General features: G+C 48.2%; 1 protein-coding gene across 1 annotated transcript; it reads left to right on the plus strand.

Annotated features, from left to right (window-relative positions):
• The first annotated feature begins 37,027 nt into the window (after positions 1-37,027).
• On the plus strand, positions 37,028-52,719 carry LOC141201514 (uncharacterized). Its single transcript, XM_073663519.1, has 6 exons — positions 37,028-37,038; positions 37,922-37,979; positions 38,696-38,774; positions 39,475-39,572; positions 39,694-39,811; positions 49,992-52,719. Exons 1-6 carry the CDS (start codon positions 37,028-37,030, stop codon positions 51,278-51,280), a joined length of 1,653 nt encoding a protein of 550 aa, XP_073519620.1. The 3' UTR covers positions 51,281-52,719.
• Positions 52,720-72,089: the final 19,370 nt, after the last annotated feature.

A 72,089-nucleotide genomic window follows, 5' to 3' on the forward strand; every position in this document is an offset into this window, starting at 1 on the left:
GAGCCGCCGCTGCGGAGCAGGTCCTCTGGAGCTGATGTTACTGCAGCAGGGATGGTGTGGCTCTCCACAGGTAGAGCTTAGCTCCAGGGCAGTGTAGATGTTATGGGTTATGCTGGGTGTTGTAGTGCAGGGGTTGATGGCGCAGCAATAATCAGTCTACAACTTAATGGCGGTTTCCTCATAGCTTTACTGGTGGTGATTACACAAGCCGGGACTAGGGTACTAGCTAGAAGTGGAAGTCCGGGCAGCCTGGAAGCAAGTAAAGAATCCTCGTTGCCAGGTGAAGTTGGAGGCCTTCCCTTTCCACTAAACTATTTGACCCTGCTGCTTGTAGCTGTGCGGTGGCCCTCGTCCCCGCGTCTTTGTGCTCACCCGTATGGCAGGCAGCTCGGGCCTTGCTGATGCGTCGCTCCCACGTGGCGGCGCTGGGCCCTGCGGTGCTGCTGAGCTTCCGGGCGTCTGATGGGGCTAGGAGACCTGCAGTCTCCTGCCCTCCGGTTTCTACTGCTGGGCCTTCGGTGCCACCACAGCCTCGGACTCCGGTGTCCAGTTCCTCTGTGCTGGTTCTTCTGGGGTGAGCTGCTGCGCAGCTCTAGTCCCCAGCTCCTCTCTCCTCGACGTCCTGACTTCAACTCCTCACACTAAGACTAACTAACCCCGCCTCCAGATCCCAGTTGCCAAGGGGAGAAACTCCCCTTGCTGGTCTGGAGCCAGGAAAGTGTTGCTCCCTCTCTCTTAAAGGGGCCGCCGTCCTAAGGAGTCCCCGGCCAATGGCCGGAGTACCTCACTATATATAAGGCACCTCCTCCAAAATGGAGGTGCCCGAGCAATGTTGTTGCAAAGCTTTTCAACTCTGCTTCAGCCCTCAGGTCCCGTTGCCTGATACCTGCCTGATACCTGCCTGATTTCTGTCTACCTGCTTGCAATCCTGTGGTCCGATAGTCTGCCTACCAGCACCTGCCAGTCTGTCTATGGATCAGTCCGCCTGCGGACCAGGAAGTACCTGCCAGATACCTGCCTGATACCTGCTACCCACCTACTAGCCTACCTGGAGGCTTAGCCGTCACTTGCTGTGACCACCTGCCTGTCCAGAGACTCTTACTCGCTCACCTGGGAGCGCTCACCTGCTACCTGTCTGCTAGCCTACCTGGAGGCTCTGCCGTCACTTGCCGTGACCCCCTGCCTGCCTAGAGACTCTTACCCTGTTGTCACTTGCCGTGACCACCCGCCTGTCAAGAGACTGTCCCCGTCACTTGCTGTGACCGCCCTGCCCTTCTACCCTGAGACTGTCCTTGTCACTTGCCGTGTCTACCTACCCGCCTTCCCTGGGAGCCACCCGCTTCCTTACAAGGACTGCCCTTTGTATAGTAGCTCAGAGGTTCCACCTCCCAGACCCATTACACTCTGTCCAGTGAAGACGACATAAGCACTCGGACAAATGTCATAAGTATAAGAAAGTTTAACCAAAATAGACGGTGTGATGAACCTGTAGCCGCCATCTTGGTAATGATAAATCATATCCAGGGATGGCCACACTTCAGCAGCCCCCACCCTTGGGACCTTCTGTTAAAACGTCAACTAGATAGTTTCCCCCCATCCAGGCTCCTGTAAGATAAGAAGCCTACTTAACACTTGAATGCTAGGAGCTTCAAAGACTTCGAGAGGAAACACAGCCAGCAGGGGGGGTGCTTCGTCTATCTGTACCTGACCATTTGTCCCATAGGACTAGTTTCTTTGTCTGTCACAAGCATGGAGGCATAAGATATAGAAACATGAAAAGTACACGCATGTTGCGTGGGATGGGCCAATAAAAAAATATCACGGTGTCCCGGAGCCATTGCGCACACAAGCCTCTGCGGTAGACGTTTGTACGTGCTCTGGAAGCCAAGATATAGCGCTGAGCCATTCCTGAGGACCGTATGGTATCATAATTGATATCAAAAGGTCGGTTACGGCGGCCCGAATCCGTGGGAACCCCTGTGGGTATCCTGAGACCATCCCAGAAGAAGTTATTGGGTTCCTTAGAATTTGGGCTTCTGATCGAAGTTAGACCTGAGGGTGGAGACTGAGCCAGCTGACCTCACCAGCAGTGGGCGGGACAGGGCAGGTAAGATAGCAGGACAGACAAGAGACAAGTCAGTTTTTGACCCAAGAGTGGTGTGCTGAACATCTGAGCACCAGCTGAGGCCACCAAGGGGAGGAGCAGTTTGACCATGCGGTGGTAGGCCTCAGCCTGTAACAAAGAACCGTGCCTGCGACCGCAGAATCCTCTCCCTGCGTCACAAGAAAATCAAGAAACCGGTAACTGATATGCTGTGGTGATTCTGTGTGTTGTATTCCATTGTTGTATAGTTTAGCCTGACCTTATACCTGTGTATATTTAGTTGTATATCGCGTATCTAGTGTATTATTATAATCAATTACCTCAAGTAATTGTGGGCCTGCCTTTTATTCTGCATAACGAACGCACGTCCGTGTGAGCTCGGCTCAAGCCAAAAACGCTACCCAGGGTTGGTTCCTGACCCGATATAGGCCCATTCACGGACTGGGCGTATATCTAAAATAGGGACTGGTGGCAGCATACCAACTGGGGGTTGGGGAAGGCTGGTAGTGACGGTCGGAGGTTCAGATATATATATTCCTGGCGCGGCCAAGGAAGATATATATACCGCCCTCACTACAGAGGGCCCCGATACCCAGTAGGTTACAGGACAGTCTCTCTGGCGACCGCTTATCCTAGGTGCAGTTCCTTGACTGACCTGAGGCTAAGAGGGCGCTAGCGAGTTGTGCTGTGTAGTGACGTTGAAGGGATAACACACTACCGTGTTCCCTGCGCTGGTTGCAGCTACCTGGCACTACTTTCTCTAGGTGCAGTACCTTGACTGACCTGAGAGGTAAGGGGGCGCCAGAGAGCTGCACCCACCGGCCGGCTTTCATCACATTGGTGGCAGCGGTGGGATTGCAGAATAATAGTGTTGTGGGACCCCTACTCCCAGGCACTAAAGACTGCCAGTGGTAACTTCCACTGCTGGAGTCTTAAGGTCAGCCCAACGTTAGACGGTCAGGCTAAAAGTATAACAAGGTGTGTGCAAACTCAGGGTTGCAGCGGTGTCGGTTACCAAGATGGCAGACGGCACCAGGAGCAAGACCCTGCAAGAGGCTAATGCTACGGTCCGTGTGGCAGGAGGGGAGGACATTGTTACTCATGGCGAGGAGGAGTCCAGCCCGGGCACCTCAGGGAGCCAGTCCCCAGTATACGGTCCCGCAGTGGGCTGCCCACCACCTACCCAGCCCAGCCTGTCCAGATCACAAGCCCTTTTACAAGCGGCTATGGCAAGTCTCCAGTCTCATGGCGAGGCCGTCTACAAAACCCTCCTGGCAGCATCAGAGAAGGCAGCGGAGGAGGAGCGTGCAGAGCGGGCTGCGGAGCGGGCTGCGGAGCGGGCTGCGGAGCGTGAAGCTGCAGAGCGCCGGGAGGCTGCGGAGCGTGAAGCTGCAGAGCGCCGGGAGGTTGCGGAGCGTGCAGAGCGAGCTGCGGAGCGCCAGCACCAACTGGACCTGGCCCAGCGGGGGCTTCCGCTAGAGCAACCAACCCATCAGGAGACCAAGTCGTCCAAAGTCCGAGCTGAGGACTTCCCTCTACTGGAGAAGGATGGGGACATGGACTCCTTTCTGGTGGCATTTGAACGGACCTGTCTTCAGCACCATCTGGCCCGGGATCAGTGGGCCAGATACCTGACCCCCCGTTTGAGGGGTAAGTCCCTGGATGCCTTGGGGGACTTACCTGCCGGGGAGGTACAGAACTACGACTGCATCAAGCGGGCCCTGATCCGGCAGTACAACCTCACTCCCGAGTCGTACCGCCAGAAGTTCCGGAGCCTGCTGCGTGGCCCCAAGGACACCTGGACCGATCATATGCGGGCGCTGTTGAGAGCCGCAGAGCACTGGACCTCGGGTCTAGCGCTTACTACCCGCCAGGAGGTCCAGGAACTGTTCGTCACGGAGCAGTTCTTGTGGAACTGCCCAGAGGACCTCCGACAGTTCCTCCGTGACCGAAAACCAACAGGGGCTTCTGCTACAGCCGCCCTGGCAGACGAGTATGCCAATAACAGGGCGCCTGAGCTGAAGAAGTCTGCCAGCAGCACCTGGAGAGGGGGTAAGCCCCGTCATGCCCCTGTTTCCCCGGCCCCTAGAACACAAGGGGTGTATCCCCCTGTTGCCCTCTCCAGGCAAGGACCAGACGTAAGACGTTGTCATCTATGCAACAAACCAGGACACTTTAGGGCTGAGTGTCCCCAGCGCCAAAAGACCCCATCCCAGTCCCAGAGAGCGCCCAATGTTTTGTGTGTGGGAGGGGGTGGTGGTAGGTCCCTGGACAACATCCAACCCGTCACCATAGGCCGTTCTGCGGTCATGGGACTGCGGGACACGGGCGCTGAACGAACACTGGTACGGCCTGAGGTGGTGTCCCCCCAGGACTTGGTACCAGGAAAGACTCTTTCCGTCTCCGGGGTTGGAGGCGTGGAGCCGGCACTTCCCGTTGCCATGGTGTATTTGGACTGGGGTGCCGGAAGGGGGATGCGGGAGGTGGGAGTAACGCCAAATATTCCCGCAAATGTTTTATTAGGGACCGACTTGGGGCGTCTAGTATCGCAGTATGTACCCTCTGAACCCCCAAGTTCGGCCCCCCAAGAGTGTATTGATTTGTCTGCTGCTAATGCCAACCATGTTGTATGTAGTGTGTGTCCTGCTGAGGAGGAGGGAGTGAAACCTGAGGGTAACACCTGCACAGACACAACACAAACAGGGTTAGTGAAAGCAGGTGGGGAGTGTGGGGATGCCCGCAGAGGTGCTCAGCCGGCGTGCCGTGACCTCTTGTCCTCCGGTGAGGGAGGGGGCGGGCAGGATTCTGTAGAGGGAAGCTCAGGGATGGAGAGGGGGGCAGCTACCGGCAGTGTAGGGCTCCCAGGGGTATCCAGGCTGCTGAGTATAGGCCCACTGCAGGGGGAGGAACAGGCCATGGGAGGTGGGGGTGTCCCAAGAGAGGAGCCGCCAGGTAAGACCCCAGGGCAGGAGTTCCCCACATCCGAGATGTCCAAAGGCCTAGGAAGCCTGCCTGATCGGGCGGCTTGGTCAGAAACAGAGGGGAAGCAGGCACTACCCACGGTCACAGCGGTCATAGCCGCTGTCACCAGGAGTGGGAGCGCCGGAGCCCAAGGAGCCTTGCAGAGGTCCGACGGCTTCCCCACTTCTGACCAAGTGTCTGCCGGGTCAGACAGCGGCCAGGTGACATGCCCGGAGGGGCTGACGGAGGATGTGGCAGTTTCGTCGATTCTGGCCACATCAAGTCAGGAATTTCAGGCTGCGTTGGAAGCAGACGACAGCCTGAAAGCTCTCAAGGAACAGGCGGCACAGCCTCCCATGGAGTCAGACTGCGAGCGTGTGGTCTGGGACCAGGGACGGCTGTACCGGGTAACGGTCCAGCAGGGTTCACCGGAGGCGTGGCCCAGGGACCGACAGTTAGTGGTACCCTATCCGTTCAGGGCGGAATTGTTGCGGATCGCACACGAGATTCCGATGGCCGGACACCTAGGGATCGCTAAAACCAAGGCCAGGATAGCTCAGCATTTCTACTGGCCTGGGATGGGAGCCGCGGTGGGTGCCTACTGCCGTTCGTGTGACACCTGTCAGAGGGTGGGGAAGGCGGGGCCGCGCCCCAAAGCCCCACTGGTAACTCTGCCAATCATCGAAGAGCCTTTCTCGAGGGTCGCTGTGGATCTTATTGGACCTCTGTCCACTCCCAGCCACTCCGGGAAATGCTTCATACTCACGGTAGTGGACTATGCCACCCGGTACCCGGAAGCGGTAGCTTTGTCGTCCATTCGGGCCGACAAGGTGGCTACCGCCTTACTGGAGATCTTCTCCAGAGTGGGTTTCCCCCAGGAAATGCTCACCGACCGAGGGACCCAGTTCATGTCGCGGCTGATGGAGTCCCTCTGTAAGCAAATGCAGGTGCAACATCTGGTGGCCAGCCCGTATCACCCACAGACTAATGGCCTGTGTGAGCGGTTCAATGACACCTTAAAGCAGATGCTTAAGATGTTGGTCGACTCCCACGGGAGAGACTGGGAGCGTTACCTCCCACACCTCCTATTTGCTTACCGGGAGGTTCCGCAGGCCTCAACGGGGTTCTCCCCCTTTGAGCTCCTGTACGGGCGACGGGTACGGGGCCCCCTGGCTCTGGTGAAGGAAGCATGGGAAGGGGATTTGGCCCTACCCGAGGTGTCGGTCATCGAGTATGTCGTGCGCCACCGGGACAGGATGATGGCCTTGGCAAAGCTGGTGCAGGACAATATGGCCCAGGCCCAGGCCGACCAGAAGCGGTGGTACGACCAGAATGCTTGTGAGAGGACCTACCAGGTGGGTCAAAAGGTGTGGGTACTGGTCCCCGTACCACAGAACAAGCTTCAGGCAGCCTGGGAAGGTCCCTACTTCGTGCACCAGAAACTCAATGCCGTCACCTATCTGGTCACCCTGGATCACGCCCGTGGAAGGAGGAAGGCCTTCCACGTGAACATGATGAAGGCTCATCATGAGCGGGAAGCGACTGCCCACCCAGTGTGCAACCTTCCCGAGGAAGGAGAGGTAGAAACCCTCCTGGATCTGCTCACCCAAGCCAAGGCGGGTGGGTCCATCGAGGATGTGGGGGTTGGCCACCAGCTCACGGAGGACCAACGGTCCCAGCTGGGGACCACCCTGCACCCCTTCCGGGGGCTGTTCAGCAGCCTGCCCGGAAGGACTGAGATGGCTGTCCACGACGTGGACACTGGCGATCACCCGCCGATCCGGCGTTCAGCATATCGGGTCTCTTTCGAGGTGCAGGGAAACATGCGCCAAGAGATAGACGAGATGCTGAAGCTGGGGGTGATCCAGGCATCCAGCAGCGCGTGGGCCTCGCCTGTAGTCCTCGTACCAAAGAAGGACCGAACTACACGGTTCTGCGTGGACTACCGGGGGCTCAACGCTGTAACGGCCACCGATGCGTTCCCCATACCACGCATCGATGACCTGCTCGATCGGATGGCCGGGGCTAAGTACCTGACCATCATGGATCTGAGCCGGGGGTACTGGCAGATTCCTCTGACCCCCGCGGCAAGGGAACGCTCTGCCTTTATCACCCCTTTTGGACTGTACGAGTCCACAGTGATGCCATTCGGCATGAAGAATGCCCCTGCCACTTTTCAGCGGATGGTCAATACGCTGCTTGAGGGACTTGAAGGGTACGCGGCTGCGTACTTGGACGATATTGCAGTCTTCAGTCCCACTTGGGAGGATCACCTAGAGCACCTGCGGCAGGTGCTCGGTCGGATCCACCTGGCAGGCTTGACCATCAAGCCGGAAAAGTGCCAGCTGGGCATGAGTGAGGTCCTCTACCTGGGTCACCGGGTAGGCGGGGGGGTTCTGAAGCCAGAACCTGGGAAAGTGGATGCCATCGCATCCTGGCCCACTCCTAGGACCAAAAAGCAGGTGATGTCCTTCTTGGGGACCGCCGGGTACTATAGGAGGTTCGTCCCACACTATAGCACCCTGGCCAAGCCCCTGACGGACCTCACCAAGAAGAAGCTGCCCGTCGCAGTCGACTGGACAGTCGCCTGCGAGACAGCTTTCGGGGCACTCAAGGCCGCCCTAAGTAGCTCCCCTGTACTGCAAGCTGCCGACTTCGACCGGCCGTTTGTGGTACAGACCGACGCCAGTGACTTTGGCCTCGGTGCTGTGCTAAGTCAGGTCAACACGACAGGCCAGGAACATCCTGTCTTGTACCTGAGCAGGAAGCTACTGCCCCGGGAGGTGGCTTACTCCACGGTGGAAAAAGAATGCCTGGCAATTGTATGGGCCCTGCAGCGTCTGCAGCCCTACTTGTACGGGAGCCATTTCACCGTGGAGACGGACCACAACCCCCTCAGCTGGTTACACACGGTCTCTGGGTCGAATGGCAGGTTGCTACGCTGGAGCCTCGCTCTCCAGCAGTACCACTTCTCCATTCGCCACAGAAGAGGCCGTGACCACGGTAACGCTGACGGGTTATCCCGGCAAGGGGAGGGTGCAGAAGGACGCACGGGGGAACACAGGAATGTGCTACCCCCTCGCGCCCTCGTATAGGGGGAGGTGTGATGAACCTGTAGCCGCCATCTTGGTAATGATAAATCATATCCAGGGATGGCCACACTTCAGCAGCCCCCACCCTTGGGACCTTCTGTTAAAACGTCAACTAGATAGTTTCCCCCCATCCAGGCTCCTGTAAGATAAGAAGCCTACTTAACACTTGAATGCTAGGAGCTTCAAAGACTTCGAGAGGAAACACAGCCAGCAGGGGGGGTGCTTCGTCTATCTGTACCTGACCATTTGTCCCATAGGACTAGTTTCTTTGTCTGTCACAAGCATGGAGGCATAAGATATAGAAACATGAAAAGTACACGCATGTTGCGTGGGATGGGCCAATAAAAAAATATCACGGTGTCCCGGAGCCATTGCGCACACAAGCCTCTGCGGTAGACGTTTGTACGTGCTCTGGAAGCCAAGATATAGCGCTGAGCCATTCCTGAGGACCGTATGGTATCATAATTGATATCAAAAGGTCGGTTACGGCGGCCCGAATCCGTGGGAACCCCTGTGGGTATCCTGAGACCATCCCAGAAGAAGTTATTGGGTTCCTTAGAATTTGGGCTTCTGATCGAAGTTAGACCTGAGGGTGGAGACTGAGCCAGCTGACCTCACCAGCAGTGGGCGGGACAGGGCAGGTAAGATAGCAGGACAGACAAGAGACAAGTCAGTTTTTGACCCAAGAGTGGTGTGCTGAACATCTGAGCACCAGCTGAGGCCACCAAGGGGAGGAGCAGTTTGACCATGCGGTGGTAGGCCTCAGCCTGTAACAAAGAACCGTGCCTGCGACCGCAGAATCCTCTCCCTGCGTCACAAGAAAATCAAGAAACCGGTAACTGATATGCTGTGGTGATTCTGTGTGTTGTATTCCATTGTTGTATAGTTTAGCCTGACCTTATACCTGTGTATATTTAGTTGTATATCGTGTATCTAGTGTATTATTATAATCAATTACCTCAAGTAATTGTGGGCCTGCCTTTTATTCTGCATAACGAACGCACGTCCGTGTGAGCTCGGCTCAAGCCAAAAACGCTACCCAGGGTTGGTTCCTGACCCGATATAGGCCCATTCACGGACTGGGCGTATATCTAAAATAGGGACTGGTGGCAGCATACCAACTGGGGGTTGGGGAAGGCTGGTAGTGACGGTCGGAGGTTCAGATATATATATTCCTGGCGCGGCCAAGGAAGATATATATACCGCCCTCACTACAGAGGGCCCCGATACCCAGTAGGTTACAGGACAGTCTCTCTGGCGACCGCTTATCCTAGGTGCAGTTCCTTGACTGACCTGAGGCTAAGAGGGCGCTAGCGAGTTGTGCTGTGTAGTGACGTTGAAGGGATAACACACTACCGTGTTCCCTGCGCTGGTTGCAGCTACCTGGCACTACTTTCTCTAGGTGCAGTACCTTGACTGACCTGAGAGGTAAGGGGGCGCCAGAGAGCTGCACCCACCGGCCGGCTTTCATCACAGACGGCTTCCTTTATAACCACAAAGGTAATTTGGGAAAACGTCACGTTGATGTGGCCGATCACGAACACCACTCCGCAATTGGCCACCAATCAGAAATTATAAGAACAAGTTATGTAGAAACATATCATTATCGGTGTATAATCATGGATACAGCTACTCAGTTTGTAATATAATACAACTAATAATAGAGAATCGGAGTGTAAAGCCTTGTCATCTCGTTCAAGGTTAGCGTGGAACATAATGGAAGGCAATGGGCAGAATTCATACATAAGAAACATCAAGCGACAATTACTATATCACTGAGTAGCTTTCTTCTTCTGGGTTTACATAATGTGACCACAGCAAGACAATGTATCGCAACTGTATTGTGTGATAAAGTGTATTGTGTGATAAAGTTGATGTATTGCTTTTAAGTCACGACCAGTATGCCCTCAGCAGGGACATTAGAGCCTGATCATGGCTCCAGCGATGTGCACCTCGCCCCAACTCCCCTACACGCTATATTTCCAGATGCTAGTCCAATGTGTTGGAGATGTGTGGAGGAGGAGGGTGACCTACTACATATTTTCTGGACCTGTAAACTCCTTTCTCCTTTTTGGGGAAAAGTACAACTAGTGATTCATGAATTTACTGATCTTATTTCAGACTTTGACCCAGCTCTCGTCCTTCTCCATCACAGTGACATTACTTTAAAAACATATAAAAACTCGATACTGAGATATTTGATCACATCTGCTAGAGCATGTATTACCTTGCTATAGAAAAATAACACTATCCCAACAATCTCACTATGATTCTCCAAAATAAATGAGCACGACGGCTCAGAGGTTAGCACTGCAGCATTGCAGCGCTGGGCTCCTGGGTTCAAATCCCACCAAGGACAACATCTGCAAGGAGTTTGTATGTTCTCCCCGTGTTTGCGTGGGTTTCCTCCAGGTTCTCCGGTTTCCTCCCACACTCTAAAGACATACTGATAGGGAATTTAGATTGTGAGCCCCAATGTGGCCAGCGATGATAATGTATGTAAAGAGCTGCGGAATATGTTAGCGCTATATAAAAATAAAGATTATTATTATCATTTTGAGAGGAGCTCACCTCCACGATCAATAAGTCCCATAATGAATTTTATAAAACATGGTACTACTGGCTAGAGTTTAAATCTTCCGCTGATTACCTTGACCTTATAGTGGAGAGCTAAGTCTATATTTCAGGAGCCTCTCTGATGTTACCCTTACCCTTTTTAGTTTTAACTTCTTTTCTTGTTTTTTATTTATTATCCCTCTTTGTTAGTTCACATGAATATGTAATGACTTAATGTTTAAGTTTGAGCCACCACGCCGGTATAACTTAAAACACGTTGAATCAATGTACAACCAGGGTCTGTAGAGTCTTACAGTGTGGACCTCCAAAGAAGGGAACATAAGTGAGGGTGCTGGGGGGATAAGCTGAAAAGTATATTTGACTGATAGGAGCAGATCAACACCTGCACCTTGCCTGCTCTCAGGTCTGTAGGTATGTGAAAAATGTAGGCCACCATACGAGGAAGTAGCAGCGGCGGTGGTTTCCGACTGCTGGATCCATGCTTCAGCAAGAGCCAGAAGGTTAAGGGAATTTAAAAGGAAAAAATTATGGATGTAGGAGAGCTTATTACACGAAGACTGTGAATTCCAGAGGGTACAGTTAAAAGAGACAGAAGGCATTCAAACAATATTAATGAGATTTGCAGGGTGTTTGAATGTAGTGGGGAGGGGTTCAACTTACTACTACAAGAAGGGCCAGGAGACAAGGAGAAGCAGGATAAAGAAAGTGAGCAGATGGTTAAGTGATTTGTGAGAATGTCTCTTGTGTTGTATGGTGGGAGTAAATGTATTTGTGCAGTTTAGAATTGTGAAAAGAGTGTGAGTACAGTACATAGGAAGGGAGAGAAGGGCTGATATGGATGGAGTGCAAATAGTGTGTGCAAGGACTGTGGATGTGAGTGCAGTTGCCAGAATAGAAATTATACAAGTAAATATGGTGAGTACTTGTTGCAGTGCAAATGATCTGGAAGTAGGTTTCTGTGAATGTCTTACCTGTCTCCTACGATTTCTGCTATGTTAAATGGCCAGGCATTTTGAAAAAATGGCACTTGGACAAAATGTACATAAATGCTCCCCGCCCCTGCATAAATCCTTCCCCAAAGCTCTGTCTGAATATTTAGGAGAGTTTGCTCTCTATTACTAAATTAGCTTGTTACTAGTGATGAGCAAGCTCTAAAATGCTGGAAGTGCTCATTGCTCGGGTCGAGTAAATCGTAATGCTCGGGTGCTCGACTAGAGCAATGAGCCCAATCTAAGTCAATGGGAACCTCGAGCATTCTTCTGGCGGCCCCCAACTCGGAGGTCTGCAGGGGGCCTAAAAATTGCCCAAATCGATGGGAACAGTGCTCAAATTACATGGGAAAACCCCTGGAAGCATCTCTGAATCCCAGGTCACTGCTGTGAACAATGTTGTCAGAGTATTACGCCACTTTTACGGACTCACAATAAAACATACAAAAACAAAGCCAAAATGGATTTTCCCGGAAAAAAAACATTAAGGACATTCTTTCTAGGGTAATGGCTTGCATACAAGGCAAAAAAAACCACACAAAAAAGTGCTCCTCCATACCTTGGGCTATATTCACATGCATTTTTGTACTTTTGCATCGCTTTCCATGGTGAAAAATACATTCACCGGTAAATATCATTTTAACATTTTACTAACTTATCTGCCCATGTTGTATGTGAGACATGATCAGACACATCCTGTTTCATTTATGAAGGAGGGACTCTGAAAGTCACAAAGCCTATTTTTATAGGGCCATTTGGCGGCCCTTAGCATTGTTAAAGGGCCAGCAGTCAGCCCTCACTATTGTTAGAGGGCCATTAGCTGGCTGTGCTTTGTTGTTCCCATTATTAAGGAGCGTGTTCCCTATACTGTTATTGCGTATGCAGTGACTGCAAGGCCTGCCCAAAATTTTGAGAAAAAAAACAATACACCTTTGCAGAGACATAGAGGAGGTTCTCAGTTTAAAAAAATGTTCCCATTATAAAGGAATGGGTCTCCTATACTGTTATTGCATATACAGTGACTGCAAGGGCTGCCAAAAATTTGGACGCACCCCAATAACCCTTTGAAGAGAAAGGAAAGCCTTAGTAAAAAAAATGTTCCCATTATAAAGGAGTGGGTCTCTTATAGTGGTAATGCATGGGCTGAAAAACATTTACATGAACATACTGTGTGACATACAGAATGTTAGAGGTAGGCCACTAAAAAAATTTCCTGCAAGCATCATAAAGAAACACCCTTAAAAAAAATGATGTGGGTGTTGCATCACGGTCATCCTGGTGATATGGTGGCGGAGGATGAGAAGGAGGAGGACAACAGAAAATAGACAAAATCGGGAAGCGTATATCCATGTCTGGGTGTGAAGAGGTGCATGGGAATAGACCTCCCAAAAAAGCCACTGGATTTGACTTTATGTTCCGCTGCTATCATTCAGTGGTGTTAAGAAGTCTGGCCCCATCCGGCCCTTGTTCATTTTTATAAGAGTCAGCCTGTCAGCATTTTCAGTTGACAGGCGGATGCACATATCAGTTATAATGCCACCGGCGGCACTAAAAACCCACTCTGACAAAACTCTAACGGCAGGGCAAGCCAGGACCTCCAAGGCGTAGAGAGCCAGTTCATGCCACATGTCCAGTTGGATACCTAATAGTTATAAGGCACAGAGGAATCACGGAGGACATTGGTACGGTCGGCAAGGTAGTCCTTCAGCATCTTCCAAAACTTTTCCCTCCTTGTCAGAGTGCCCAGCGCATCAGGGCCTGGGCGCAGGGAGGGTCTGAGAAAACTGTTCCACTCCTTTAACAGTGTTCCCCTGCCTCTGCTGCATCGCATTTGTCTCCATCCCCATACTCCTTGGTTGTCCAAGAACTGTGACCTCTGCCGCCAGCATTTTCAGATGGGAATTTTTTTAATAATTCCACAAAAAGGGCCTTCTGGTACTGCAAAATTTTATTAGACCTCTCCGCCACTGGAAGGAGAGATATAAAGTTCTCCTTGTAGCGTGGGTCTAGAAGTGTGACCAACCAGTAATTACTGTCAGCCAAAATGTGTATAACGTGAGGGCCACAGGAAAGACAAAGGAACATAAAGTCAGCCATGTGTGCCAGACTGCGAACAAGAGAATGACTGTCCATGTGTGGCACTCCAGGGGTCTGGTTGCCACAGTGATAGAAATATCACGTCTGAGAGCAAGTGGGAGGTTCCCTGGTCAGGAGCCCTTAAACATGCAACACCTTCTGTCCCAGACCAGATAGGGGAGGAACCTGCCCTATATAAACTGGATCGGGGGCGGGGTTAGGGAGTCAGAGCCTGGAGTTTGTTCCAGACACAGGGAGAGTAACAGCGAGGAGCTCTGTAGGAGCAGGAGCTGAAGACCATGGACTTGAGCTAAGCGGAGTTCATCCTGGCAGAAGACGCCAAGATCCGGACACAGGAGTCCGAGGCTGTGGGGACTTATATATACCCAGCAACAGAAACCCGACGGCAGGGGATTTCAGGTCCTCTGGCCATAGAAGCCCGGAGGCTCAGTCACGAGCAAGGGACCAGCACCGGCATCGAGGAGCAGAGGCTATCAGGAGGCCCCAAGTCACCACCCATACGGGTGAGCACCACACGGTATATTCAGGGACTTGGGCTACTTCCACTCGCTTACAGCAAGGTAGCCAGGAAGAGTGCAGTCAGACGGGGAGGCCTACAACTCCACCTGGCCAGGGGAGCTCCTGCTTGTTCACAGACTGACCAGGCCCCTTATGCTAGCCAGTACTCCCGGGAGGGTCTGCCTTATTATCATCAGTAAAGACCCTAAACTGCATTGCGAAGACTCTGAGTCGTTCCTGCTTCACCCGTGCACCATCACTCCCATCATCCACACTCTCTGCCCTGAGGCTATACTCCTCCCGTGGGGAGTTATCCCTTCCTTTGCTGCGCACACCACACCAGCCTCAGCGGTCTGCCTCGCAGCGGCGGTACACCCTGACCGCAATCCACGGGTGGCGTAGTCGGACATTAAACCTTAAAACCCCTATAAAAGACTGCCACTGTTTGACCACCCTGAGCCACGGGACCGGGTCGCCGCCACGGAGACTACAAACCCCAGAGACCCGGCTCCGGGTAACCCACACACGTGCACACACGGCCCTGGGGGCACGTCACATGCTCTCCTCCTCCTCGTTCTCCCTCTCCTCAGACCATCCATGCTGAACAGACGGTATGAATGTCGTGTGTGTAGTACCGTCTATAGCGCAGGAAAGCAACTCCTGTTCCTCCTCCTCTTCCTCATTATCACCCAATCCACATTGGGACGAGATGAGACTGGGCTGTGTGGCATCACCCTGTATGGTTCCTTCTCCATCTCATCGTGCTCCGCCTGCAATGCATCCTCTTTAATTGTGAGCAGCAAGCGTTTCAGTAGACAGAGAAGCAGGATGGTGACGCTAATTATGGGGTCTTTGCCACTCACCATCTTTGTGGGGTCCTCAAAGTTTTGGAGGATGGCACAGATGTCTGACATCCATGCCCACTCATCAGCTCTTATGATGCTGACCTGAATAACGATGGGCGTGTTGAAGCTGGTACTCAAAAACTGCCCTCTGCTGCTCACAAATCCTTCCCAACAAATGCAACGTCGAGTTCCAACACATGGTGACATCGCATACCAGTTGGTAAGCTGAAAGCTGCAAATGCTGCTGAAACACGGCGAGGGCGGCGTAAGCTGTAGGTGACTTTCGAAAATGGGCACACACACCGTGTAGTTTGACAAGCAGCTCAGGCATATCCGGGTAGGTTTTGAGAAACCGTTGACGCTTGGCCTGTTGCCACTTGGTCGAGGCAGTGGTGCAGTGATTCAAGCTTCCGACTGATGTGGTCATGTGGAGGCTGAGGAGGTGCAGGAGCTGTAGAATGTGAGGGCAACCCTGATTGACCCAGGGTCCGCAATCCTCGGCGGCGGGAGGACGTGGTCAGTCCCAAGGTCTGACTGGGTCCCGGCTTCCACTATATTAACCCAGTGTGCCGTCAGTGAGATGTACAGTCCCTGCCCATAAGCACTTGTCCACGTGTCCATGGTTAGGCGGATCTTCCCAGTAACTGCGTTGTTGAGGGCACGGGTAATCTTCTGGGACACATACTTGTGTAATGCGGGAACGGCACACCGGGAGAAATAGTGGCAGCAAGTGACCGAATACCAAGGGATGGCCACCACCATCAGGTTGCGGAAAGATTCCATCTACACGAGCCTAAAAGGCAACATTTCAAGCATTTGATTAGCACACTAATTAGCATCTCTGTTTATCCATTCCTCCTACAGGTACGTGACCCATCTTTCCCATCCTGACTTCTCCCTTCCTCTGCTTCTATATACACATGGTACATGACCCAGCTTTCCCATCCTGACTTCTCCCTTCCTCTGCTTCTATATACACATGGTATGTTTGTCAACTAACTACTACACACCACTCTTATTTATGACTATATTTCCTTGGCCCTTGAATACCCTGCATCTGGCTTAGTCTTAATCAGCTGATCAAAATGAGCACAGAACACTCCACTCTGGTTCACACCTGACTGCATTCTATAGCACATAGACAAGGAGTCTGCCATAGACGTGTCTGCAGTGCATTGCCTTAAGTGTATTGCTTAAGTGTGAGATATGAATTATACCTGAATTGAACCTGAAAGGAACTGAAGGTAACTGGATACTTGGACACTGTAAACAATGTTTGTGTTTGTCTTCTCTCTCACCCCCTTAATCCTTCACTTCTTACAACCACCACTAATCCCTACACCTAGTAATGAACTCTTCATCTCTCCCTCCATCCTCCCTATTCATTTCACCTCTTCCTCTGAACTATTCCTCAACATTTCAATTCTGTGTCTCTAAGCACAGACAGCCACCTGATGCTCCCTCCTGCTCCCACCTACTAACACTTTCTCTGCTCCTGCTCACTGCTGGCAATCTCCCAAATCCTTGCCCTCCTCACCACATCCCCACAGTCACTTCTACCTCCTATCCACGATCTATCACAAACTCTCACAACCCTTCTAACTTCATACACATCCGCCCAGCCCCCACTTCCCCAATCCCACTAACAGGAGCTCTCTGGAACGCTCGCTCCTTCTGCAAAAAACTTTCCTACATCCATGATAACTTCATAACTAGCAAATTATCCTTCCTCGGCATCACCGAAACCTGGCTCACCCCCTCGGACACAGCCTCTCCAGCTGCACTTTCACATGGTGGATTCCACCTTTCCCATACACCCCTGCCCCGTTGGCAAGCATGGTGGAGGAGTTGGCTTTCTCCTGCCAGATAACTGCTCCTTCACCCTAATCCCACTGCCACCCTCTATTACTCTCCCCTCTTTTGAAGTGCACTGTGTGCGCATCTACTCCCCCACCAACCTCCAACTGGCTGTCATTTACTACCCCCCAGGACCAGCCACCACCTTCCTAGACCATTTCACCACCTGGCTACTTCATTTCCTTTCTGCTGACATCTCCACTATCATCATGGGCAACTTCAACATCCCCATTAACACTTCTCTCTCAGGTGCCTCTAAGCTCCTATCCCTCACTTCCTCCTTCAGCCTTACTCAGTGGTCTTCCACAGCCACTCACAAAGATGGCCACACTCTGGAACTCATCTTCACCCATCTCTGTTCCCTGTCTAACCTCTCTAACTCACCCCTCCCTCTTTCTGACCACAACCTACTTACATTCTCTACCATCTCCTCTCCAGGGCAACAATCCCCACTCCACAAACTAGCATACCCTCACAGAAACCTCAAACACCTTGACCTACACTCACTCTCCTCCCTCTTACAGACATCAGTTCCTTACATGATGCAGATGTTGCTGCCGCATTATATAACACCACAACAGCTGCAGCTCTCAATTCGGTCACCCCCCTCACACATACCAAAGCTTGCACAATGAACAGGCAACCCTGGCACACCAGCCTAACCAAGGAACTGTGACAGGCCTCCAGGGTTGCTGAGCGTAGACAGAAAAGGTCCTACTCCAATGAGCACTTCATCGCATTCAAACAGTCCCTCCCTACTTTCAAGTGGAGTAGGCCATCCAGTAACAGGAGTTGTCAGTTGTCTTTGGATAGGACATGATGGTGTTGGTTCACTAGTGCTTTCAATAACATTACCACCAACCCCACATATACCTTGCACACCAAGTCTTAGGCGTCGGGCGTATGCTGGATTCGAAATGGGTTCAGAACCATCAGTGGATTTTGTGGTTTCTCATTCTGGTCCAGCCAGGGCTGATGCTGCTCAGCATCGTCATCAGTCCTAACACCTAGCTGGTGCACGAGATGGACAAGTTGTCTTCTGGGTCTTTGTTCCTAGCAACATGAAGTGAAGGTTGCGGAGGGAAACAGGGCTGTTACAGCCTAAGTCCAGGATTCACTGCACTGAGCATGCCCGTGACATGGCGGACCGTGATTGGTAGTTTGGGAGTCAGCTGATCCGGTGACCTGGCACCGCCTGATTGGTTGCGGGTGACGTCTCCAATAGTGCGATGGTGGGCAGGGCTTAATCTTTAAATAGCCGGCCCACAAACATGGTGGCGTGCTCTGATCATTGAGCTGTGATGGTGTTGTTGTGTGGATGCTTGGTCGTTTGGGCTCCAAGTGTGTCTTAGCTTCGGTTAGGCAGGTTTAGCGGGGAATAGGCAGCCTTAGATGGAGGGAGGCAGGTAGCTTCGTCTGGCAGTCTGGCTCCGACAAAGGGGTCGCCATACACCCCGAGCCGTCTGCAGACGCCGTATCCCCGGAAGCGCCTGTAAGCCACGTGGAGAGTTACTCCTCAGTCCGGTAGCACGCCGGCTGGGAGCACGTATACGCCGGCGTGTATCACACACGCATCCTAGCGCCTACTGCGTAGCCCCTACTGCGTAACCCCTGTGCAGTTAACAGGGCTACAGCTACATTACCTGTCGCACATCTCTCGTGCTGTTAACGGAGATAGTGCGAATCCCTATTCCCGTCCCGGTGTGCTGTAACACGAGAGGGACTGATGTATATTAGTTGGTTGTTTTTTCCTTCTACCCGGAAGGTGTTCGGCCGCAGTCCTCCAGGCTGCATTACGGACTCCGGGTTCGGTTGCGTTCCAATATTTAATAAAGTTGTTTGTAACCGTCCCCTTAACACCAAGCCTATTCCCCCTTCCACCACGACCTCTCTTTTTCCCACTAATGTTGTTCAGATACTGTGGTAGGAGCACGCTATTAGCAAAACAAAATTAGATTTTTTTCCTTTGCAACAGCTCTGCACACACCTGAATTTCAGCGGCACTAAATGACAAGGTAAGATATGGCTTGCTGTAGAACGTTACTAACAGAAGAAAGTATTTTTTAGTGTCGATGAGGCATGTATAACATATGAGATATTCTCCAAACTATTTCAAGCTGAGATGTCTCCTGCTGTATAATGTTAGTAACCAAACAAAGTATTTTTTTAGTGTCGATGAGTCCTGTATAACGTACAAGATATTCTCCAAACAATTTCAAGCTGAGATGTCCCCTGCTGTATAAAGTTAGGAACCAAACAAAGTATTTTTTTTAGTGTCGATGAGGCCTGTATAACATATGAGATATTCTCCAAACAATTTCAAACTGAGATGTCCCTTGCTGCATCACGTTAGGAACAGAAGAAAATATTTTTTTTTACTGTGGATGAGGCCTGTATAACATAGAATATATGCGCCAAGATATTTCAAACTCGGATCTAGCCTGCTGTATCACGTTAGGAACAGCAAAAAATAGTTTTTTTTTACTCTGCATACAGCTGAATTTCTCTGCCAATAAAGGACTAGGTGGCTTATAGCAGAGTATAACACATTTGCGAGAGAACAAACTATTTTGTGTTCCCTGGCTAGCAACAGAAAAAATCTATTATTTTTACTCTGAAAGCAGCTGAAGCTCAATGTCACTAAAGTAGTAGGTGGCTTTTAGAAGAGTGTATCATGTTTGCGACAGATAAAAATACTTTTTGTAGTCTGGCTAGCAACAGAGAAAATATTTTTTTTTACTCTGAAAACAGCTCAAGTCCCCTGCCTTTAAATTAATAGCTGGCTTATAGCAGAGTGTATCATGTTTGTCACAGAAAAAAATATTTTTTGTATTCTGCCTAGCAAGACAAAAAATCCATTATTTTTACTCTGAAAACAGCTGAAGTTCAACGCCAAAAAAATAGTAGGTGGCTTTTAGCAAAGTGTATCACGTTTCCGACACAAAATTTTTTTTTGTGGACTCTGCCTAGCAACACAAAAAATATATATTTTTTACTGTGCATACAGCTGAATTTCACTCACCAAAAAATGTCAAAGTAGGTTAACACAGCTTGCACTATCACATTGGCAAATGAAAAAAAAAGAGGTTTTTGTGCTCTGCACTGAGAAGCTCTGCAGAGTCTGCATACAGCAGAATTTCAACCCCACAAAATCAAAAGGTGGGCTACAAGGGCTTGCTTGATCATATTAGCAAGTGAAAAAATAGATTTAAGGCATACGGGTGCATACAGCACAATACAAGCAGTGCACAACACAGTTCTATGCCATGGGCCCTGCTGTTTCTGTCTGAATCTCAGCAATTGCACAAAAAAAAAGAAAAATGTGCTGCAAGATTGATTTCACAGGTATAAAGCAGACACTACACTATCTGACTTCCAAACAAGCTTCCATCTATCTTGCGAATATCTCCCATTAAACAGGAGCTGGGTGCAGGAGTAATGTTTATCATGAGTGACATGCATAAAATGGCACTGAGAGAAAATGGCTGCTTTTAATATAGAGAGGACATGTGATTTCAGCATCGGTCGTGGTCGGTTCGATCACATCTACAAGACGTCACCAACCACGACCGATGGATCCTGTAACAAAGGCTCCGATCACATCTACAAGACGTCACCGACCACGACCGATGGATCCTGTAACTAAGGCTCCGATCACATCTACAAGACATCACCGACCATGACCGATGGATCCTGTAACAAAGGCTCCGATCACATCTACAAGACATCACCGACCACGACCGATGGATCCTGTAACTAAGGCTCCGATCACATCTTCAAGACGTCACCGACCACGACCGATGGATCCTGTAACTAAGGCTCCGATCACATCTACAAGACATCACCGACCACGACCGATGGATCCTGTAACTAAGGCTCCGATCACATCTACAAGACGTCACCGACCACGACCGATGGATCCTGTAACTAAGGCTCCGATCACATCTACAAGACGTCACCGACCACGACCGATGGATCCTGTAACTAAGGCTCCGATCACATCTACAAGACGTCACTGACCACGACCGATGGATCCTGTAACTAAGGCTCCGATCACATCTACAAGACGTCACCGACCACGACCGATGGATCCTGTAACTAAGGCTCCGATCACATCTACAAGACATCACCGACCACGACCGATGGATCCTGTAACTAAGGCTCCGATCACATCTACAAGACGTCACCGACCACGACCGATGGATCCTGTAACTAAGGCTCCCATCACATGTACAACACGTCACTGACCACGACCGATGGATCCTGTAACTAAGGCTCCGATCACATCTACAAGACGTCACCGACCACGACCGATGGATCCTGTAACTAAGGCTCCAATCACATCTACAAGACGTTACCGATCACGACCGATGGATCCTGTAACTAAGGCTCTGATCACATCTACAAGACGTCACCGACCACGACCGATGGATCCTGTAACTAAGGCTCCGATCACATCTACAAGATGTTACCGATCACGACTGATGGATCCTGTAACTAAGGCTCTGATCACATCTACAAGACGTCACTGACCACGACCGATGGATCCTGTAACTAAGGCTCCGATCACATCTACAAGACGTCACCAACCACGACCGATGGATCCTGTAACTAAGGCTCCGATCACATCTACAAGACGTCACCGACCACGACCGATGGATCCTGTAACTAAGGCTCCAATCACATCTACAAGACGTCACCGACCACGACCGATGGATCCTGTAACTAAGGCTCCAATCACATCTACAAGACGTTACCGATCACGACCGATGGATCCTGTAACTAAGGCTCTGATCACATCTACAAGACGTCACCGACCACGACCGATGGATCCTGTAACTAAGGCTCCGATCACATCTACAAGACGTTACCGATCACGACTGATGGATCCTGTAACTAAGGCTCTGATCACATCTACAAGACGTCACCGACCACGACCGATGGATCCTGTAACTAAGGCTCCGATCACATCTACAAGACGTCACCAACCACGACCGATGGATCCTGTAACTAAGGCTCCGATCACATCTACAAGACGTTACCGATCACGACCGATGGATCCTGTAACTAAGGCTCCGATCACATCTACAAGACGTCACCAACCACGACCGATGGATCCTGTAACTAAGGCTCCGATCACATCTACAAGACGTCACTGACCACGACCGATGGATCCTGTAACTAAGGCTCCGATCACATCTACAAGACGTCACTGACCACGACCGATGGATCCTGTAACTAAGGCTCCGATCACATCTACAAGACGTCACCGACCACGACCGATGGATCCTGTAACTAAGGCTCCGATCACTGATGGATCCGGTCTCTCGGCCTCTGGTCTCCTCCTGGAATCCCCTCAGTGCTGACGTCACACAGATCCTGCTCTGTCTCCAGGAATATAATCTGCGGGGAATGTTCTCTGCTCTGTATATAATGTCTCCTGGGCGCAGGTCTCTGTATAATGGCTGATAACAGAGAGAACAGAGATCCAGAATAAGTATGAAGCGTCTGCTGCACTGAGGGGGAGGAGCTGTGGTGACATCATCATTATCACAGGTCCTTCACTTCTCTCCTGAGCTCCGCCCCCTGATCACATGGCGGTGACGTCACCACAGGTCCTCTAGCTCTCAGTGCAGATCTCCGTCCTAGTTGTGTGCAGCTCTTGCTCTCTGTTATCAGCCGGCAGGACGAGATCCCTCCAGCTGATCCAGTGTTCATCCCTCCTTCTCCTGAATGACCCCGAGGATGGACGAGGACGAGACCACCAGAAGATTATTACACTTCACCCTGGAGATCATCTCCCTGCTGAGCGGAGAGGTAACTCCTCTACATTTCTATCAGCTTTATTGTGTTATGTAACAAGTCCGACATCAGGTTTTGCTATCTGATCTGAGAGCAGCATGATGTGGGGGCAGAGACCCTGATTCCAGTGATCGGTCGCTTACTGGGCTGCTCGCTGCAGTTCTGATGAAATCCCTGTTTTTTTTGCTGTAGCTCTAGTAGTGCTCTGAGCTCTGTATAGCTCCACCCACAGCCCTGATTGGCCGCTCTCTGTACACTGTGCATAGGCAGAAAGCTGCCAGTCAGTGGCAATAACTTGGTGACAGATTCCATTTAACCTCTTCATGACATTCACCGTACATACAGCACCTGATGCAAGCAATCCAGAGTATTAGATCAGCGATCCGGGCAGGAAAAGTTGATGTCCCGTCCAGAGACAAGGTAAACAACAACAAAGAAAGGAAAAATTATTAATTAAATACACATATTTACATAAAAATAAATAAAGTACACTTTTGGTATCGCTGTGTCCGGAACGACCCGATCTATAAAACTGTCCCACTAGTTAACCCCTTCAGTGAACACGGTAAAAAAAAAAAAAAACGAAGCAAAAAACAATGCTTTATCACCATAGCGCCAAACAAAAAATGTAATAACACGCGATCAAAAAGGCGAATGTAAATAAAAATGGTATCGCTGAAAACACCATCTTGTCCCGCAAAAAACAAGCCGCCATACAGCTCCATCAGCCGAAAAATAAAAAAGTTATAGCTCTCAGAATAAAGCGATGCAAAAAAAAATTGTTTTCTATAAAATTGCTTTTATTGTGTAAAAGCGCCAAAACATAGAAAAATGATATTAATGTGGTACCGCTGTAAACGTACTGACCCGAAGAATAAAGCTGCCTTATCAATTTTACCACACGCGGAACACAATAAAAAAAAAAACATAAAAAAAAATTCTGGAAGTTCTGTTTTTTGTTTATTCTGCCTCCCAAAAATTGGAATAGAAAGTGATCAAAAAATGTCACGTGCCTGAAAATGGCACCAATAAAAACGTCAACTCGTCCCGCAAAAAACAAGCTGTCACATGACTCTGTCGGTCAAAATATGGAAAAATTATAGCTCTCAAAATATGGCGATGCAAAAACTAGATTTAAAAAAAAAAATACGTCTTTTAGTGTGTGACAGCTGTCAATCATAAAAACCCGATATCATTCTGGTATCACTGTAATCGCACCGACCCGAAGAATAAAGTCGTCTAATCACTTATACCGCATGAGGGACAGCGTAAAAAATAAACTCTAGGGTTAGGGTTGTGATGGGGTTAGGGCTGGGTTTGGGGTTAGGGTTGTGATGGGGTTGGGATTTTTTTCAAAAGTAAAAAAAAAAAAGATGACGATATGGCGACTAATGTCGAGCGCAAGTGCTTGCTACCTGAGTTTGCATCGGGTGCTCCGGTATGCACCGAGTATAGCGGGTGCTCGAGTCTCCGCCCCATATGCATTGTGGCCAAAAAAACCTCACGGGGATTGCCTGCCATGCACGAGCGATCCCCGCATGGTTTTTTTTGGGTGTCTAATAACCATGAAACATGCGAGCGGGGACTCGAGCACTCGCGATACATGGTGCATACCCGAGTACCTGATGCAAAATCATGTAGCGAGCACTAATGACAACTTATTCAATATGATGACCTAATATTATCAAATTCTGTGTCGTACCTCTGGGTTCAAAATGTTCACTATACCCCTTAATAAAATCCTTGAGGGGTCTAGTTTCCAAAATGGGGTCACTTGTGGGGGGTTTCCACTGTTTAGGCACATCAGGGGCTCTCCAAACGCAACATGGCATCGCTAATTATTCAAGCAAATTTTACATTCAAAAAGTCAAATGGCGCTCCTTCCCTTCCGAGCCCTGCAGTGCGCCCAAACAGTGGTTTTTCCTCACATATGGGGTATCTGCGTGCTCAGGGGAAATTGCACAACAAATTTTGGGGTCCATTTTTTCCTGTTACCCCTGCGAAAAAAAAAAAAATTAGGTCTAAAGTAACATTTTTGTTAAAAAAGTTAAATGTTAATTTTTTTCTTCCACATTCCAAAAATTCCTGTGAAGCACCTGAAGGGTTAATAAAGTTCTTGCATGTGGTTTTGAGCACCTTGAGGGGTGCAGTTTTTAGAATGGTGTCTCTTTTTGGGTATTTTCTGTCATAAAGGCCTCTCAAAGTGACTTCAAATGTGATGTGGTCCCTAAAAAAATGGTTTTATAAATTTTGTTGTAAAAATGAGAAATCGCTGGTCAACTTTTAACCCTTATAGCTCCCTAACAAAAAAATTTTGGTTCCAAAATTGTGCTGATGTAAAGTAGACATGTGGGAAATGTTATTTATTAACTCTTTTGTGTGACATATCTCTCTGATTTAAGGGCATAAAAATTCAAATTTTGAAAATTGCTAAATTTTCCAAATTTTCGCCAAATTTCCCTTTTTTTCACAAATAAACGCAAGTGATATCGAAGAAATTTTACCACAATCATGAAGAACAATGTGTCACGAAAAAACAGTCTCAGAATCAGGGGGATCCGTCGAAGCGTTCCAGAGTAATTACCTCATAAAGTGACAGTGGTCAGAATTGAAAAAATTGGCCTGGTCATTAACGTGCAAACCACCCTCGGGGGTAAAAGGGGGTTAATATTAATGATATAACTTAATATTCAGAAGAATTAAAGGGGTATTCCCATCTCCAAGATCCTATCCCTATGGGATACCGGATATATAGTGTGTTTCATATAAATGCTGTGTTTTTTTGTGTAAACTGTGCATTTTATATAAATGGTAAGACCTGCTGACAGGCAGCACGAAAAGGGTTAATCTTCCTCTAACAGGCTTGATCATGTGACCCAGCTCTGTTTAATATGCAGAAGCTTCTGGAAAAACGCCTCTGGGCAGTCAGCCAATGACTGCAGCTCTAACAGTCACATGGGAGTGGGAGGAGTTAAATCCTGTGAGGTAGTTAAGGATTGAAGAGGCAGTTGGTGGTCAGACATTTTGAGAAGAGGAAGCCATTTTGTAGGTGAAGGAGTTACCTACCTTCTCCCTGACTGCTGCGCTTAAAAAGGGGACAGACACAATAAGGGGAGCTGATAGTCTTCATATTAGGAAGAATTACCTCAGGGCAGAAACAGAGCACAGCGCTGAGGAAGAAATATTCAGATCTGATGAAACCAGAGGTTTCCAGGATCTGCCTGTCTGCAGGTGCACAGCAATATTCAACCATGAGTGTCACCCTGTACCTCAGCTCCCTACTGCTTGTGAATAAGGCTATGTGCCCACGATGCAGAAATGAAGCAAAAATTTTCCTGACCATTTCTGCATCTCCTTGCCAGAAAAATGCATGCGGATTGTGCATGCGTTTTTCCTGCAGAATACATGCGGATTCACATGCGTTCCCCCATGCGTTTCTTCATGTGGATTGACAAGCGCTTTCCAGGCGATTTTAGCATCACTTGGAAAGTGCTTGACAACTAGGCATGGATTTATATAGTGTGAACCGAGAGAGTGGTAAAAATAAAAAATAAATGTATACTTTACCCTCTGATGGCCCTCGGTGTCCCGCTCATTCCGTTCTCCCTCGCCGGCCACTTTGAATTGAAAGACCTGCCGACATCAGCGTCACGTGACCCTTCACATGACTCTGACGTCAGCGCAGGTCCTTCAACTCACTGCAAAGTGCCGAGAACCAAGCAGGAGCGGTGCGCGGGCCGACAGAAGGTAAATATACATTTATTTTTTATTTTATCCTTTTTTTTACAGATTTTTTAATGGTACCTGGGTGCTGATGAGACTCTCCTCTCCTCCACACCCGGGTACCATCCGCACATTAGAACGCGCCAATTACGCAAGTACAGATGCAGTCTTGCGGAATTGGCGCGTTCTAATGCAAGTCAATGGCGGCGAAAACGCAGCGTTTCCGCAAAATTAATGGACATGCTGCGGATTTTTGAGCGCAGCGTTTACGCTGCGGAAAAATCCACATCATGGGCACAGCACATGCGGATTTCAATTGGGGAACATTGCTGCCCTTCTACCATGCGTTTTTAATGCGTTTCCGCGACGTTTACGCAGCTGCAAAAACGCAGCTTAAACGCATTAAAAACGCATCGTGTGAACTCAGCCTGAGTATCATCCTGTACCTCAGCTCCCTACCGTTTGTGAATAAGGCTATGTGCCCACGATGCAGAAATGAAGCAGAAATTTTCCTGACCATTTCTGCATCTCCTTGCCGGAAAAATTCATGCAGATTCTATGTGCGTTTTTGATGCGTTTTTGACGCTTTTTTGATGCGTTTTGTAAACGTTTTTTAAGCGTTTTTGAAGCCAAATAAAGTTAGTGGAAAAAAAAAAGGCCAATAATGTAATTTCCTAGTCAAACCCCTATTCACCATTTTGGAAGTATTCAGGGTGCCACAAGAACTGCAGCCCCTGTAATTAATATAAAAAATATATATACACATACATACTCAATGCAGATATGTACGCGTGTGTATACATGGGCACAAACCCCCCCCCCACACACACACTCCTCACCCAGTATCCAATTACGGCTCTTTCACACGTCAGAATCTCCGGTACGAATGGTGATGACTTTTTCCACACATACCGGAAACACACACAGACCCATTTCAATGTATGCTTGGTCACGCATACGCTGTACAATAATCTTACATTTCAATGTATTTAAAAAAAAAAATGGGTGGGTTCACGTGTATTTTTAATAACCAGCAGAGGGAAAGCAGACGGCTGAGGGCTGATATAGTCTGGGAAGTAGCCAGGGATCATGGCCCCTTCCCTTGCTATTAATATCAGGCCGCAGCAGTTAGCTTAGCCTTTACTGTCCATTCTACAGGGGGACCCAAAAAAAAAAATGACATAGTGTCCCCCTATAAATTGGAGCCAGCAAAGGCTCTGCGGACAGCTGTGACCTGATATTAATAGCCTAGAAAGGGGCCAAGGTTATAGGCCCCCTCCCAGGCTATAATACCAGCCCTCAGCCGCCCCAGATTTTGCGCATCATATTTTTGCGCCAAATCTGACGCTTAGCCTCGCTCTTCCACGCTGCCCTGGTGCGGTGGCAGGGGGTAATAGTAGTGGGGTTCATGTCAGCACCAGCTGCCATAAAGCCCAGGTTAGTAATGAGGGGCGTCTATAAGACACCCCCATTACTAACCTACAAAGAGTTAAAAAGAAAAAACACACACTACACCCAGAAAAGAATTATTTATTTGAAATAAAACACACAATTTTATTTAATTATTAATTTACTAAAAAAAAATAATTACCTGTCCACGCTCCTGCGATGATCTCCAATGCACAGCTGTCACATCTGGAGATGTGACAGCTGTCATGGCTGCTGTAAGCTCACACTGCTGGGAACACGTCCGCTCCCGGCAGTGTGAGGCACTGACTGAGGTCACCAGAGTGCATTCAGTCAGCGCAGCTCCGGTGACCCCCCTTACGGCCCTGCTGTACCGTGGGAATTTCTCACGGTCAGCGGGGCCGTAAAGGAGCTCACCAGAGCAGCGCTGCCTGAAATCCAGTGAACTCACTTATGCAATGACAGGGCTGCTTTACGGCCCCGTCATTGTAGCGGTGGCAGCGGTTTAGAGCGGTCACATTTTATGTGGCTGCTCTAAACTGGAGATCTTCATGGGACACTCGTGGATTACTACGGAGGGGTAAGGATAAAATTGTGTTTTTTTATTTTATATTTTATTACAGGAGATTGAGGGCTTCGGGAATTAGGTGTATAGGTGAGTATAGGTGTATTTTTTTTATTTTTTACTTTATTTTAGGTGGCGATCGGCGGGAACAGGTAATGTATAAACTAAATTTCTTTAGGCAACCACTGGCCACCAATGAAATGTATTTTTAAAATTAATTGGGGACCAAACAAAAAAAAATGGGGACTTTAAATTAATAAAACAAAATAGGTTGCCAAAAAAAAAAAAAATGGGGGCATACAAAAAATAAAAAATGTATAGGGGCAAAAATATAAACCTATGGGGGCCAAAAATAACATATGGGGCAGTTTTACGGACACATTAGGGCAATTTTAACAGCAGGATCAGGCTGATGGGAACTACTGCTCCCATCGAGCTGATCCTGCTGCCACTAGTGGACGGGGGACAGACATAGGCCGAAGGGAGTTGTAGTGTCACATAGACCTATGTCTGCCTGCACGCAGACACCCGCTGACAACAGCAGACACCGCACAGAACCCATGCTGACACCGCGCAGGTTTCCAGCGCAGACACCAATCATGACCGGGACATTCAGGTCCATCTTGTACCACCCCAGGTGCTCAGCCATGATCCAGGAAGACAGGAATGGTATGGGATTCTCGTCTTCCTGGATTTATGGGATGGCTGGAACGCCCCCGCATGAGGTCACTTCCCATTTGCTGCAGTCTTGTGTTCCAAAATCGCAGCAAATGCGCTTTAATTCTGCAAGTAGTTTTACATATTTGCAGATTTGAATCGTTTCAATGCAAGTCAATGGCGGCGAAAACGCAGCGCTTCTGCAAAATAATTGGTGGTGCTGCGTTTTTTTCACCATGAAAAAACGGAAGTGGAAATTAGAGCAGCATGTGCAGAGCACACGCGGATTATCATTGGGGGACATGGCGGGCCTTCTACCAAGCGTTTTTGAAGCGTTTCTGCAGCGTTTTTGCTGCTGCAGAAACGCTTCAAAAACGCATCGTGGGCACACGGCCTAAGAATTTGACCCATTGTCCCCAGTAAAGGGACTTCTGTTTAAGTTCTTTAGGCTTCTTTATGACTGGGGCTCGGGTGCACAGACTACTACCACCATCATCACCCTCTACCTGGAGGCATTTACTGGAAAAATATTATATTGTGGAGTTTAATTTGAGACGAGAGGACTCTTCTCCTGACAGAAAACTGTCCACAGCGAGATATATTGTATACTGCGAGGAGTGCAGCCCCCTGCCATAGACCACATGAGATTACCACACTTGTGCACACTTAAAGGGGTACTCCCATCTCCAAGATCCTATCCCAATATGGAGTAGGTGTAATAATAGTAATATTAGCAAATGCCTCTAATTAGAAATGTAGTATAGTATTTTTGATTCGCCACTTACCTCATGTGCAGAGCATCGCAGGACCTTAGGTATCCATGGTTACGTCCACTGATAAAATCACAGTTAGTTGGCTAGCTGCTAGTGGTCGTAACCATGGATACCTGAGGTCCTGCGATACTCTGCACATGGGGTAAGAGAGCTAGCGAACCAAAAATACTATACTACATTTCTAATTGAAGGTATTTGCTAATATTATTATTATTATTATTACACCTACTCCATATTGGGATGGGATCTTGGAGATGGGAGGACCCCTTTAACTGAAAAAAAACTAAAGAAATGAACTGGAATATAAATGAGTACATGCAGCACGCAAGAGCGTGTTCACACATGGCCCAAATAGGGTCACTGAGTAATTTTGATCAAAATTAAAGTCAAACTAATAAGAATTGAAAAAATTGGCCTAATCAGAAAGGTGAAAACAGTCTCGTGGGTGAAAGTGTTAATAGGAACCTGTAATTAGGTTTTGGGTTAGAAAGCCACAACTATTTCATTATCTCTCTGGGGTTTTGTGTTTTACCACTTTTCTCCATACACAGGATTACACAATAGTGAGGAAGACACCGGGGGAGGGTGTGACTCCCATCATCCATCTCCAGGAGTCAGGAGGGCGGAGCCCGGACCCCATCACAGAGCCTCCCCCGCACCCCCCGATACATGAGAGGAAGAAGAAGATCCTAGAGCTCAGCAACAAGATGATTGAGCTGCTGAGCGGAGAGGTGACTGCTGGGACATTATACAGGACAGCACTGGAGGATTCTGGGTGATGAGCGGAGCGGTGACTGCTGGGACATTATACAGGACAGCACTGGAGGATTGTGGGTGATGAGCGGAGCGGTGACTGCTGGGACATTATACAGGACGGCACTGGAGGATTCTGGGTGATGAGCGGAGCGGTGACTGCTGGGACATTATACAGGACAGCACTGGAGGATTCTGGGTGGTGAGCGGAGAGGTGACTGCTGGGACATTATACAGGACAGCACTGGAGGATTCTGGGTGGTGAGCGGAGAGGTGACTGCTGGGACATTATACAGGACAGCACTGGAGGATACTGGGTGATGACTGGAGAGGTGACTGCTGGGACATTATACAGGACAGCACTGGAGGATTCTGGGTGATGACCGGAGAGGTGACTGCTGGGACATTATACAGGACAGCACTTTAGGATTCTGGGTGATGAGCAGAGAGGTGACTGCTGGGACATTATACAGGACAGCACTGGAGGATTCTGGGTGATGACCGGAGAGGTGACTGCTGGGACATTATACAGGACAGCACTGGAGGATTCTGGGTGATGACCGGAGAGGTGACTGCTGGGACATTATACAGGACAGCACTGGAGGATTCTGGGTGATGAGCAGATAGGTGACTGCTGGGACATTATACAGGACAGCACTGGAGGATTCTGGGTGATGAGCGGAGAGGTGACTGCTGGGACATTATACAGGACAGCACTGGAGGATTCTGGGTGATGAGCGGAGAGGTGACTGCTGGGACATTATACAGGACAGCACTGGAGGATTCTGGGTGATGAGCGGAGAGGTGACTGCTGGGACATTATACAGGACAGCACTGGAGGATTCTGGGTGATGACCGGAGAGGTGACTGCTGGAACATTATACAGTACGGCACTGGAGGATTCTGGGTGATGAGCGGAGAGGTGACTGCTGGGACATTATACAGTACAGCACTGGAGGATTCTGGGTGATGAGCGGATAGGTGACTGCTGGGACAATATACAGGACAGCACTGGAGGATTCTGGGTGATGAGCGGAGAGGTGACTGCTGGGACATTATACAGGACAGCACTGGAGGATTCTGGGGGATGACAGGAGAGGTGACTGCTGGGACATTATACAGGACAGCACTGGAGGATTCTGGGGGATGACAGGAGAGGTGACTGCTGGGACATTATACAGGACAGCACTGTAGGATTCTGGGGGATGACAGGAGAGGTGACTGCTGGGACATTATACAGGACAGCACTGGAGGATTCTGGGGGATGACAGGAGAGGTGACTGCTGGGATATTATACAGAACGGCACTGGAGGATTCTGGGGGATGAGCGGAGAGGTGACTGCTGGGACATTATACAGGACGGCACTGGAGGATTCTGGGTGATGACCGGAGAGGTGACTGCTGGGACATTATACAGGACGGCACTGGAGGATTCTGGGTGATGAGCGCAGAGGTGACTGCTGGGACATTATACAGGACAGCACTGGAGGATTCTGGGTGATGAGCGGAGCGGTGACTGCTGGGACATTATACAGGACAGCACTGGAGGATTCTGGGTGATGAGCGGAGAGGTGACTGCTGGGACATTATACAGGACAGCACTGGAGGATTCTGGGTGATGAGTGGAGAGGTGACTGCTGAGACATTATACAGTACAGCACTGGAGGATTCTGGGTGATGAGCAGATAGGTGACTGCTGGGACATTATACTGGACAGCTCTTGAGGATTCAGGGTGATGAGCGGAGAGGTGACTGCTGGGACATTATAAAGGACGGCACTGGAGGATTCTGGGTGGTGAGCGGAGTGGTGACTGCTGGGACATTATACAGGACGGCACTGGAGGATTCTGGGTGATGACCGGAGAGGTGACTGCTGGGACATTATACAGGACAGCACTGGAGGATTCTGGGTGATGGGCGGAGAGGTGACTGCTGGGACATTATACAGGGCAGCACTGGAGGATTCTGGGCGATGAGCGGAGAGGTGACTGCTGGGACATTATACAGGACGGCACTGGAGGATTCTGGGTGATGACCGGAGAGGTGACTGCTGGGACATTATACAGGACGGCACTGGAGGATTCTGGGTGATGACCGGAGAGGTGACTGCTGGGACATTATACAGGACGGCACTGGAGGATTCTAGGTGATGAGCGGAGAGGTGACTGCTGGGACATTATACAGGACAGCACTGGAGGATTCTGGGTGATGAGCGGAGAGGTGACTGCTGGGACATTATACAGGGCAGCACTGGAGGATTCTGGGTGATGACCGTAGAGGTGACTGCTGGGACATTATGCAAGACGGCACTGAAGGATTCTGGGTGATGAAAGGAGAGGTGACTGCTGGGACATTATACAGGACGGCACTGGAGGATTCTGGTTGATGATCGGAGAGGTGACTGCTGGGACATTTTACAGGACGGCACTGGAGGATTCTGGGTGGTGACCTTATAGGTGACTGCTGGGACATTAAACAGGACAGCACTGGAGGATTCTGGGTGATGACCGGAGAGGTGACTGCTGGGACATTATACAGGACAGCACTTGAGGATTCTGGGTGATGAGCGGAGAGGTGACTGCTGGGACATTATACAGGACAGCACCGGAGGATTCTGGGTGATGACCGGAGAGGTGACTGCTGGGACATTATACAGGACAGCACCGGAGGATTCTGGGTGATGACCGGAGAGGTGACTGCTGGGACATTATACAGGACAGCACTGGAGGATTCTAGGTTATGAGCGGAGAGGTGACTGCTGGGACATTATACAGGACAGCACTGGAGGATTCTGGGTGATGAGCGGAGAGGTGACTGCTGGGACATTATACAGGGCAGCACTGGAGGATTCTGGGTGATGACCGTAGAGGTGACTGCTGGGACATTATGCAAGACGGCACTGGAGGATTCTGGGTGATGAAAGGAGAGGTGACTGCTGGGACATTATACAGGACGGCACTGGAGGATTCTGGTTGATGATCGGAGAGGTGACTGCTGGGACATTTTACAGGACGACACTGGAGGATTCTGGGTGGTGACCTTATAGGTGACTGCTGGGACATTATACAGGACAGCACTGGAGGATTCTGGGTGATGAGCTTAGAGGGGACTGCTGGGACATTATACAGGAGAGCACTGGAGGATTCTGGGTGATGACTGGAGGTGACTGCTGGGACATTATACAGGACAGCACTGGAGGATTCTGGGTGATGACTGGAGGTGACTGCTGGGACATTATACAGGACAGCACTGGAGGATTCTGGGTGATGAGCGGAGAGGTGACTGCTGGGACATTATACAGGACAGCACTGGAGGATTCTGGGTGATGACGGTGTCGTTGTTGTCAGGTTCCTATAAGGTGTCAGGACGTCGCTGTCTATCTCTCCATGGAGGAGTGGGAGTATCTAGAAGGACACCAGGATCGGTACCAGGAGGTGATGATGGAGGAGCTCCGGCCTCTGACATCACCAGGTGAGAGGAGACTCTTGTTGGCTCCGGTGGATGTGATGGCGTCTCTCGGCCTCGTCCTATAATAGATGATTTTTCTCCAGACTTGCTCTGGTTTTCTCTACATTTTCTCACAGCTTTCATTCCCTGATTCTTCTCTTCTGATCTGTGAGTCGCGGTTTCTCCGCTGTCGTCTTCATCAGTCTTGAGTCTTCGTCCTCGGCGGCTTCTTTCAGAATCTTTCTCCTTCCTTAGAGCATCGGTCACATTTTGTCTGCAGATTTCCCAATGGAATTTTTCATAAAGTCCCACATTCAATATAACAGCGGATCGTCCTTTGCTTTCCTTATGAGGAGGTCAGAGTTCTCGTTAAGTTCTTTCAGAGCTCGTTGCTCTGATATCATTAGATTATGATATTTCTGTCCTTGAAATTTTGTGTTCCTTTTTAATGTAAGTAGTTCATCTTCAATCATTTCCTAGAAAACATCCAAGACTGGTGGACGAGACTTGACCGGATAGTAATGGAGATTTTTTTATAACAAACGATTGAAAGTAACTGTCCGTTGTGGTGAATCGCTGGAGTTTTATGATCAAGAAGTGAACTCTTCATCAAAAGTTCCAGTTCTATTGGGAACATCATCATGAGAAACTTCTTGTAACGAGTTCTCCATGTTCTCATTCTGTTCATTGACCATGAAATGACAACGCAAAGTGAAAGTTCTCACAAACTTATTCACATCTAATAAAGTTCTATGAACGTCAAACTCAATTGTCGGGGAGAAGGTTAAGCCTTTGGATAGAACTGTAACTTCAGCCTCTGTTAATTACTGTCACTAAAGAGATGAAGCGTTTTCTTCAAAGGGCTAAAAATATATCTTTATTATTAACAAATAAAAAAAAAAACATATAGAGGAATACCATATGTATTCATATACAAATACAATATATACAAAAAGTGAGGTACAAGTTCAGGAAGAACAATGGTGGTATACCTGGATATAACACTTGGTGTACTGCACTGCTACATCTAAGGCCCCGACCAAAGGTGAAATTATCCTATTAAGTATATACTAAATATGGGTCCAATTATATGTTAGAGAGTATACTAATGCGTAAAGGTCCATAGCATACATCACATAAGTAATATATAATATCAGTTATTTATATCATTAGAATGAAAAAGTTTCTGACTAGAGAAACACTATCACAAGTAAGCATTATACCTCATAGACATAAAGGATATAGTAATAACCATATAAAGTGATAGGTTCAGTCAGTATGCTGGGCAAAGGTGATACAAATAAGCATCAACAGACCAAGTGCAATAGGACACAATAGATAGACATAATGGTAATGTTACCAGCAGTGCAGGAAACCAGGGACCCAACCAGCAAAGGCTAAACAGACAGCTGCCGGCTGATATTAATAGCCTGGGAATTGGATATTGTCCCCCTCCCAGTGCAAGAACATCAGCACTCAGCTGCCCAAGAATTGGTGCATCCATAAGATGCACCATTTCTGGCGCCTAGTCTCGGCTCTTTCCACTTGCCCTGGTGCGGTGGCGAGTGGGGTAATACTATTGGGGTTGATGTTAGCTTTGTAATGTTTGCTGACATCGAGCCCAGGGGTTAGTAATGGAGAGGCGTCTATAAGACACCCCCATTACTAACCCCGTAAGTTTAGTTAAAAAAGCACACACACAAAGCAAAGTCCTTTAATTGAAATGAACACTCCCAGACCCTCTTTTACCCTTTATAAAGATCAAATTAAAATACAAAATAATCCTCACCTGTCCGCAGATAATCCTTATGTGATGCTGTCCAACAAAAATCCCCAGCCGTGCTACATCTGGATTGTTTGATGTGACCGCTCAGCAAGCCAGTAGCGTGAGAATGCTCCTGCAGTGTCTAGCGCTGCTCTGACTAAGGTCACCGGAGTTCATAGCCGATGAGCTCTGGTCACCTTACTGACGTCACTGCTCGCTGCACTGACCAGTGTGTCCTGGCTGGCGTGCTGAGCCATCGCTCAACACACCATACAGATGTAGCAGAGCTGGACTTCGTCACGGGACATCATCAGTATGGATTATCTGCCGACAGTTGAGGATGACTTTGATTTTTTAAAATTTTTCTTTGGATATTATTAAATGGGTAAAAGGGTCGGGAAGTGTTTTGTTCAAATAAAGGACTTTGCTCTGTGTGTGTGTTTTTTACTTAAAATGATGGGGGTTAGTAATGTGGGTGTCTTGTAGACGCCTCTCCATTACTAACCTTGGGCTTGAGATCAGCTGACATTACAAAGCTGACATCAACCCCAATATTATTACCCCATTTGCCACTGCACCAGGGAAAGTGGGAAGAGCCGAGGCTAATGGATGCGCCATTTTTTGGGCGGCTGCAGGCTGATGTTATTAGTTTGGGAGGGGGTACAATATGCATGGCCCCTTCCTAGGCTATTAATACCAGCCTGCAGCTGTCTGCCTAGCCTTTTCTGGTTATTAAAAATAGAAGGGGCCCCCACATCATTTTTTGGGAGGGGGTCACCCCTTGTTAATAACCAGTAAAGGCTACGCAGATGTTAATATTAATCCCCTGGGAAGATCTATGTATATTAATGTTTATTACCCGCTTCCCAGACTATAAGCATCAGCTGTCCGCTTTCCCCCTTTGCTTTTTTTACTTTAAATTCTTTAATTATTAGCTAAATCCATGTACAGCAGCTCCACACGCCCTGCACTGATGATATATCTCACTGACTCATTTCTATCTTTCTAGATCTATAAAAAATGTTTTATTAGTTAGAAAATTACCCTGAAATGTCAGAGAATGACCGTCTGTAAAAGCTGATGTTATAAACGCGTTTGATACGGATGTCATACAGATGCGAGACAGGTGAGAGAAGTCGCATCGTACTCGCAAGACAATCATCCTACTGTTCAGGAATATCCGACCAATTTTATTTCACCCGATGAGTGCGATCCCTTAAATGCGACATGTTAGTAACGGCTGATTGACGTCAAACTGGCCGTAGATATAAGTATTGGGGAGCAGGACTGCAGACTTAAAATGCAAAAGGGGAGAGAGGAGGAAACTTAAAATTAGTTTTGTAAATTTTGTTTGAAAAATAAGAAATTGCTGATTAAACTTTTACCAAAAAAAATAAATCTGATGTGAAGTAGACATGTGGTAAATGTTAGTTATACCATACAAAATAGTTAATACATATCTGGTTAAAAGGCATAAAAATTAAAAGTCCAACATTTTTTTTGTAAAATTTTCGATATTTTCATAAATAAACGCAAAAAAAAAGCCAAATCCTAAATTTACCACTAACATGAAGCACAATGTGTCACGAAAAAACAGTTTCAGAATCAGCGGGATCCGTTGAAGCTCCAGAGTTATTACCTCCATAAAGTGACAGTGCTCAGAATTGTAAAACATTGGCCCGGTCAGGAAGGTGAAAACAGACGCGAGAGTGATGGGGTTACAGGGATGTTTGTTCAGAAGAATATGTATTATGGAGCTTTTCTGTGGAGTCTGACCAGACAATCTCTCCTTGGCTCCCCATGTGCATCAGTAAGCGCCCATGACCCCGGTGCCGGCTCTCTAGTTGTCCTTTCTACACATTGATAGGTACTAACCGCTGTGTACCGGGTGCTCCCCACAACACCGTCCTTCCGGGCGCTGTGACTTCATCCGTCAGGCGTACATGTGCCCTTTTTTCCTCCTTCAGAGACAAACGCAGATCTTTTTGCGCACTTGCTGCCTATTTTAGTGTTTATATCGAGGCGGATGTTGAGAGTTATCTCCATTTAAAGAAGAATAAGAAAGCGGTAACCCGTCTTTTAATAGAACGGAAGGTTCTCTCCTCTTAGTGATCCCAGAGGATCCTGTCCAGGAGGGAGGCCGTGTCCTCATGGTGACATCATGAGATCTCAAAATACAATCACTGGTAAATGGTCACCGTCCTTCCCCCAATCTCCATAACGGTGAATTAGGAGAGAAGAAACCAATGGATGGAAATGTGGAGCTTTCTCCAGCTCCTCTGTGGTTCCATCCCTGGAAACGAAACTTGGAGAAGTTGTGTTTCTTAGTACGGCTGCTCCATCTGACTGACGAGGGTCTTCTCTGTCCCTCTCCTCAGGGTCCTCATCCTCCGAGTGCAGAGCAGAGAGCATTAGGCTTTGGCCTCGCTGATTATCACTTCATACTTGAGGCCACAATGTGCTGGGACCTCTGTACCGGTGGTGAGGACCACAACAATGTAATTTATTCCCTGATACATAACCATAGAATTACTAGTTCTGAGAGACGAGTCTCATATATAGACAGATACACGGCAGGTCATGTATTCAGTCTGTGTGTCTCCACAGATGGATCCAGGAGGAGAAATCCACCAGAGAGATGTTCCCGTCCTCTGTATTCACAGGACTGTCCAGAGGAGAATCACAACATCCCGGAGGATCATCAGGTAGATGACACTGAAGTCCCCACAACATCGGACCATGAAGTGATGGGACCTGAGCTCATCTTACATTTTTATTTTTAGGGTGAAGATCTGGTTGATATTAAGGTTGAGGTTATACATGGAGCACAAGAGGCGATCGCAATATGGGCCGATCAGCAGGGTGAGGAGGGAGACTGTCATGTCTGTTCTGTGGTCACCTACTACTACTCCCATAATTTCATCATAACATGTGTGGTAGATCGCTCACACGGAGGTAGACACAGGTACACTGTTTCTTTAAAAACTTCTCGTTGGTTTATTGAAATGCAGCATAAACCAACACTGAGTCCATAAAAGAAATCACGGCCCTTTGGCCAAAAAGTTCTCGTTGGTTTATTAAAATGCAGCATAAACCAACACTGAGTCCATAAAAGAAATCACGGCCCTTTGGCCAAAACAGGAAACAAAGCAAAATGGTAACACAAAGGCACAGTCTTTGTGATAGCAGGGATCCACCTGCTGAGAGTTCAGCAACTCCACTTGGTTCAAGAAAAACAAACACAAGATCCTCTCTGGAGCTAGCTTCTCCAGACACTGAACACTGAATGCCTCAGTAGGACTTGTATTTAAATCAAAGACCACACTCTGAGATGGAGATATGGTGAATGACCTCCCACCCTTCACAATGATCATTCACAAAAAACACTCCCTTTTAACATGGAAGTTTAACCTCTTTAAGCAAATAGCATGTTGGAGCAAATTTCATGGTTTCAATTCACAGAAGCTAATAGCCTCCATGAAATATATCTTCCCTCTATCACTTTACCAGTGACTTTGCCACACATGACACAATCTATTCCGTCACTGTGTGTTTCCTACAGATGGATTCAGGAGGAGAAATCCACCAGAGAGATATCCACGTCCTCTGTATTCCCAGGACTGTCCAGAGGAGAATCACAATGTCACGGAGAGTCATCAGGTAGACTGTGCTGAGCCCTGTACTGGATCTGTATATAGGGGACATTTCTGATTGAGGTCATAGATGTCACAGATTTTCGTGGTTTCTTGTATTGTGCTGATTGTTACATCTGATATATCAGGAGGAAGATCCAACTAGGAATAAAGTGAAGGACGAGACAGAAGAAGAAGCGATGACGGGGGGGGATCAGCCGTGTGTGAGTGACGGGAAGGAGGAGATTCCAGTAGATGTTTCCACAGGTATGTAATAATGACCGGCGTGTGATCATGATGATGACCGGCGTGTGATCATGATGATGACCGGCGTGTGATGATGATGATGACCGGTGTGTGATATTGTATGAAGTCTCCGGTGCAGTGAAGCTTTATCCGCTGTCCTCATCACAGCAGAAGCGTCCGGTGATGGCGCGGCTGCTCCTGTAGAGTCCGGCTGTGCACTGATGAATAACGGGGCCGCCTTCACACCTCTTCTTTATGATTAGGAATCACGTATTAGTTTTCCTTCACCTTCTATAATATTCCTTCCATCCTTTACGTCCATATTTTCCTTACACAAGTCCCTGCTTCCATATAAATGACTGAGCCTGTGTTCCAGGTTATGAATCTCCCTGTCCTATGGATCTTGGTGATGTAGCAGCCACTGCCTGGTGCTGACGAGTGACGACACATGTCACATGTAGAGTCGTCCTACCTGTCGCCTCTGTTTGCCTCCCACTGCCTCCTACACTGAGGCCGGCGTTCTGGTCCCTCCTCATCCAGGCCGACCGCCCGGTGGCATGAAGACCCCTATGGTAAGTCAGTAAGTGCCATGCTATGGAGGTGTGGGTCAGACATACTGCTGTCGTCCCTCTGCCACTATGGAGGCCATCTTGGATGTCGGAGGACCAGAACACAGGTCTTAGTCAGAGACAAGCGGAGGACACCAGGTAGGTGACAGTACATGACAGTTGTTTAGTCCTCTGTGCCGGGTGGAGAATTGCTTCATCATAAAAGGGATTAGGAGCTCATATCTACAAACAGCTGCGATGGCCGCATCTAGAGTTGTCGTTATCTGACATCATGTTGGTTTTTGAGATCTAGTTCAACCAACGTATAAACATGGAGACTAAATACTACCCAGAGGGGGCGCCCTTTACCATGCACGGATTATATCCCCTGTCAGCGTCTCATTTATGGTGAATCTTGTAATATGGAGAGATTCACTATATGGAGAGTAGTATTGGGCCACCCGCATTAATCACTGCATTCTGGCTTCTCCTTCAGGCCCTGTTGTCCCCCCAGTGTATAACATCCAGCCCTGTCCCACCCCCCAGTATATAACATGTGGCTCCTCGGTATGTATTGGTTACAATTTCAACTACTGGGTGTATAGATCCTGGGGGGCATACTCAGGGGGTGATATGTGCAGGAGAGGCCAGATGTTATACAGGGGTTATATTCACAATAACCAGGGTGTACTTTATTATAAGAGCACATTGTGATTTTGGGAACGTCCCTTTAGAAGAATCTTCACTCTCGGTCTCTCCAGCCAAACAAGATGTCGTCTAGGAATCGTCCCCCCATCTGAGCCTCTAACGTGAATAAATAATTCTCTTTCCAACAGTGAAATACATAAATTACCAAAAGAAGGTAAGAAGACGTCCTCATCCAGGTTCCGAAAGTTTTAAGTTTTTTTGTTTTTGTTTTTTACCAATAAATTGGATGAAATTCTTTTTCCGACAAGAATTGTTACCAAAGAAAGAAACTGCTGCTCAGATTCCCGGCCGTTCCTCCGACATTTATGAATGACATGATAACCGGGTGTCACCGTTCTCCATACATGTGTCCCCACACTTCTGACACTCAGCGCTGATTGGACAATGTAGGGGAACAATGGTAACGCCCAGTTGTCAGTATTTCCTTACATTTATAGGGTGAATAGCAGGAGAACTGCGCAGCTTAGTGACCAATAACATTATGACTCCGGAAATGAGAGGAGGAAAAATAAAAAAATCAATAAAATAATGTATCTGTAAGGCCGATAATGGGGAAAATGATTTACAGATAAAATGACCAAACTGTTAGAACCTTGCTCTTAGGTTTTTTCCTTTGCTGGTCACATGACCTTGTTGGTCTATTTAATCCTGCTCCGCCCTTCTGGCTTTGCTGGACTTCATTGTATATCTACTTTCTAGCTAGCCTGTGCTCTGTGTCTTGCTCTGTTAGTTTGCTTGGTCTACGGACCTCTATGTTCTATATATTTTGTTTGTTCGTCTGTCTGCTACTATTTCTGTTAGGAGGTGTCCCATATTCCTCCCAGTCCTTAGTACTTGTAGGGATTCCTTCCCCACATCTATAGGTCTCCGTACAGACTAGCTTAGGACTTTAGCAGGTCTGATCGCAGGATCAGGTCCCCTGTTACATCGTAGGGATTAAGCTGAGTTCTATTGCAGGGACAGATCTCCTCTCTTTCCTTAGCTCTGGTAGCAGAACATATCACAAACAACTTACAATCCTAGAATGTTCTGGTTGGAGGGGATCACCTCCAGGGTCCCCGTATCCAGCCCCCTGCTCAATGCAGGACTCACCATCTCAGACAGATGTCTGTCCGGCCTCTGTTGGATTGTTTCTTCCATTCTTGATGGTTTATTTCTCATTACTGACCTCGCTGTATGAGGAGCTTTTTTGTGGGGGATGAGTTGTTTTTCTCATCTTGTTACTTTATCATCTTTATTCTGCTGTTATTTTTTAGAATTTTTCTCTCTTCATGAGCTGCACAAGTTGAGTGATAAAACGACCGTCCACCCTGAGACTGAGAAGCGACTATACGGTTATCATATATAGACTCCCTTCCTTGTGTCCTCCATCTGCCTCCTGTAACGGTGAACCGATGGAGGAAACCTGGCAGGTCCTAATAATAAGGCGCTTACACACAGTCTCCATACAGCCGGTCCCAGAGGTTTCCCGGCTTCCATCTTTTCACCACTGTACAGTGATCTGGACTTACAGCACAGACACCGGGGCTGCTCCACATAGTAGTGCTGGCTGGTAGAGCGAGCTGGCAGAAGAAGGTCGACATGTCAGATCTGACCCAAAGATGGCAGGTGCTAGACAATCAAGAAGCGGGACGAGGTCAGAATCAGGAAGCCGAGTAAGAATGGTCCTGTAGATGGAGGCCTAAGTCATCCCGGGGTATTATGGAAGCCAGACAAGGTTACCAAAAACAAACAGGAGCAATGAAAGCAGGTGCAGAATACATCTGTAACTGGTGACGCCCCGCAGACTGCTGGGAGATTAATAGGATGTGGCGCTGCCCCATAGGTCACAACACAGGAAGGCAGGGGAGGGTGGGGTAGACGTACTACTGCACTCCCCATACCACTGCACTGGCCGTCCTGGAAGCCGGGGGAAGAGACCACCTATCTGAGGGGGCAGCGGAGGGCAGAGGACCCCATAGGGGACTGTACAGGGAAATGTGTAGTGTTCAGTCCCGGGGTGGAGGGTCGCTGTAACTGCGGTAATACAACTAATCCAAGCCAATAACAATATATTTATTTCATTTTCTTTTAGGACTTTTCTACAATAAATACTTTGTTTCTTTTCAGACATTTTTGTGTTGCCAAATCCTGGCGGCCATAAACCATAAGCGATGTATTGTTACATGGTGACAGTATTCCTCATTGTTCCCATATAATAGACACAACGTCCTGATCAGTCTTTATTACACAAGAATAAGAGGAATAAACTTCATGAATTGTAAGAATAGACGAGATGGAAATAGGAGACTTTGTCCCCGGAGTCTCCACAGAAATCTGTGTATTTCTTATTCCGTCTCAGGATTCTCGGTTCCGGGGTAAAATCTCTATTCAGTTAGGAAACATTGTTCCATCACTGAGATCGGAGGTGACGGCCGCTCCTGATAAGATTCTGTGTAGGGGGAGGGGAGAGGAGGGCGGGGCTAGAGGCCGAGCTTCTCCCATCTACATGGACTCTGACCAGTAGTGACCGTCCTCTCCTATCTCAGTAATGGGACGCGTACACCCGGCGTCAGAGGCTCAATGCAGTGAGGAGGAGAAGCCGCGCGCATGCGGTAGGTTTGTCATGTTCTCAAGCCCCCAAAGCCGTGATGACATGCTAAGTGGGACGACTACTCTGGGGTCACGAGCGCCTCATCGACAAGTCAAAGGCCTCATTTACATATCATAAACTTTAGAAATGCAATACTTTTTCTAAAGATCTGTTTGTGTGTTTAATGTAATAGAGATGTTAGGCGGAGAGTTTATATCTGCAGACACAGCTGCTGCGGGTTCTGGGGGCACAGGGAACAGACAGTTTCCCTTTAAACATAATTTTTAAGGACATATATTTAGTGTTTTGGGCAGGGGCGGATGTATCACATGTGCAGTAGGTTCAGCTGCATATAGACCAAGTAATGTAGGGAGGCTCCAGGGGATAAGGAGGATCCGTGGTGTAGGGAGGCGCCAGGGGATAAGGAGGCTCTGTGGTGTAGGGAGGCTCCAGGGGATGATAAGGATCCGTGGCGTAGGGAGGCTCCAGGGGATAAGGAGGATCCGTGGTGTACGGAGGCTCCAGGGGATAAGGAGGATCCGTGGTGTAGGGAGGCTCCAGGGGATAAGGAGGATCCGTGGTGTAGGGAGGCTCCAGGGGATAAGGATGATTCGTGGTGTAGGGAGGCTCCAGGGGATAAGGATGATTCGTGGTCTAGGGAGGCTCCAGGGGATAAGGAGGATGCATGGTGTAGGGAGGCTCCAGGGGATAAGGAGGATCCGCAGTGTAGGGAGGCTCCAGGGGATGATGAGGATCCTTGGTGTAGGCAGGCTCCAGGGGATGATGAGGATCCTTGGTGTAGGCAGGCTCCAGGGGATGATGAGGATCCGTGGTGTAGGGAGGCTCCAGGGGATGATGAGGATCCGTGGTGTAGGGAGGCTCCAGGGGATAAGGAGGATCCATGGTGTAGGGAGGCTCCAGGGGATAAGCAGGCTCTGTGGTGTAGGAAGGCTCCAGGGGATAAGCAGGCTCTGTGGTGTAGGGAGGCTCCAGGGGATAAGGAGGATCCGTGGTGTAGGGAGGCTCCAGGGGATGATGAGGATCCGTGGCGTAGAGAGGCTCCAGGGGATAAGGAGGATCCGTGGTGTAGGGAGGCTCCAGGGGATAAGGAGGATCCGTGGTGTAGGGAGGCTCCAGGGGATAAGGAGGATCCGTGGTGTAGGGAGGCTCCAGGGGATAAGCATGATTCGTGGTGTAGGGAGGCTCCAGGGGATAAGGATGATTCGTGGTCTAGGGAGGCTCCAGGGGATAAGGAGGATCCATGGTGTAGGGAGGCTCCAGGGGATAAGGAGGATCCGTGGTGTAGGGAGGCTCCAGGGGATGATGAGGATCCTTGGTGTAGGGAGGCTCCAGGGGATGATGAGGATCCGTGGTGTAGGGAGGCTCCAGGGGATAAGGAGGATCCGTGGTGTAGGGAGGCTCCAGGGGATAAGGAGGATCCGTGGTGTAGGGAGGCTCCAGGGGATAAGGAGGATCCGTGGTGTAGGGAGGCTCCAGGGGATAAGGATGATTCGTGGTGTAGGGAGGCTCCAGGGGATAAGGATGATTCGTGGTCTAGGGAGGCTCCAGGGGATAAGGAGGATCCATGGTGTAGGGAGGCTCCAGGGGATAAGGAGGATCCGTAGTGTAGGGAGGCTCCAGGGGATGATGAGGATCCTTGGTGTAGGGAGGCTCCAGGGGATGATGAGGATCCGTGGTGTAGGGAGGCTCCAGGGGATGATGAGGATCCGTGGTGTAGGGAGGCTCCAGGGGATAAGGAGGATCCGGGGTGTAGAGAGGCTCCAGGGGATAAGGAGGATCCATGGTGTGGGGTGGCTCCAGGGGATAAACAGGCTCTGTGGTGTAGGGAGGCTCCGGGGGATAAGCAGGCTCTGTGGTGTAGGGAGGCTCCAGGGGATAAGGAGGATCCGTGGTGTAGGGAGGCTCCAGGGGATAAGGAGGATCCGTGGTGTAGAGAGGCTCCAGGGGATAAGGAGGATCCATGGTGTAGGGAGGCTCCAGGGGATAAACAGGCTCTGTGGTGTAGGGAGGCTCCAGGGGATAAGGAGGATCTGTGGTGTAGGGAGGCTCCAGGGGATAAGGATGATCCGTGGTGTAGGGAGGCTCCAGGGGATAAACAGGCTCTGTGGTGTAGGGAGGCTCCAGGGGATAAGGAGGATCCGTGGGGTAGGGAGGCTCCAGGGGATAAGGAGGATCCGTAGTGTAGGGAGGCTCCAGGGGATAAACAGGCTCTGTGGTGTAGGGAGGCTCCAGGGGGTAAGGAGGATCCATGGTGTAGGGAGGCTCCATGGGATAAGGAGGCTCTGTGGTGTAGGGAGGCTCCAGGGGATAAGGAGGATCCGTGGTGTAGGGAGGCTCCATGGGATAAGGAGGCTCTGTGGTGTAGGGAGGCTCCAGGGGATAAGGAGGCTCTGTAGTGTAGGGAGGCTCCAGGGGATAAGCAGGCTCTGTGGTGTAGGGAGGCTCCAGGGAATAAGCAGGCTCTATGGTGTAGGGAGGCTCCGGGGGATAAGCAGGCTCTGTGGTGTAGGGAGGCTCCAGGGGATAATCAGACTCCGTGGTGTAGGGAGGCTCCAGAGGATAAGGAGGATCCGTGGTGTAGGGAAGCTCCAGGGGATAAGGAGGATCCGTGGTGTAGGGAGGCTCCAGGGGATAAGCAGGCTCTGTGGTGTAGGGAGGCTCCAGGGGATAAGCAGGCTCTGTGGTGTAGGGAGGCTCCAGGGGATAAGCAGACTCCGTGGTGTAGGGAGGCTCCAGAGGATGAGGAGGATCCATGGTGTAGGGAGGCTCCAGGGGATAAGCAGGGTCCGTGGTGTAGTGAGGCTCCAGGGAATAAGCAGGCTCTGTGGTGTAGGGAGGCTCCAGGGGGTAAGGAGGATCCATGGTGTAGGGAGGCTTCAGGGGATGATGAGGATCCATGGTGTAGGGAGGCTCCAGGGGATGATGAGGATCCGTGGTGTAGGGAGGTTCCAGGGGATGATGAGGATCCATGGTGTAGGGATGCTCCAGGGGATGATGAGGATCCGTGGTGTAGGGAGGCTCCAGCGGATAAGGAGGATCCGTGGTGTAGGGAGGCTCCAGGGGATAAGGAGGCTCCGTGGTGTAGGGACGCTCCAGGGGATAAGGAGGATCTGTGGTGTAGGGAGGCTCCAGGGGATAAGCAGGCTCTGTGGTGTAAGGAGGCTCCAGGGGGTAAGGAGGATCCATGGTGTAGGGAGGCTCCAGGGGATGATGAGGATCCGTGGTGTAGGGAGGCTCCAGGGGATGATGAGGATCCGTGGTGTAGGGAGACTCCAGGGGATAAGGAGGATCCGTGGTGTAGGGAGGCTCCAGGGGATAAGGAGGATCCGTGGTGTAGGGAGGCTCCAGGGGACAAGGAGGGTCCGTGGTGTAGGGAGGCTCCAGGGGATAAGGAGGATCTGTGGTGTAGGGAGGCTCCAGGGGATAAGGAGGATCCGTGGGGTAGGGAGGCTCCAGGGGATAAGGAGGATCCGTTGTGTAGGGAGGCTCCAGGGGATAAACAGGCTCTGTGGTGTAGGGAGGCTCCAGGGGGTAAGGAGGATCCGTGGGGTAGGGAGGCTCCAGGGGATAAGGAGGATCCGTAGTGTAGGGAGGCTCCAGGGGATAAACAGGCTCTGTGGTGTAGGGAGGCTCCAGGGGGTAAGGAGGATCCATGGTGTAGGGAGGCTCCATGGGATAAGGAGGCTCTGTGGTGTAGGGAGGCTCCAGGGGATAAGGAGGATCCGTGGTGTAGGGAGGCTCCATGGGATAAGGAGGCTCTGTGGTGTAGGGAGGCTCCAGGGGATAAGGAGGCTCTGTAGTGTAGGAGGCTCCAGGGGATAAGCAGGCTCTGTGGTGTAGGGAGGCTCCAGGGAATAAGCAGGCTCTATGGTGTAGGGAGGCTCCGGGGGATAAGCAGGCTCTGTGGTGTAGGGAGGCTCCAGGGGATAAGCAGACTCCGTGGTGTAGGGAGGCTCCAGAGGATAAGGAGGATCCGTGGTGTAGGGAAGCTCCAGGGGATAAGGAGGATCCGTGGTGTAGGGAGGCTCCAGGGGATAAGCAGGCTCTGTGGTGTAGGGAGGCTCCAGGGGATAAGCAGGCTCTGTGGTGTAGGGAGGCTCCAGGTGATAAGCAGACTCCGTGGTGTAGGGAGGCTCCAGAGGATAAGGAGGATCCATGGTGTAGGGAGGCTCCAGGGGATTAGCAGGGTCCGTGGTGTAGTGAGGCTCCAGGGAATAAGCAGGCTCTGTGGTGTAGGGAGGCTCCAGGGGGTAAGGAGGATCCATGGTGTAGGGAGGCTTCAGGGGATGATGAGGATCAATGGTGTAGGGAGGCTCCAGGGGATGATGAGGATCCGTGGTGTAGGGAGGCTCCAGGGGATGATGAGGATCCATGGTGTAGGGATGCTCCAGGGGATGATGAGGATCCGTGGTGTAGGGAGGCTCCAGCGGATAAGGAGGATCCGTGGTGTAGGGAGGCTCCAGGGGATAAGGAGGCTCCGTGGTGTAGGGACGCTCCAGGGGATAAAGAGGATCTGTGGTGTAGGGAGGCTCTAGGGGATAAGCAGGCTCTGTGGTGTAAGGAGGCTCCAGGGGGTAAGGAGGATCCATGGTGTAGGGAGGCTCCAGGGGATGATGAGGATCCGTGGTGTAGGGAGGCTCCAGGGGATGATGAGGATCCGTGGTGTAGGGAGACTCCAGGGGATAAGGAGGATCCGTGGTGTAGGGAGGCTCCAGGGGATAAGGAGGATCCGTGGTGTAGGGAGGCTCCAGGGGATAAGGAGGGTCCGTGGTGTAGGGAGGCTCCAGGGGATAAGGAGGATCTGTGGTGTAGGGAGGCTCCAGGGGATAAGCAGGCTCTGTGGTGTAGGGAGGCTCCAGGGGATAAGCAGGCTCTGTGGTGTAGGGAGGCTCCAGGAGATAAGGAGGATCCGTAGTGTAGGGAGGCTCCAGGGGATGATGAGGATCCTTGGTGTAGGGAGGCTCCAGGGGATGATGAGGATCCGTGGTGTAGGGAGGCTCCAGGGGATGATGAGGATCCATGGTGTAGGGAGGCTCCAGCGGATAAGGAGGATCCGTGGTGTAGGGAGGTTCCAGGGGATAAGGAGGATCCGTGGTGTAGGGAGGCTCCAGGGGATGATGAGGATCCGTGGTGTAGGGAGGCTCCAGGGGATAAGCAGGCTCCGTGGTGTAGGGAGGCTCCAGGGGATGATGAGGATCCGTGGTGTAGGGAGGCTCCAGGGGATAAGGAGGATCCGTGGTGTAGGCAGGCTCCAGGGGATGATGAGGATCCATGGTGTAGGGAGGCTCCAGGGGGTAAGGAGGATCCGTGGTGTAGGGAGGCTCCAGGGGATAAGAAGGATCCGTGGTGTAGGGAGGCTCCAGGGGATAAGAAGGATCCGTGGTGTAGGGTGGTTAATGGAATAAGGAGGCTCCAGAGGGGACATGGAGGCCCATTTGCACTACAGGTTGCTCACATACTGGAATCGTTGCACTTTCTGCCACTGTAGATTTTTCTTCTCAGACATTGGGAGAAGGACTGCCCTGGGTCCGGTAATTAGGATTTAACCCTGTAATATGATTTTGGTGCTATTTCATTCTTCTAAGGGTTCGTATCATGTCCTTAGTAGGGTTCAGCGAGTATGTTCTGTCCGAGTATGGTCGGACCGAGCTCCAAGTATTTACAGCAGCTCGGTGATAAGGTTAGATCGCTCCCGTGTGTATGATTTGCAACTGTTTGACAGTTTTATTACATGGGAGGAATGTGTAAGAAATAGACATTCCTCACATGTAATAAAGCTGTCAAACAGTCGCAAATCAAGCGATTCAACCATATCACCGAGCAGCTATAAATACTCGGAGCTCGGCCCGAGCATATTCGCCAAAAGGGTTAATAGAACATACTCGCTCAACACTAGTCCTTAGGCATACTGTGGACATGATTACGGTGGCCACCTTTATGAAGCCCACCTTCGTGATTAGACAATCTCATTTGCATGCAGTAATAAAAGATTAAAACTCCATTGTTAATTGTGTGGACACTTTTCTACACTGAGGGCATGATAGGAAGCTTGAGAGAGTGAAATGGCACTGGTGGTACATTAAGGGGGTAAATCCTGATGACAGGTTCCCTTTAAGAACTGTCTATTTGCTGTCTAGTCTCTGCCACCCCTGACTTGTGCCAATGTCACCAGTTTATAAGTGTTATTCACTTTACCCGTCATTGTGTTAATGTTATGGCATGTAGTTGTCTTCCTTATTACCGGTACTTTCACTGACGAGGGTCTTCATTGTGAGATCCAGAAAATACATTCAGAAATCTCTTTTGTGTTGTAGATTAGATGTGATTTTTTTTCTATCTTTCATCCTGATAGGAAATCCTTGTGGGAATAAAGGTTTATCACTAAATTGTAAAAAAGAAGATATCAGGAAGCACTCTAATGGAGAAAACCTCATCACCCTTCCTGCACCTCCTGGACTTTACAGCACTTCACCTTCTTATAATCCTCCTGATCATGAGGAATCATCTCCTGAGCAATCTCACATTGTTACCACAATTCCAGGTGACACAGTGGATACAAGACTTCAGTGTGACAAGCAACTTACTAAAAGCTCAGCTCAGACACAAAGAAAACACAAAGGAGAAAAGCCATACTCCTGTTCAGAATGTGGGAAATGCTTTACAAAGAAATATAATCTTATTACACATCAGAGAAGTCACACAGGAGAGAAGCCATATTCATGTACAGAATGTGGGAAATGCTTTACAGATAAAGGGAATCTTATTACACATCAGAGAATTCACACAGGAGAGAAGCCGTATTCATGTTCAGAATGTGGGAAATGCTTTACATATAAATCAAGATTTATTACACATCAGAGAATTCACACAGGAGAAAAAACATTTTCATGTTCAGTATGTGGGAAATGCTTTACAGATAAAAGGACTCTTATTAGACATCAGAAAACTCACACAGGAGAGAAGCCATATTCCTGTTCAGAATGTGGGAAATGCTTTACATATAAATCAAATTGTGTTATACATGAGAGAATTCACACAGGAGAAAAGACATTTTTATGTTCAGTATGTGGGAAATGCTTTATTGATAAAAAGACTCTTATTAGACATCAGAAAACTCACACAGGAGAGAAGCCATATTCCTGTTCAGAATGTGGGAAATGCTTTACAGAGAAATCAAAATGTGTTAGACATGAGAGAATTCACACAGGAGAAAAGCCATTTTCATGTTTGGAATGTGGGAAGTTCTTCACGGAAAAAGGGAGTCTTTCTACCCATCAGAGAATTCACACAGGAGAGACTCCATATTCATGTTCAGAATGTGGGAAATGCTTTACAGATAAAGGGACTCTTATTAGACATCAGAAAACTCACACAGGAGAGAAGCCATATTCCTGTTCAGAATGTGGGAAATGCTTTACAGAGAAATCAAAATGTGTTAGACATGAGAGAATTCACACAGGAGAAAAGCCATTTTCATGTTTGGAATGTGGGAAGTCCTTCACAGATAAACGGAGTCTTGTGATGCACGAGAGAAGTCACACTGGGGAGAAGCCGTATTCATGTTCACTATGTGGGAAATCTTTTGTAAATAAATCGTATCTTATTAGACATGAGGGAAGTCATACAGGAAAGAAACTGTAATCATGTACACTGTGTGTTTTAAAATTTTTTAAAAAATTGCTCAGAATAATGAGTATACTTCCTTTGATAAGTAAGATTGTCATTAATATCTCACTGAATACCAGAACAATTTCTAAAATTTTCCTTTCCCCCATGACCAGCGCCACACGAGAGAGGGAATTCACCCAATAAGGACAGGAAGCGTACTGAATAAGAGGGCTGCACCTCTACCCCGCATCATTTTGGTTTCCTGTCCATGAGGGAACCTGAAGCTGAAGAATCAGGAGAGGAAAGTTAAAGGAGAAACTTACCCAGGCCTTGCCTGGAAGAAAGGCTCCTTGTCTATAGTGCCGGTGTCGGGTCCTGGAAGCGCCACCGCTGGTCACTTGAGGGCTCATGTAGATGCGAGCGCTGAAGTTCTTTTGGATGCCTGCTGGCCCCAACAATGTCCCAGGCTTGCGCATGTGCAGGAGGCCCTGGTATTGGTGTGCCCTGATGAAGAGCATGCCGGAGACTTCTGACCTGAAGTGTTGGATTTCACTTCCAGGGGGTCTGGGGAAGGCATGTACAAGGGGGTGGGGGAGTTGCTGTGGCTGGTCCCTCTTTTAAAATCAAGCCTGACTGCCAAAAGAGTGGGTTTTCTCTGGCTCTCCTTCCCCATGTGATATGGAGGAACGGCAGTGCCAGGATCAGAGTTCACGCAGCAATGGCAGTCTCATGAGTTGCAGAAGTGACAGTACCACCAACCACGAATAATGGTGTGATTTGATCCAGCCTCTGAATCTGGTACATTATTAAATTCCAGAATGCTGACTGATCTTTGTGAAATTTCACCATGGTAATTAAGTCCCTTTTTCTTGTCTCTAATTACTAGGAACGACTTAAGAAATGTGGCACAAAAGAATAAGGAGTGAACCCTTTGTAGGGATAAGTTACCTGACTTGTGGCAGAAAAGACTCTGTGCAGATTGTATACAGAAAACCGCATGTGAAGAATCCACTAACTTCATGGATTTGAGATCCGTGATCAGGGCACAAGTTAAGAATTCCCTTGAGACCCTTATTCATAAAAAAAGGAATAGAAAGGGAAGGAAAGGGTCCAAAAAACTATCACCTGATTTAGATGAATCTATAAAGTCGGAAGGTGAATGTGGATTGGATTCTTGTTCCTTTTCATTCTTTAATGGCGATACAGGGGGTAGGCCATGCTATCCTATAAAAGTCGCAGATAGGTTGATTAAGGCTGTGAGAGCTACCATGGGCATCTCGGATGCTACGGCCCCCAAATCCATACAAGAGTTCATGTTTTGTAGATTAGAGAAAAAAAAAAGAGACGCATATTTCTAATTAATGAAAAGATTCAGGCTCTCATTAAGAGAAAAAAACGAAGAGAAAGGGTTCACTACCATCATCTTCTAAGAGAAGATACCAAAACAAGACTCATGGAATAAGATCCCAAAGATAGACGTAGCAGTGGCCAATTCATTCAAAAAATCTACCTTGCCTTTTGAGGATGTGGATATTCTGAAAGACCATCTGGATAGAAAGGCCGATGGTTACTTAAGACACACCTGGGAGTCCTCGGTGGGTGCCCTGAAGCCAGCGGTCTCTACGACCTGTACAGCCAGATCTATGATTATCTGGTTGCAACAACTAGAAGGTCAACCGAAGGATAATGTCCCAAGGGAAAAGATCGTGGCTGATGCAGGGAGCATCAGCTTTTATTGCAGATGCCTCAACAGACTCAGTGAGGCTGGCAGCCAGGTTAGCGGGCCTCTTTATTGCCACTCATAGGGCGCTATGGGTAAAAAGTTGGCCTGGGGATGTCCAGTCAAAGACCAAACTGTGTTCAATCCCATGTGATGGGGGCTTTCTTTTTGGTCAAGTTCTGGATGACATCTTGGACAAAGCTGGAGATAAAAAGAAAGGATTCCCCAGTTTGTCTATCCCAGAATACAGGAGTACCTTTTGGAATAGAAGATACGGCCGGAAAATACCTCCTAGGATCAGGGAAAATAGGAAGTCATAAGACTAAAAAAAAAGGTTTCTTGTTTGGGGGGCCGCCTTCAGGTGGAAGGAAGTCTTCCCAGTGATGTCATTCCCCCGGAAGGAGGAATGCTTTCCCTCTTCCTCCATGCGTACAAATAAAATTCATCCCATGTCTGGATTCTAGGGATAGTGGAAGCAGACCTAAAATTGGAATTCCAGACTATCCTTCCACCCCTGCAAACCTTCATGGTGACACCTCTCCGAAGATCTTCCAAGCAATAGTTAGTCCTGGAGGCAGAGTTTTTGGTCCTCTTGGAGGTACCCATAGAAGAATAAGGAAAGGGATTATATTCCCCCCTTTTCTTGATAAAGAAGCTGGATGGCACTTTCAGAGATATAGTAAATTTGAGAGGTCTGAACAGATTTCTGGTATATCAACCCTTCAAGATGAAGTCAAAACAATCGGCTGTAAAACTTCTGTTTCTAGGTTGCTACATCGTGAGGACCTGCGCCGCGGTCAGCTGACTGTGACACGGGTGCCACGTGATGCCGACGGCGCCCCGCCTATCATGACACGGTATGCATCATCAAAGGTCCTCAAACCTATCGATCAGACTATAGACATCCGGTTTTTTACACACGTGGTGATTGGCGTGGGCACATTTAAAAGGGATCACATTGACACTGACACATACCCCCTGACGAAGGTTCGCCGAAACACGCGTTGGGGTAGATGTACACGTGGTGATCACGCTTCAAAAGTTTGGAAATTTCAAGACTGCTGCATCCCTCTGCAAGACAGCTCACAATTTTGGACATTTCAGAGCCCGTCAAAACTCTCTTCTGACTCATTTTGCCAAAGGAAAGGACGTTGCCTAATAATTAAGCACACCTTATATAGGGTGTTGATGTCATTAGTCAACACTCCTCCTCATTACAGAGATGCACATCACCAGATTTACTTAATTGGTAGTTGGCTCTCAATAATATGCAGCTTGGAGTAGGACAGCATGTATAAAAAGTATCATGTGATCAAAATACTCATTTGCCTAATAATTCTGAACACAGTGTATATTCAATAAAGATTTATATATTTTTTACATCTAAGTAATGTTTATGGGCTTTATGTCGCTATTTTTTCCTTGGTCATTTTTCTCAGTTGTTTTTGCGATGCCCTCTCGTTAATCATCCATGAGTCTCCCCGTTGTGGTGGTGTATTAGCTGCGTGATTATGCGGACTCTTCTGTGGTATGTCTTAATGAGAAAAGATGCATACTACCATGTTTCCATCCATACAGAAGCTGAAAAATTCCTGAGAGTGGCCCTATCCATAAACTAGAGAATCAGACATTTTCAGTTCAGGGCCCCGGCCTTTTGGTCTGTCCATGGCTCCGAGAGTATTTACAAAGATCATAGTGGAGATGACAGCGAATCTTTGTGAACAGAACACTCTAATAATTCCATACTTAGACTATTTCCTGACGGTAGGCAGATCACTAGAACCCTGCATATAGGGATGGTGGATCGGCACTCCGTTAGCGTGGTGCACGTGGAGTAGAATATGCAGAAAGGAAGTAATTCCCGGCACTCACGTATTCAGTGAATAATTGCTCACTAGATCGCTCACTCAGCTGCACACGGAGGTAGACACAGGTACGCTTTCTTTAAATCTCTTGTTGGTTTATTAGAATGTGGCATAAACCAACATTGAGTCAATGAAAATAAAACAGCCCTTTGGGCAAAACGGGAAAACAAAAAAATAAATTGGTCACGCAAAACACAGTCCTTGTGTTAGCAGGGGTCCACCTGCTCAGAGTCTAGCAACTCCACAAGGTTCAGGTCAGCTCAACACTAACATGTCTGGAGTTTGCCTCCCCAGACTTACTGAACAAGTAATGCCTCAGCAGACCTTGTATTTAGACCCCAGACCGCACCTTCAGGTGGAGATATGGAGAACAACCTCCCGCCCGCTCTATGGTTGTTCTTATAAAGACATACATTTTACAAGTGGTGACTTAACCCTTCTCAGCAAATAATATGCTGAAGGAAACTTAACGGCTTTATTTCACTAAAGCTAATGGCCTCAGGAAAACATATCTCCCCTCCAGCACTTTACCAGTGACTTTGTCACATCTTTTATTTCATTGCCAATTCCAGTGGACATTTCAGCCCGTCCAAGGCTTTTTTCAGCAATACAGTCATCATACAATCACTAGTTTATAAAGGATTACACCTCAGAAGTGACATCAGATGTAAAACAAAAAACCACCTACCCGATATAATTCTTTATGCATGAATCCCGTATAACATAATTTATTTTTTATTTTATGTATTTTTTGAATTATTATATTATTCACGGCTACGTAGACATTGTTGCATTAAATATAATTAATCAAAGCTATATTGATGAATCATATGCTATACAGAAAGTTTATTCCTTAGAACATTATAGTGTATCAAATCTATTCTATTAGTTATTTTTAAATTAATCCTCTATTAGATTTATTTCTATTCAATTTACTAATATGAAGTTGAAACATGATTATCTCATTATATTATTATTATTATTATTATATCATACGTAAATTATCTTATGAAAATAACTTCCACTTGGACTGTGTCGAGTATCATCATTGAAATTACATCAAGTAGGGATTCATCAATATTAAATCAGTGCAACAATGTTGTCTAAAACAAAGAGATACCGTATTTTTCGGACTATAAGACGCACCTAGGTTTTAGAGGAAGAAAATAGAAAAAAAAAATGTAAGCAAAAAATGTGGTCATGATGCCCTGTTAAGGGGGAGGGGGTCTGCTGCTGACACTGTTATAGGGGTAATGTCCCCCAATTCTGTTAATATTCCCCATCCTGGTCTGTATGGCCCCCTCCTTCCTGTTATACGTGGCCCTCATCACCATCCGGATATGCATGGCACCCCTCAACCCCATCCTGATATGCGTGGCACCCCTCATCCCCATCCTGGTCTGCATGGCACCCCAATCCCCCATCTTTGTATGCATGGCACCCCAATCTCCTATCCTGGTATGCATGGCACCCCTTGATCCCCATCCTGATATGCTAGGCACCCCTCATCCTGGTAGGCATGGCACCCCTCATCCTGTTATGCATGGTCCCCCTCATCTTGGTATGCATGGCACCCCTCATCCCTCTTCCTGGTATGCATGGCACCCCTCATCCCTCTTCCTGGTATGCATGACACCCCTCATCCTGGTATGTGTAGCATCGGCGTCTCTGCTCCCTGCCAGGCAGAGACGCCGTCCCTCTCACCGCCGCGCTCCCTGCCCGGCATCCTCCAGCGCTCCTCTTCCTCCTTCTGCCGGCGTGCGCAGCTTCCCGGGCACTGTGCTTAGGGCGCGCGCGCTCCCCCCCTCTTAAAGAGGCCGCGCGCGCCGCCCTAAGGAGTCCCCGGCCAATTGCCGGAGGTCCTCCCATATATAAAGCACCTCCTCCAAAATGGAGGTGCCCGAGCAATAGTTGATGCACAGTGTACTTACCTCTGCTTCAGCCCTCAGGTCCCGCTGCTAGCCTGACTACTAGTCCAGCCCGCCAGCCCGACTATCAGTCCAGTCCACCAACCTGACTACTCTCCAGCCCGACAGTCTGTCTTCCGTCCAGTCCGCCAGTCTGTCTATGGGCTTTGCCCACCTGCTTACCTGGAAGCACCTGCCTGTTACCTGTCAGCCTACCTGGAGGCTCCTGCCCGTCACTTGCCGTGACCACCTGTCTGCCTACCTGGAGGCTCCTGCCCGTCACTTGCCATGACCACCTGACAGCCTACCTAGAGGCTTCCGCCTGTCACTTGCCGTGACCACCTGACAGCCTACCTAGAGGCTCCTGCCTGTCATTTGCCATGACCACCTGACAGCCTACCTGGAGGCTCCCGCCTGTCGCCTGCTGTCTCTGCCACTTCATCTACCCGGATCTCTCATCAGCCGGCCTGCTGTGCCCATCTGCAGTATCGGTCAGTCTCAGCCATCTGACGCGTGGGAGTCACCTGCTCTCTTACAAGGTCGTCCCCAGAGTAGCACCTGGTCCCTCCCTGGTCACGGAGTCGTTAGCCGCCGTACGACCTTGGTCGGTCCGAGTTGATACTTAGCTACGCCCCTCTGGGTCCCTCCTTGTTCTGCAGCACAGAGGTTCCACCATCCGGATCCGTAACAGTATGCATGGCACCCCTCATCCTAGTATACAAGGCCACCCCCTGATCCCCATCACGCTGCACACACAAAAATAAACAATTATAATCACCTCCTCTCTCCTCCAGCCCTACGTCCCACTCTGCTGTCGACACTCTCACTATGAAAGGTGCACATGGCGTCCCTGCCATGCGCCCTCACAGTGTGAGATGCTGTTCTGGAATAGTTACTGCTCCCTGCGCCAGAACTGTGTGTGTGGGTAGCAGTGACCATTAACTCACACGGTACCTGCAGCACAGCTCCTGCTGCGGACGGCAGTCTTTGTGTCCACTATTAAAGACCATGAATATTCACTACAACCCATGGGAGTGGATTGTAGTGAATATTCATGGTCTTTAATAGCAGGAACATAAACCGGATAGCGGCAGCAGGAGCCGCACTGCGGCTACAGTGTGCGCGTTTTTGAGGAAAATTAATCATTGTTCTCCACGCTCATGGGCGTGTGGAGCAGTGAATATTCATTTTCTTTAGCAGCGGGCACAGTGTAGGCTGCAGCAGGCAGCAGCTGCCTCCTGTGCCCTCGCCGCCGCTCCCCCCACACCCCTCACCACCCACAGCCATAGATATATAGTACGGGGCACAGTTCGGACTATAAGACACCCCCACTTTCCTCCAAAATTTTGGAGGAAAAAAGTGCGTCTTATAGTCCAAAAAAATACGGTATATTTTTTAATCACAAACAAATTTAAGGTAAACATAAAAGATAAAATTTCATATATTGCGACTCATTTCATAACCTTTATTAATACATTCGGGGATAACGTTTTTACATTATATATCCAATACGCCTCACTTCGGAGGAGCATTGTCTTTATATTACCACCCCTCCTAGGAATTCTAGGAATTATCATCTGTTCCAGCTCTTGGTATTTTAATTGTGCGATAGTATGTGTGTTTTTTTTTTCCTGAAAATGTGCTGGAAGAGGTAATGGCAATACCAATAAAGGTAATATCTCCGCACCTTATTGTGGATTTGTGCTTATTAATCTTTGTACCAACTGATTGCGTGGTTTCTCCACTATAAGCTAAACCACAGGGACATTTTATCATATAAATCACGTTATTGAAGAGGCAAGTAAAAAAAAATTTTCTTTTTCGTGGTTGTCCAGTTTGAGAGTCATAAAAAAGAATTCTCCTTTAGCAACATTATTACATTGGAAACATCCCAAACATGGATATGTACCGTTTTTTCCTACTAGAAATAAAGGTTTGTTTAGATTCTCTCTTTTCACTACCTAGGTCCGCACGCACTAATTTATCTTTAATATTAGTCAACTTTTTGTTACAAATCAATGGGAGATTCTCAAACTGTGATATCTGAGGATACGCATGATGTCAGATATGCCGATGTTTTTTAACAATATGATCAACTTTTAAATTGATTGGATGATAATCCCTGACAAAAGGTATCCTGTGTGATAATGCACTTCTAGATCTTTTATTAGACAGAGAATCCTCTTTAACTTTCTCTAACAGGTGGCGTGGATAACCTCTCGCCATAAAATCATGTCGCATTTCAGTAAGTCTCTGTTCACAAAGAGATGGTTCGGACACAATTCTGCATATCCTTTGTAACTGTGATTTAGGGATAGCCCTCTTAAGAGAATAAGAGTGCGCACTTTCAAAGTATAAAACACTATTTTTGTCCGTATTTTTTTTCTATATAAATCTGTATCCAGACTATTATCATTTTTAATAATTGATGTATCTAAAAAAAGTTTATTCTTCCCAAATCGTTTGTCGTGGTAAAATTTAATTCATCCCAAATATTATTCAGATATTTTTCAAAATCTTGCATTGCCTCTAGTGTGGCCCCTCCCATATGCAAATGACATCGTCAATATATCTATACCACGTTTTCACGTGTGTTTGAAATAAAGTATGTTTGTATATAAATCGTTCTTCAAAGAATGCCATATATGCATTAGCATATGGGGGGGCCACATTAGCACCCATCGCCAAACCCCTCCGGTGACAATAGAAAGTGTCCTGAAAGAGAAAATAGTTCTCATTGAGGACTAGAGTCAAAAAAACGATAATGCAATCAATTTGGAAGTGTGTAAATTCATTTAAATTCAAAATCCAGTGGATCGCCTCAAGTCCCTTGTGATGTCCTCTAGAAGTGTATAAATTAGCTCGATCAATGGTAACTAATATAGTATCATCTCCACTATCATCAATCATTTTAATTTTTTTCAAAAAAATCTTTAGTATCCAGAAGAAATGCTTTTGTTTTTTTTTTGATTAAAGGTGTGAGGAGGATCCTACCAACATGATTGATAACAGGGATAATACCGAGTTAGTTGATGCCACAATTGGCCTTGCCGGAGGATCAATTAAGGTTGTATGCACCTTTGGCAGTTTATAAAATACAGGTGTAAGGGGATCCGTCTTCACCAAAAACTCCGCTAATTTATCATCAATAATACCCAGGTTTTTATATTTATCAATCATGTTGGAAATTTTCCTCTGAATTTTGGGCAAGGGATCATGGCTCAGTGGTACATAGGTCGTCTGATCTGACAATTGTCGCAAGATTTCTTTTTTTAATATTTGTAACGATCCATTACCACCACTGAACCACCCTTGGCTGCCGGTTTAATTTCGATCGAATCGTCATGCGTTAAAGAAGTCAATGCTTGTCTCTCTCTAAAACCCAAATTCATTCTTGGATAAGGACCACTTTGTCTATCTGCATACGTGAATTTTGGGTGGAGAGAAAAAGCTTCTTTGTCTTAATCCCAGTTCAGATGCAGTAAAGCATTTCACCTGTAATACAGGTAAAGTGCGCGCAGGTGTAATCACATTTGAAAAATACGTTTTAATCTGACATTACGGAGAAACTTAATGTCCAAATCAAGTTGAAATGTATTAAGTTTGGACATAGCACTAAATGAAAGTCCTTTCTGCAATACTTGCATCTGAATTGCCAAAAAAGTTTTTGATGAAATGTTTATAACAAGGGACTCCTCTCTACCCGAGATCTTGTTTGCATCGCAGGTGTAGCTGTGTCGGTGATGGCGACCTGCTCTCCTCCTCTTCTTGTGATGTTCTGCTTCTTTGTTCTCGCGGAAAAAGGACGTGGATTCCTCCAGGATCCTGAGAACTCGCTGCTAGATTCAGATGAATAAAAATCATTCCTAAAACATTGTCTGGGATTTCTAATCCTATTGAAAGTTTGCTCTCGCCATCTATAAACTTTATTAGAAAGATAGTCTTCAGTGTCACGAGTAAATTTCCTTCTTTTTCTCTCTTGTAAATCCTTTCAATGAATATCCTGAACAGAATTCAAAGATTCCTTCATAATGGAAAGTTTATCAGATTTCAAACAGGAGGTTAATTGCTCTTCAATATTAGCACTCTGAACTTTAAGGTCAGCGATGGCTTTATGCAATCTGTCAATAGTTAGTAACATCAAATCCATAGAGCATTTATTAAGCACTTGCTCAAAATCATCGCAGAATATATTATCTTCTGAAAACAGCATCGAACGTAGGTTAAACCCTTAAGTCCTGCTGTATTTTCTTTTCTCGATAATATTCTACAAGTGTTTCAGCATGCAACTCGTATGAAATCAACCTCTTAGTTTCCCCTCTCAAAGTCCCGTCTTTTGAACTCACTTGTTGGGATTTTCAGGAAATCTGTTGATATTGTGGATTGCGCCATAATTCTAGCGGCTTCTTCCTAATTGAAAATCCGACTTGTTGCAGTGATGGTGAAAAATGTGTGCTCGTATCCCAATATGAATACAGGGATGGTGGATCGGTGGTGGTGGTGCACGTGGAGTAGAATATGCAGAAAGGAAGTAATTCCCAGTACTCACGTGTTCAGTGAATAATTGCTCTTTTATTTCATTGCCAATTCCAAAGGATGTTTTAGGCTGTCCCAGGCTTTTTTCAACAATGCAGTCATCATACAATCACTAGTTTATATTAAATTAGATTAGATTAGATAAGTCGCATTATTATTTTTTATTATTATAGCACTATTAATTCCATGGCGCTTTACATGTTTAAAAGGGGTATACACAGCAAACAACAAGTACAATAATTGGAACAAAAACAAGTCAGCAACTGGTACAGGAGGAGAGAGGACCCTGCCCGCGAGGGCTCACAATCTATAAGGGATGGGTGAGGATACAGTAGGTGAGGGTAGAGCTGGTCGTGCAGCAGTGTGGTGGAGCAAGGGTTACTGCAGGTTGTAGTCTTGTCGGAACAGGTAGGTCTTCAGGCTCCTTTTGAAGGTTTCCACGGTCGACGAGAGTCTGATGTGTTGGGGTAGAGAGTTCCAGAGTAGGGGGGATGCACGGCAGAAATCTTGTATGCGATTGTGGGAAGAGGAGATAAGAGAGGAGTAGAGAAGGAGATCTTGTGAGGATCAGAGGTTGCGTGCAGGTAAGTACCGGGAGACTAGGTCACAGATATATGAAGGAGACAGACTGTGGATGGCTTTTTATGCCATGGTTAGGGTTTTGAACTGGAGTCTCTGGGCAATGGGGAGCCAGTGAAGGGATTGACAGAGAGGAGAGGCCGGGGAATAGCGGGGGGGCAGGTGGATTAGTCGGGCAGCAGAGTTTAGGATAGATTAGAGTGTTAGAAGGGAGGCCACAGAGCAGGAGGTTGCAGTAGTCGAGGCGGGAGATGATGAGGGCATGCACGGGTGTTTTTGCAGATTCGTGGTTGAGGAATGTGCGGATCCGGGAAATATTTTTGAGTTGGAGTCGGCAGGAAGTGGAAAGGGCTTGGATATGAGGTTTGAAGGAGAGATCAGAGTCAAGGGTTACCCCGAGGCAGCGAGCTTGCGGGACTGGGGAGAGTGGACAGCCATTGACTTTGATAGATGGGGGGTTGAGCGAGATGGTGGAAAGATGATGAATTCAGTTTTATCCATATTAAGTTTTAGAAATCTAGAGAAGAAAGATGAAATAGCAGACAGACATTGTGGGATTTTGGTTAGTAAGGAGGTGATATCAGGTCCAGAGAGGTAGATCTGTGTGTCATCGGCATAGAGGTGATACTGAAAGCTGTGAGACTCTATGAGCTGTCCCAGGCCGAAGGTGTAGATGGAGAAGAGCAGGGGTCTTGGAACTGAGCCTTGGGGAACACTGACAGATACGAGGCGAGGTGAGGAGGTGGTGTGTGAGTGGGAGACGCTGAATGTCCGGTCTGTTAGGTATGAAGAGATCCAAGATAGGGCCAAGTTTGTGATGCCAAGAGATGATGGTCTACTGTGTCAAAGGCAGATGACAGGTCCAGAAAGAGAAGGGCAGAGTAGTGTCGCTTGGATTTGGCGGTCAGTAGGTCGTTGGTGTCTTTAGTCAGGGCAGTTTCAGAAGAATGGTGCGGTCGGATGCCAGATTGGAGGCGGTGAAAGAGGGAGCAGGAGGAGAGGTGGGAGAACAGCTCAAGATGGACGTGTTGTTCCAGTAGTTTTGAGGCATAGGGGAGAAGCAATATAGGGCAATAGCTAGTCAAAGAGGATGGGTCAAGGGATGGATTTTTGAGGATGGGTGTGATCGAGGCATGTTTGGAGCATGAGGGGAAGACACCAGTTGCTAGTGACAGGTTGAAGAGGTGGGTTAGGGTTGGGATGAAGACTGCAGGTTTGGGATGAGGTGGAACGGGATTGGGTCAAGTTCACAGGTGGTGAGATGTTACTTGGAGAGAAAAGTTGATCTTCTGTGATGGCGGAGAAGCTGGTTTTGGAGGAGGAGAGTTGAGTAGATATGAAGAGGGACTGTGGGGACTTATGGCATTATATGAAATTTTATCTAATAGAGGAGGATTCATTTAAAAAGAACTAATAGAATAGATTTGATGCACTATTATATTCTAAGGAAAAAAACTTTCTGTATAGTAGTATATGATTCATCAATATAGCTTTGATTAATTGTATTTAATGCAATAATGTCTATGTAGCTGTGAATAATATAAAAAATATACAGTACAGACCAAAAGTTTGGACACACCTTCTCATTTAATGATTTTTCTGTATTTTCATGACTATGAAAATTGTACATTCACACTGAAGGCATCAAAACTATGAATTAACACATGTGGAATTATATACTTAACAAAAAAGTGTGAAACAACTGAAAATATGTCTTATATTCTAGGTTCTTCAAAGTAGCCACCTTTTGCTTTGATGACTGCTTTGCACACTCTTGGCATTCTCTTGATGAGCTTCAAGAGGTAGTCACCGGAAATGGTTTTCACTTCACAGGTGTGCCCTGTCAGGTTTAATTAGTGGGATTTCTTGCCTTATAAATGGGGTTGGGACCATCAGTTGTGTTGTGCAGAAGTCAGATGGATACACAGCTGATAGTCCTACTGAATAGACTGTTAAAATTTGTATTATGGCAAGAAAAAGCAGCTAAGTAAAGATAAATGAGTGGCCATCAGTACTTTAAGAAATGAAGGTCAGTCAGTGCGAAAAATTGGGCAAACTTTGAAAGTGTCCCCAAGTGCAGTTGCAAAAACTATCAAGCGCTACAAAGAAACTGGCCCCCAGGAAAGGAAGACCAAGAGTCACCTCTGCTTCTGAGGATAAGTTTATCCGAGTCACCAGCCTCAGAAATCGCAGGTTAACAGCAGCTGAGATTAGAGACCAGGTCAATGCCACACAGAGTTCTAGCAGCAGACACATCTCTTCAACAACTGTTAAGAGGAGACTTTGTGCAGCAGGCCTTCATGGTAAAATAGCTGCTAGGAAACCACTGCTAATGACAGGCAACAAGCAGAAGAGACTAGTTTGGGCTAAAGAACACAAGTAATGGACATTAGACCAGTGGAAATCTGTTCTTTGGTCTGATGAGTCCAAATTTGAGATCTTTGGTTCCAACCACCGTGTCTTTGTGCGACGCAGAAAAGGTGAACGGATGGACTCTACATGCCTGGTTCCCACCGTGAAGCATGGAGGAGGAGGTGTGATGGTGTGGGGGGGCTTTGCTGGTGACACTGTTGGGGATTTATTCAAAATTGAAGGCATACTGAACCAGCATGGCTACCACAGCATCTTGCAGCGGCATGCTATTCCATCCAGTTTGCGTTTAGTTGGACCATCATTTATTTTTCAACAGGACAATGACCCCAAACACACCTCCAGGCTGTGTAAGGGCTATTTGACCAAGAAGGAGAGTGATGGGGTGCTACGCCAGATGACCTTGCCTCCACAGTCACCAGACCTGAACCCAATCGAGATGGTTTGGGGTGAGCTGGACCGCAGAGTGAAGGCAAAAGGGCCAACAAGTGCTAAGCATCTCTGGGAACTCCTTCAAGATTGTTGGAAGACCATTTCCGGTGACTACCTCTTGAAGCTCATCAAGAGAATGCCAAGAGTGTGCAAAGCAGTCAACAAAGCAAAAGGTGGCTACTTTGAAGAACCTAGAATATAAGACATATTTTCAGTTGTTTCACACTTTTTTGTTAAGTATATAATTCCACATGTGTTAATTCATAGTTTTGATACTTTCAGTGTGAATGTACAATTTTCATAGTCATGAAAATACAGAAAACTCTATAAATGAGCAGGTGTGTCCAAACCTTTGGTCTGTACTGTATATAGTTTTGTTTTATGTATTTTTTGAATTAACGTTATACGAGATTTATGCATAAAGAATTTTATTGGGTAGGCATTTTTTTGTTTTACATATGATGTCACTTCCGAGGTGTAATCCTTTATAAACTAGTGATTTTATGATGTCTAGTAGATGTGATCAGAGTCTTCGTTACAGGATCCATCGCTCATGGATGGTGATGTCTTGTAGATGTGATCGGAGCCTTAGTTACAGGATCCATCGGTCGTGGTTGGTGACGTCTTGTGGATGTGATCGGAGCCTTAGTTACTGGATCCATCGGTCGTGGTCGGTGACGTCTTGTAGATGTGATCAGAGCCTTAGTTACAGGATCCATCGCTCGTGGTCGTTGATGTCTTGTAGATGTGATCGGAGCCTTAGTTACAGGATCCATCGGTCGTGGTCGTTGATGTCTTGTAGATGTGATCGGAGCCTTAGTTACAGGATCCATCGGTCGTGGTTGGTGTCATTTTGTCGATGTGATCAGAGCCTTAGTTAAAGGATCCATGTCACGACACAGCTGTCGGGTGACCACGGATCAGGGGTTCCTATCCTGACCCTAACACTAGGGGGCGCCTTAGCTGACCCTATTCCCCAGGATACCTCTGAAGGTGAGGATGCCGAGGCCTCCACCCTCGCTCTAACTCCTGAGTTAGCCCTCCGCTTGTTCTCCCCCACTCGGGGAAGAGGGGTGCTACTGTGCACCGAAGTACACCCACCCGACAAACAGGGCAGCACAGACAGGGATAAACAGAAAACTCCAGGCACACAAAATATTCTCTCATGGGGAGCAGTGACTATTCCAGCACAGAGTGGGACACAGCGCTGGAGGAGAGAGGGGGTGAGTGTAATTGTTTATGGTTTTTTTTTGTGAAGTGCTACGAGGATCAGGGGGTGCCAAGCATACCAGGATGAGTGGGGTCATACATACCAGGAGTCGCACTACAGGCACAGTGTGCCGGCTATTAAGGAAAATGAATATTCACTGCTCCCCACGCCTATGGACGTGGGGAGCAGTGAATATTCATTTTATTTAGTAGCGGCACAGTGTAGGCTGCTGCAGGCTGCTGCCTCCTGTGCCCCGCTACTCCGCCGCTGTCGCTTCCCCTACATACCCCACCACCCACAGCCACAGTATTTATGTATATCGGACTATAAGACGCCTTCCCCCCACACTTTCCTCCAAAATTCTGGAGGAAAAAAGTGCGTCTTATAGTCCGAAAAATATGGTCATTTATTTCAGTTCTTCAATGCAAAAGTGAAACTCCAAGGCTTTACTCACGTAAGAGATGGCAGAAGGAAGGCGACTCCCTGCTCCCCGCGGAGTTCTGCGGCCACCAGGAACGGGGGTCCGACAACCTCCGAGTAAGTCCAGCGTTCAATCAGGACCCCGCACCAGAGTGTTCCTGAACTACAGACCGTATCCTTTCCTGTCTGTGTGTGTAGATAGGCCGGGTCTCCCTCTGAACTCCTCTCAGAAAAAGGGCACTGGTGGCAGCTCCGCTCCCTCCGATACCCGGTGGGATCCTCAGGGCCTACCGGGCTTTCCCGACCAGGACGTGGAGTAGCAAGGTCGCGTGTCGGGGGCCGCTACCCCTCTTGCAGCCAGACTCCCTCTGAATATATCAGGTGGTGAGGACAGGTGGCGTACACCGCTCCGTCTGCATCCTCCCTGGGATCCATTTGCTGTGGAGCTACACTCCTAAGCTCCGGGCCTTCTTGGTCGTGGTCCTTGACCGGGTTGAGACATTCCTTGTCTACAACCTTCCCCTCGACCCAAGGCCAAGGTACGAGGGCTGTGTCTCCATCCGCTGCAGGTCCACACAGGATCCACGTTCAGGGTGGGAGATCACAATCAAAAGACAGAAAAGGACCAAAACCAAAGATGGCTTTTTATTAAATATGGAATTTTAAGTGTCACTAAAATGTGAGTCCTCCACCCTCACCCACTAAATGGTTCCCCTAGCTCTTGGTTCCCCAGTCTCCCTGGAACCAGTAGGGCAGCACCTAGTGCATTCTAGCCCCCTCTGGTGGAGAAAGTGTGGTGTTGGATGTGGAGGTGGAGTCCTGACCATCACACTGTTCTTACCTCAGAGGAGGAACACTACACTCCATTAAAGAAGTGCAGCATCTCTGTGGCGGTTGAACCCTCAGGGGCGCCACAACAGCACTCCATCAACCGCTGGAAGGTTCCTGGGGCGTTGCAGAGCCCAAATGGCATACAGTTGAATTCACTGAGGCGCATCGGGGTGGTGAATCTTTTCCTTATCCGCCTCTGCTACAGGAACCTGCCAGTACCCACTAGCAAGATCCAAAGTAGAGAAATAATTAGCAGATTTAATGCAGTTAGTGACTCCTCTATCCTGGGTAGCGGGTATGCGTCTTTATGTGTTATGCGGTTAATTTGCCTGTAGTCTACACACATTCTCATTGTGCCATCTTTTTTCTTTACAAGAACTAATGGAGCTGCCCAGGGGCTACAACTGTCTCTTATTACCCCAGCCTCCTTCATCTCTCGTAACATCCCTTTGGCATTTTGGTAGTGTGCTGGCGGTACAGGCCGGTACTTTTCTTTAATGGGTGGATGGTCTCCCGTGGGGATATGGTGTTGAACCCCTTTTACCTGCCCGAAGTCGAGTGGGTGTTTACTGAAGACCCTTTCATACTCCTGGACCACCCGGTATACTCCTTGTTTTTGGTGCTGAGGGGTGGAGTCAGTGCCCACATGCAGCTTCTGACACCAGTCCTCCATCTGTCCCTTGGAGCCATTATCCTCCGCCTGTTGGGATGGAGGTAAGGGTTCCACTGTCGTTATAGAATTTTGGTTAACGGTGAATAGCTTGGCTAGGGTGGCATACCGGGGCAAATGGACTTATTTTTCACCAATGTTCAGGATGCGGACTGGCACTCTCCCATGGCGGCCATCAACCACCCCCCTGGCTGTCAAAATGGTGGGCCTACTGTCAGAGTAGACGGGGCTCTACCAGGGCCTGGTAATCTCTACCCCTTAGACCGATGGCTGCCCGGCACCATATCAGCATTTCACTTCTTCTCACCACCAGACAGTTCTACCTGTTGTCTTCTTATCAGGGCTCTGATCTCCCTCTGTAGAACCCGCTGCTGGCTGGAACTGGCAGTCTCCGCAACCTGCTGTAACAAGACAATTATTTCTGCAAGACAATTTTCAATGACCTTAGTGCCTAAAGTTATCATGGGATGACTTTCTCGGCGATCAATGTCGACAATTATCAGTCCTTGTGCTGGCAGCTCGACTTTGCCAACCTTTTATGGTCACTTCCTTGTACCCCATCTGAGGTACGGGTTGACCATTGCTAGCATAAATAGTCAAATGTTCATCTGGACAGCGGGTAATGTCCGAATCAGTCTAGTACCGTTTGAAAAGAATGTAGGGGATGGTGGTCACCTGCGATCCAGTGTCCAGCAACGCGCTCATTGGAAAGCCATCCAGCACGACAGGTAGGACTGGTCGTCCTCACACATATTTGTCTCGCCAGCTTGATGGGCCTGGTGGTCTTACTCCTGGGGGTTGGCCCTCTGCCCCAGGTTTTGCTTGTTTAAATGACAGTACCTTGCATAATGTCCTGGCTGGTTGCAGCGGCGGCAGATGGGTTGTCAGTCCTGGTCATAGCGGTCGCTGTTCCTCCCTCTAGACGGGACGTCCTCCGGACTGGAAGCCAACTGGATCTTTCCTTTAGGATGCACCTGCAAGGACTGCACAGTTTTGGTTAGTGCAGCTACACTTTTAGTCAGCTCTTGGACCTGATGGTGCAGGTCTGTAGACGGGGCATTGTCTCCTACAGGCTCCGGGGAAAAGGGTGCCACCTCCTGGTGGTAGGTGATAGCTGGGCGCCGGTGAGCTGTAGCGCCACCTGGTGCTGGTTCTCGTAGCACCCGGATGGCCCTTTCCTTAAATTGAGCAAAGTCCAACTCAGGGTTTTGCAGAGCCATTATGCGCAGCTGGGTTCGGTGGGCGCTGGACAGTAAACCCTCAATAAATTGCTCAGTTAATAGTCTGTTTTCATCATGCACACTGTCAGGGTCTATCTGTTTGATGGCCCTCAGCGCCTCCTGCAGGTTTAAAGCATAGTCCCGTACACTGTCCTGTGCCCATTGTTTGCACCCATAAAACTTTATCTTTATCTCTGCTGCAGTACAGGTGTCAAAAGTGTCCTTTAGACGGGCCAGTATCTCTTTCACAGTCCCTTTTTCCCTGGCTGACCAGGATTTTACTTCTCTCTGGGCTGCACCAATCAACTGGCCTATGAGGATGCTCACTTTCTGCTCCTCGGACAGGGGGTATACTTTAAATAAACTGCTTAGTCTCACCTTGAAGTCACTCAGGGTGTGCGACTCTCCTGAGTACTGGGGCAACCACGCTGCCCCCGGTATGTAAGGCATGGTGAATGGCATTACTGTGGCAGCGGCTGTGCCGGTGGTTGAAGTTCCCTCTATATCGGGCGTCTTCCTCCCCCCTAGTGAACCGTGGCCTACCTTCCTTCTCTTTTCTTCCGTAGGCCGCAGTTCCGCAGGTGATGATCTCTGTCGAGGACCTGGCTGCGCACGCGTCTGACGTCAGAGCTCGCTGGGCTCCTTCCAGGACCTGGCGTTGCGTCAGTGTGTGGGGCGGGGCTTTGGACTTCACGCGCTTCCAGTGGTTCCGCCCCTCTTCTTCCCGAGCGGCGACCCAAAAACGGCGGACTATGGCGGGAAAACAGCGGCAATGGCGGGAAAACTTCACCACAGTATGCGACACAGTTCTTGAAGGCGCGCAGTACCCGGTGGTAGCGGGCACGTAATCCTGCCGACTACGCCAAAGTTGACGCGCCCCTGGGCTGTGGGGTACCCGGAGCCGGGCCTGTAGATGCTGGGGGTTGTAGTCACTGTGGCGGTGACCCGGTCCGTGACCCAGGTGGTCAATCCAAGGCGTATTTATGTATAGGTTATTTATAATGTCCGACTACGCCACCTGTGGAATGCAGTCAATAGAGACCGCCGCTGCGGAACAGTCCTCTGAAGCTGATGGTTTGGCAGCAGGGTAGTATAACTCCCCACAGAAAGAGTGTTGCTTCAGGGCAGTGTGTGTGGATGATGATGGTAGTAGTGCAAGGTATCAGTAATGACAACATGGAGTCTTTGCAGTGCAGTCCCAGGGTCTTTACTATTGGCAATTATATGGGCCCCAACGGGAGTACCGGCTAGTGATAAAGGCCTGATCAGTCTGGGAGCAATCCTAGAGTCCTCCTGGCCAGGTGGAGTTGTAGGCCTGCCGTTCTGACTGTACTCTTTGGCTATCCCGCTTATAGTCGTGTTGTGGCCCACGTCCCTGAGTGTAACGTGCTCTGCTCACCCGTATGGCTGGCGACTCGGGCCTAGTGTATTCCTCGCTCCTCTGTGGCGGTATTGGTCCTTTCGTGTGGCTGAGCCTCCGGGCTTCTGATGGGGCCAGGAGCCCTGCAATCTCCTGCCCTGCGGTATCTGCTGCTGGGTATGCAATCCCCACAGCCTCGGACTCCTGTGTCCGGTCCTCTGTGTAAACCGTCCAGGACGAGCTATCTCCAGCTCCAGTCCCTGGCTTCTTGCTCCTGCGCGTCCCACTCGACTCCTCACACTAGACTAGACTGCCTAGACTAGACTGCTCTAACCCCGCCTCCAGACCCAGTTATAAAGGGCAGGATCCTCCCCTTTCTGGTCTGGGGCAGGAGGTGTTGCATGTACTGTGTTCCTGACCAGGAACCCCCTGTTTTGCTCCCAGACATGGTATTACTACCACTGTGGCAGCCAGACCCTCTGGGGTGCCACACAGCCTTGATTCTTACAAAACTAAATGGTTTTTCCCAAAATTCTAAGTTGTTCCATATCAATAATAAAACTTACTAATCGTTTGGGGTCCAACCACTGGCCCCCTTAGCAATCCAGACAATGGGTCCCTAGATCCCAGGAACCAGGCTCTGCATAGCCCTGTATTGAATGGAGTGGAGGTGTACATGCTAGACCACAACTTTATTCATTGTCTATAAGACTGTCAGATTACAGCCCCGACTATTCCCTACAGTCCCATAGGGAATAAATGATGATTTTTGGAATAACCTTTTTAATCTAAGCAGCTTTAAATGTTTATTGGAATCTCGCACTTCCTGTCTGCCGTGTAAGTGACGCAGCTCTAATGATTGTGTTATATCGCACTTCCTGTCTGCGGTGTAAGTGAGCGCAGCTCTAATGATTGTGTTATATCGCACGTCCTGTCTGCGGTGTAAGTGACGCAGCTCTAATGATTGTGTTATATCGCACTTCCTGTCTGCCGTGTAAGTGACGCAGCTCTAATGATTGTGTTATATCGCACGTCCTGTCTGCGGTGTAAGTGACGCAGCTCTAATGATTGTGTTATATCGCACTTCCTGTCTGCCGTGTAAGTGAGCGCAGCTCTAATGATTGTGTTATATCGCACGTCCTGTCTGCGGTGTAAGTGACGCAGCTCTAATGATTGTGTTATATCGCACTTCCTGTCTGCGGTGTAAGTGAGCACAGCTCTAATGATTGTGTTATATCGCACTTCCTGTCTGCTGTGTAAGTGACGCAACTCTAATGATTGTGTTATATCGCACTTCCTGTCTGCGGTGTAAGTGACGCAGCTCTAATGATTCTGCTTCTTGTGTTATATCGCCGGGTCTAAGTCTAGGAAGAGAGGACTGAATCCACCCGATTCTGAAACTCTCCTCTCCACATCCTGTTCATGCAGTTCTCATTATTGTTTGACGACATTAAATTATTTTAATACAACGTTGGACTGTGATGATCCTGATTTAGTAATAGGAGACGGTGAATGTGGTTGAACCAACAGGTCCACGAGCCGATATTAGAAAGCCGACAGATTTGTAGTTGTAGAAAAGAGAAAAGTAGAAAAATCAAATCAAAATAAAAACCAAAAGACGAGATAAGCCGGAATTACAGCTAGAATGTAAAGCTGCCATAAGGTTGCTACATGGATTTCTATACACATTTTTGGCATGCTACTTTTATTTTTCTTAGAAAA

This window comes from Phyllobates terribilis, unplaced genomic scaffold, assembly GCF_046119375.1.
Source record: "Phyllobates terribilis strain yellow unplaced genomic scaffold, ASM4611937v1 Scaffold_117__1_contigs__length_5270597, whole genome shotgun sequence".
Taxonomy (NCBI): Eukaryota; Metazoa; Chordata; class Amphibia; order Anura; family Dendrobatidae; genus Phyllobates; species Phyllobates terribilis.

Excerpts from the sequence above, each read along its gene's own strand:
- LOC141201514 (XM_073663519.1), top strand. Across the intron at positions 37,980-38,695 it reads TAAAGAAGAATAAGAAAGCG|GGTGAAGATCTGGTTGATAT; the intron begins GTAACCCGTCTT and ends TTTTATTTTTAG. Across the intron at positions 38,775-39,474 it reads AATATGGGCCGATCAGCAGG|ATGGATTCAGGAGGAGAAAT; the intron begins GTGAGGAGGGAG and ends TGTTTCCTACAG.